The sequence below is a fragment of the Limanda limanda genome, chromosome 20 (assembly GCF_963576545.1).
Source record: "Limanda limanda chromosome 20, fLimLim1.1, whole genome shotgun sequence".
Taxonomy (NCBI): Eukaryota; Metazoa; Chordata; class Actinopteri; order Pleuronectiformes; family Pleuronectidae; genus Limanda; species Limanda limanda.
In genome coordinates, this window is record NC_083655.1 from 17,881,123 (window position 1) to 17,953,211 (window position 72,089).

Consider the following 72,089-nt stretch of genomic DNA (forward strand, 5'->3'; position numbering starts at 1 on the left):
ATTTGAAAAGGTCACAGCTCTCCATACATGATGGAAGCCTTACATCTAATAGAACAGCGCAAGTTCAACAACCCACAGCAGCTGGAGCTATAAAAGAAGGGTGTGTAAGGCCATGCAGTGGTTGTAGTTTTTTCACTTTCATCACATTTTACTATGAATAAAGTTTTGGTTAAACATACTCAAAAAGCATCAGTTTGAAAGTTAAACTCTCCTTTGTTTGTGACCCTGACCACCCCCCCCCCCCTCAGGGGCCCGCTCCCATCACCTTCTGACACCTAGAGAAAGGCCTTATTAAAGAAACTGGGAGGGCCGCGAGAGAAACAGGGGAGATCCCACATGGAAGCTGGGGAAGGCTTTTTTTCCCTTTGAGACGAGCCCAGCTGACTCCATCACTCAGGACCAGTGACTCTCAGAGGGGTTTCAGAGGTGTGTGTGTGTGTGTGTGTGTGTGTGTGTGTGTGTGTGTGTGTGTGTGTGTGTGTGTGTGTGTGTGTGTGTGTGTGTGTGTGTGTGTGTGTGTGTGTGTGTGTGTGTGTGTGTGAGATGGATAAAGAAAGACAGGGAGTGTCTCAAAGCCATATTGAAACAGAGAGCCATCTGGAGGCAGTGGACAGATCTGCTCAGCAGGACTGAGGCCCCTGAAGTCTTGCCGCACACTGGAGGTGCTGGAGGAGGGAGGAGAGGTGGAGGGAGAGGTGCATCAGGACCTCCATCTTCAAGGGAGTGCAAAAGAACATGGTAGTTCCAGTAGAGTATATTGACTTTGTACCTTAGACCATAACAAGCAAAGGTCAAGACGTCAAACATGACTCACCGATAAGATATGACAATGCAAAACAAATCCATAGCAACACCCACTGTTTTCATTTGATCTAGACCCCTTTTCTTTAAGAAATTAGCTGTGTTTCAATTCAAGGGGCTGCATCCTTCGGAGGCTACATCTGAATACCAATTACGTCATGGCAGCGCTACTAGTCCCAATTCGAAGGCTCCTCCAAATATGTACTTCCACTCCAGAGCAATGGAGGCTCCATCAGGTGGATCCTTCTCTGCTCAAACCTACCCCATGTGACAAACCATTTTTCAAAGAGGTAATGGCAGCAAGCAGCAAGGAAGGCTAAAACACTGGAAGAATACATTTTTAAACATCTTTTCAGTGTTTTCAATCAACCAAAGAACGTTATCATCTGTAGCTCTGTTGCTAGGTGACGGCAGTATGGGCAGGACAAGCTGGTGACATAATAAAAAGAACAGACCGTCTCTTTTTGGTTTGGCCGATGTGGTCTACACAGCCAATGAAGGATGCAGCCAACGCTGGCTGTGTAGCACACTGAATTAAAACTGGTAAGTTGATTTTATTCTAGTTGAATTTTATTTTACTCAGCAGTTTCCTCATTTTAGTTTCACTCCATAGAAGTATTTTGTGTCACATTAATGGTGAAAACTGCTCCGCTGGTTTTGACTTTTAGTATACCTATACAACAAGGAATTTAATATTCTGAAATTGTTTAAATAATGTTTAAATGTCATTTTTATTTTTAAAAACAGAAACCATGGTCAATATCATACAGCACAAAATGTTTCTGTAAACAGTTTTCATAATAACACATTTAGTTATAACAAGAGATGGCTTGGGGTTATTTTGTTAATATAAGTCTGTAAGTTGTTAAAACAAGAGAATGATAATAGAACAGCCTGAGCAAATGTCGTTCTGTCATCTGAGCACTGATATGCTGCACGTGTTTCCTCAGTCACACAAAACACTTTGTTAACCTAGATCCAGTTACTGTTGATTGTTTTTTTCAATATCTGATTGATTCCACAATCTTTCCAAAACCATTACCTCATAAATGATGCTTAATCTTTTGATGCACACTCATAACTATCAGTCTTCTAAACACACATGATCAAGATCCATGAAATTCTATTCGAGAAAGCAACAAATATGTTGGGAAATGCACGCAATGCTGAAGATGAAGTTTATGAAACATTCCAGGCCCCTGATCCATATCTGCACCACACTTTAATGGGTTCTTCCCTGACGCATATCACATCCTTCCTTCAAGTTTCGTGGTAATCCATCTGGCAGTTTTTGCATAATCCTGTTTACTAACAAACAGGCATGAGGAACAAACAATCAAAGACGAAACCATAACCTCATAAAATGTCTAATTGCTCTGTTTTAGTTATGTCTGCGGTTTCGTTGGATACCAGAGAGACAAACTGGAAGTTGATGTTATTTCAATATCTTGTGCCTGATTCTCGTGCTTTAAATTATTTTACAAGAAACAAACTGACATTTTTTTTGGAACAATCTCATTTGATCTCGTTCCAGCGGCTCCACCAGGCTCCTTCACAACTTCTCTCTCTTTATGACTTGTCTTTTACGTTTGTCTACTTCTCTTTGAAGCCGTGACATTCTGCATAGATCTTTCTTTCCAGTTGTCACGATGTTTGAGTTACAACCAGAAGAAACCACCCTGAAAAACATGTTTGTCAACTATTTTTATGTTATTTTCTTATGTCACACAGAAAAATGATTGCTGTCATGACAGGTTTTCGTGGTTGATTGTTTATATTTACGACCATGCCTCGCGGGCTGTGGAGTGAGCTGTCTCGTGGGCCATTCACGGCCCAGAGATGGAGACCTTCCCCACCCGTTCTCCACATACAGCATCTCCCCCTATTTCTCACTGAATCTCAGTCATGTCAAACAATCTTTGTGTGCAGTGTAACGTCAGAGTTTGAGGGTAACACAACTCAATTCTTTTGGTTTGATGTTGCCAGTACAGGTATAGAATATCTGCACACGGTGTGGCAGCTGAGAACTGAGGGTGGCCCAGCATATCATTCACACATGTGATCCTCGAGAAGCAGAAAATCAACCATGCTCCATGCATATTTGAACACACACGCACACACACAAAGGTACGCACACTGCATTTCTCACGGTAACCAAACAGGAGTCTCAGTGTTACAGCCTGCGTAAATCCTGTCTTTTCATCTTGTATTTATCAGCTGTCAGTGAGCAGCAACTGGAGGTGCCGGGTCAGGGAAGTCCCTCTGTGTTTTATCCCTTGTCACCAGGCAAATAGACCCACAGGCCTGTAAGAGCTGAGGCTCCAGGGACTGGACAGATCAAACCGACAGGTCGGTATGTTGTTGCAGCCGGTGGTGTTTACAGTGCAATCCATTACTTTCTCTATTACTACCAATAAACACAATCTTCAAGCTTTTACTGAAAACACTCAATCACTGGAATCCAGTGATAACGTGCGAAGGTGTCAAGATATAAAACAGTTGTATTGGCCACTGTTGTATTGGCCACTGTCATCCTGTGTCCAACTTTTAAGTTCTGATGTGTTTGTGCCTCCAAGAGTTTTCTTTTGAAAGCACAAGCTTCCTGCTTATCAGGAGGAAACCATCTTTACACACTGTAACAGAGATGCAATGAATTGAACAGCACTGAGGACGGCTGGATATTAAGAAAACATCTCCCCTCCTGGCCACATAAAAAGTAATGTCTTACAGAATATTCAACCCTTTGTCCTAGAAATTTAATTTACATACTACAGGCCAAACAAAGGCTGAATCATCTCCACTGAAGATTTGGATTCATCTGCATAGTTTTCTCTTTGCCTAGCTCAAAAGCCCTTTGCTTAAGGCAAAGAGAAGAATGTTGTTTTGAATCAATTTCAATAGTGTAAATATCTAATTTCTCTTGCTTTAAGTGACTTTTGACTTTTCCCACGTTTCTGACCAAGTGCTCTGAGTGCTGAAACTCAAGTTTAAAGCAGCTGTGGTGCAGGGGAAAGAGCGTTCTGGCTTCAGTTATGATGATACATCCATCTATACAGATCTGAGTAAACTGTACTTGTAGAAAAATGTGTCAAACAGGGTTTTTCTACCTCACCATTAAAAGGTAGCATATTAGCAAATTACTACTAATTTCCAGTTAGATCCTCCAGAATAACTATATTTGTGAAATCAGCTTTCTCTGTAGCAGCCACAAATCAATGGAACACCCTTCCTGATAATGTGAGGAGCTGCAGCTCTATCAGCACTTTCAAAATGTGTTTGTGGAGGGACGGTTCATGACCCACGGAGGAACCCGATACATTTCGGTTCAGATCTGGATCATGGAGTGGATCCAAGATATATTATCTCAGTTTCTCTAGCATTATGAGACAGGGTGTTTTGCATCATCTTCATTGATTTATTTTCGATAATTATTCATGGATCCTGATTCAAGTTGATCAGGCATGTTTAGGGGACTGATATTTATAAGAGAGTACAATTTGGTGCAGATCCCAATAAAAATCCGGATCTTGTGAATTTAAATGTTGTTTCACAAGGAGACCACAAGGCGGAGGCATGACAAGCATGTGTTGTGTTTCTTTTGTGTTCGTCTGTGTGTAACTTTGCATTTTACAGTTGTGCTATGTGCCATGTGTCATTGGTCTGTTCAGACCTGCCAAGGGACCACAGATGTGAAATAGCTTGAAACTATAACCTGGTAAAGTGCATCAAATGTTTGAACTGTACACTGTCTCTTTAAAAATGTATTATAATACTTTCAGGTCAATGTACTCACAACTCATCAACTGGCACAAACTCCACTTTACATATAAAAAACGTATGCTTTGTCTACATGACTGCATATATTTTTTGAAAGTATATTTTCCCCTCCAATTTACAAAATGTCAACTTCCAGACGAGAACATCCAGTCGGACCAGTAGGTGGACATAAAGTCTACATCAGTGGTTCGTCAAATACCAGAGAGGGAGGGTGCAGTCCAAGTTATACAGTCTCTGGGTCCAAGTTATATTGACCCCTGTGAATTCAAACTTGTCATAAGACCTAGCAGTGCTGACTAAATGTATAGATATCGTTAGGCCTATATAGCCACCATTGTTGTTTCTTCTCGATAAAAATATCCATAGTCTGACTGATGGAGAGTTCAACTTCCTGGTTTAACTCCTGCGCACAAAGCAAGGGACATATGAAAGGTTTGTGCAGTGTGTGCTCATGTTGCTACTCTGTCTTCTACTGTAACAGGCTTTCTTTGTCTGTTTGGAGACTGAAGGTCAAACCTGACTTGTTTATGCATGTTTTTTTAAGTAACAGGCCCACCACTATGCTAACACTATTTCGCTCCATCCTGTACTTATCCCATCCTTAACAGGGGTTGGCTCTTGTGCAACAGGGTGACCTCAACACTTTAAATACCCTGGTTTGTACCTTGCTGAATCAGCAGTGTCCATGATGTCTTACGAACAAAGAGACTTTATCTTCAAGGAACAACAAACTCTTTGGGTTTAGACATGTTTCCCGAGAGCTTTAACTAGTTTCCTCTTCAAGGTCAAAAATCCATTACTGACCCAAACATCCTCCTTATATCACACACACACACACACACACACACACACACACACACACACACACACACACACACACACACACACACACACACACACACACACACACACACACACACACACACACACACACACACACACACACACACAGAGTTAGAGCTCTGGTGCCCATTGGTTGAAAGAAAACAGGAAGCGCGGGGACTCTTGGTTGGGATGGTTCCCTTCTCTATAGCACCTGTTTTGGTTGGACTCTGTTCAGCTCTGGCTATTCTGACCTAAAATAAGTTACATTTGCTTTCCTGGACACACAAACCAAGAGGCATCCAAAAATACACACATCCTCTATTCAGAACACAATGGCCTCATGGCCTCAGGATGTGAGTGAGTCAGTTGAGATCCTGGCTGCCATGTTTTTAACACGGGGAAGCTTCACTTGTTTCTGTGTTTCCCCAAAGACCCTGCCTCCCTTTTTTCATTCCCGCCCCCTCTCTCTCTGATGCCTCTATGAAAGAAACCTCTGCTGTGTTATTGGAGTTGACAGCGGTTGAATAAAGCTATACACAAGGCGTTGGTTTACACGACATGAATTCTGTGTTTTCCCTACATCCACTCGTCTCAGCTGATTTTTATCCCAACACCTCAATGAGGCTCGGTCTCTGGCCCGACCCCTCCACACCCTGTCATGGTAGTGTATGCACAACATATACATTTTTGGCTCTGCATGCCCCAGGATGTGTTCAACAGGTATACCAACGACAAAAACAACCCCCCTGAGATGGTTTGAACCGGGCTTGGAAACACAGGGGCCGGTTGTGGTCTGACCGCCACAGGAAACACTGCCACCAATGTTCAACCAACCAATGTCACATTTGGTCCAAGGAGTCAAGTTCCTACTGGTATTTCTAAGTTTGATACAGATCTTGTTGATGCTGCCTCCGGCAAATAGCTGCATGCTGCACTCCAAAGTTCGACATGACGAATTTTCTACACACCATCTACTCAGCTTTGATATGACTAAATAACAAACAATCGGTACAATCTTTGAAAGTGTTACAAACTGCCTTGAGCAATGTGTTGCTTCTGCAGAGACATAAACTCTAAATAAAGATGGCTGACATCTCCTTACTTCAATTGTACAAAAGTGAATCACTGATATGGATGCTGCTTTTTATGGCATAATAACTAATTAAAACCAAGCTTGAAAATACTTTAATGTTTCTTTGACTTTTTTATTTGGTCCATGTCCTGTCCTCTAACATGGAGGAGGTTATAGCCCACTCTGCAGCCAGCCACCAGGGGGCAATCAAGATGTTTTGGTTACAACTTTTAAATAGAGTGCTGCAAGAATTAAGTAATAAGAAATACATTTGCATTGTTCAACTTTTATTTCTCTTGTCCTGAAGTAAATGGGTATATTGAATGGTTTCCCTAAATGACAAGCAACCGTCTGTGATGTGCTTGTCTGTGTAGACTGTGTTGTGTTTCTTTTGTGTTCGTCTGTGTGTAACTTTGCATTTTACAGTTGTGCTATGTGCCATGTGTCATTGGTCTGTTCAGACCTGCCAAGGGACCACAGATGTGAAATAGCTTGAAACTATAACCTGGTAAAGTGCATCAAATGTTTGAACTGTACACTATCTCTTTAAAAATGTATTATAATACTTTCAGGTCAATGTACTCACAACTCATCAACTGGCACAAACTCCACTTTACATATAAAAAACGTATGCTTTGTCTACATGACTGCATATATTTTTTGAAAGTATATTTTCCCCTCCAATTTACAAAATGTCAACTTCCAGACGAGAACATCCAGTCGGACCAGTAGGTGGACATAAAGTCTACATCAGCGGTTCGTCAAATACCAGAGAGGGAGGGTGCAGTCCAAGTTATAAGGTATGTGGTAGGTAACACAATGTTGTTTATTCTACTACATAGAATAAATTAGGCCTACCCCAATCTACTTTACTTAAGCTTTTACATTCAAAATTCAAAAAAAACTTTATTTGTCCCCAGAAGACAATCAAAAAATTCAACAATACACGTCTTAAAAGTGTGCATGTGAGACTTTCAGGGTTGTTGAGGGTTCATCATTGCACTGGACAATAAAACCAACTTATTCAGTAGTTATCATATAGAACCTTGTTGTAATTGTACTCATTTTGTCAAGAGTTAACTAACTTTCATCCAAACTTTCATAGCCGGGGTAAATGCAAGTTTGAATGTTGTTGGTACTGACGTTAAAGTGTGAACAGACACTTCTAGTGGTTGTATTTGGGCTTCAAAAATAAGGGAGGTGATTCATTTGCGAAAATCATCTTGCCAAACAAAGTTTATAAAAATCATAAACTTTTGTGTATAAAATGTTCTGTAGTCCTCCAAAGCCCAATGGAAATGCTTTCTTTCTATTCTCTTTTCTCATTTTAAGGATTTTAAAATCAGTTATTGATGAATTCCATGTGTTTTTTATTTTAATCATTTTTTAATTCTTTGTTCATTGGACATTGTGATGTTGTTTGATGACCCATAACTGAAACATCATATTTTGAATAGTGCTGACAAGTGTGTAAACTTATTTAAGTGCTGAACACTAATTTACCAAGCGTAATATTTCTGGATCCGGTAGTGAGACTGAATGAATGACAGGAAGAAGATCCCTCTGGTTTTTCTTTGGAAAGCACACACTATAAATCCGTCTGGATCATGCACAGCCTCACACAGACCCCAGTTGTTTGCTTTCATAAATGAGACAAACAGCTCTGTGTGTTTTCACATGTGTGCATGTGTGTGTCTCCAAACTGTGTGAATGGAAAGACAGCCTCCTCTGTTGGGGCATTATGACCCTCTTCTATCCTAAAGAAAAGGGAGAGTACACAGCACTGTCAGTGGGGGTCACAACCCCAGCACAGAGGAGACACACAGTGGTGAATGTGCCACACTGTTCGAGCGAGTAAGAGCCTGACGGAGGAGGGATACGCTTAGGAGGAAAAAGAGAAGTGGGGATGGAAGTGGCGGGGAATATCTGTGGCCTCGGTGAGCTCTATGCCAAACCTTATTCCGGATACCAACCCGCCCAGGATGCTGCGTTTCTGTGCCCTCGCTCTTTTTTTTTTCAGAACAAACAGACCAAACGGAAAAACCAAATGTATTAATTAAAACATGCAGGTGGGCGAGAGGTCGGCCAGAGTTCCTTCAAATTTCAGAAACGCGGATTAGAGGCCAGCTCACTAATGAACCATGGAGCTCATGTTGTGTGGTTAAAAGTAAAAAATATAAGTAGAGACTCTAGGAAAAGGGAGGAACTACAGAATAAACCGAGCGCCATAATGAAGTATCTCCCAACAATGTGACTGAGCTGAGCTCACAATATTTATTCCTAATGTTTGCCCGGCTCCAAATTGAAAATGACAGCGCTGATCCAGCACATTAACTTGAAAGCAGAGTGACTTTCTTATGTAATGTCTCTGCTTCACATGTTTATCATTTCCTCTTGGAAAGTTATTATTCCACAGGACCAACAAAGGCTGGAAAAATACCTTTTTTTTCTTCTCTTTTCTTGGTTATTGTCATTGCTGTAAAGGCAGAAGAGGGAGGATGATGCCATTTTCTGTTTTGATTATTTAAAAGCTTCAGTATTCTCTGTGCTGTGCAGCTTCTCTGTGACTGAGGCCCAAACATGTCATTAAAAGAGATCAGAGCAGTTGTGGTTTTGCTGGGGCAGGGCCGCTGGACACGGGTGGGACTGCATGGGATAGGCCGGAAAACAGAAACATGTTTTTGCAAAATCTTCAGTCTGGAGATTTCATTAAGTCATCTAGGATCTGTGTCTCAGAACCCTGGGTGAAAATGTCGGCTCTCCAGTTCTGCATGCTTGTATTTGGGTTGGGATGTTCTGTCTTTGATTAATACGTTATGACTCTTAACTAAAAGAAGCACTGTTGTTTGTTAAATCTGACCTTTTAAATTACATGTGCATTGTTTTTGAAGCAACACTTTAGAGTTCTCTGGTTTTAGAGTTCCTCATATGATGCAACACCTTGTTTTAAGAAAGATTTTTTTATAAGCAATATGAATCTTGTTCTTTTCATCAACTAGGAAGTGCTCTTTGGTTGTTTTGTCCTTTAACTTACATCAGAAGAGGGATTGACGTTATGTGACTAACTGCTGCTTGTTATTATCCAGCAGTTACAATATGAATTTTAATATGAATAGACTCCAGAAGACTGACGGCTGGAGGAAATTGAGAGTTACGTAGAGCACTAATGAGATCACACAGCACTGGGATCAGCTGTTCATGTTACATGAGCTTATTATTGAGTAACAAGGTACTTAATCCAAATAAACTATCAATAAATACATATAAATGCATTTTAATTATAATAATAATATTTGATAATCAGCCTCCAGACCAGAAAAGTCATCAAAACAATTTGCTTTAAATATCCTTTTTTACGAAAGGTGCCAGTCAACCTAATAACCATGGAAACAGTTGATCTAATAGTGAGCTAGTTGACTTTTATAGCCAACTTCGAGGTTTATTAGTAGCTGAGAACACAGAAAGAATGGGGCACATTTATTGGTGCCATGCTTGTTCCTTGATGTTTAAAAAAAAGATATCATCACATAGCTGTAATTATATAAATTATGTCTATATGTTTATGAATATGAGGTATTAATAAATGTGCTAATAAATATACATTGGCTTATATATTTATGGCATTATATTAGAGTATGTTGTATAATCAAAAATGTATCTGGTTACAACTAGGTTACATTGTGTTAAAAAAAATTTAAAGTTGTAATTGTAGACAAATTTATTTAATAAATAGGTGTAGGAAATGTATAGTGCATTGAGTCATTAGGAGGTGCCACATGCTGTTCAGATCTTAACTGTGGGGGTCCAGCGGTAGTATTATACACTTGGTGCGTTACGAGCATGAGGGCATTTCTCCTGCAGCTATTTTAAAGGTGCGTAGAAAACATTATAAAACAGAAAGTATCTTCCTTCTCACATTGCACCACCCGGTGGTAGCAGACGTCTACTGGCTCACGTACCACTCCTTAATACGGTGTTGATTTCTCTGAAGTGAAAGGAGAGTGCATGGTAAACCAAAGTCCAGCAGCGGTAGCATCAACTTTCACTACTGTTTGTTCTTCGCTTCAGAAAAAGAATTAACGCATATTTTTCCTGTGCTGGACTTTAGAAAAAATCACATGTTTTCTCCTTGCTTCAAAGTCGACTTGCACTTCCTGAACAGGCAGAATTAATCTACAACAGCAGGGTGGTGGAAAAGCATCAGCCGTGTTTATACGTTACAGCTACAGGAATAACATAAATCCCTGAGTAAACCTAATCTGTCGCTGATTGTAAACAGTCTGTCGCAGTAATGGCCTCTAGAACAAATGAGGACCTCATGGCGGGGGCCTCAAGTAAAAGCCCTCACACACTACCACCCCCTCCTCCCCACCGACCCATCCATCCATCCCTGTCTCCTATCTTGCCTCTTGCCTTTTAAAATCCAGTGTCTGCAGTGTCCCTAAATGGGCTAATGGGCTAAATGAGGAAGGATCTGGTAGGAACTTCCTGCCTTTGCTCTAAACTCTCGGGGAGCTGAATATGAAAAGAGACTGGCACCACACATCACCTCCCAGACTTCCAAAATCTCCCCCTCCGTGTATATCTCCACAGCTTGGGAGCAAGCAGAGGCCTGACACCGAAGCAGGCCAGGCCAGGATCTGTGCACGAGATAAGACAGGCAACAGGAAGGAGACAACCCAGGGCCCTGCTCCCTGACGTGACAGAGCCACTATTCATTTTTCAGGAAGGAGACAAAGAAAAAACAACATCAGCAATATCAGATGCAGCATTGGGAATTCAATGGGGGAATAAAAGATGAGAGTCCGCCAGTGGGCGACTTGACTTCATTAACAAACAACGCCTGTCTCTTCTCAGGAAATCGCTGGCTCGCCAAATGTTGTTTTTAAAGGAGACTAAAAACACAGAAAATAACAAATTTCCCTGTAAAATCATTGTATCCTTCGTTTTAAAACACCCACAAGTAATAAATATACCAAAACGTTTCTCTATGAGCCTTGGATCTAGCATTTAGCATTTTGTAAAACTTCCTTCAAATAAACAGAGCTGTGGAGTCGGGGCCTCTGGGCTTCAGCTGATCGCCCAGGATAAAGGAGCACATTGGCGCCACTGCAGCCAAAACACTTGTTGGTGTCACTACACACATAAATCATTCCTTTCTCTTCATCTCCGCACAGGAGCAGCGAACAATGGCAGGTAAACAGAGCAGACTGTGGAAGAAGACTCTGTTAGCTCAGCACTGTCCTCTCCCACACACATTCCTAACAGCCTGTGTGTGTAGTTAAGGTGCAGATAAACAGCCGCGGCGGCACCATATGTCAGCACAAAGCAAGCACGCCGGACAGAGACTAGAGCAATGATTAGGATCACACACATACAAACGCACACAGTGTCTACAGTCATGTGTACGGGCGCACAGACAACCGCACGGACACAAATGCGCCTTTCACCAAAGCCAGGAGGAGCACGGAGAAATTACATAAATCCACTTTTCAGCACTTGACGATGCAAATGTTAAGTTCAGCTTCAGTTGTCATTGTCTGTTTTTCATGCATGTCAGACGTGCTGTCTACGAGAGCCAAGAAAAGAGCTTCTTTACCATGCAAACAGACATGTGCGTGGGGAATGTGAGTGGCCCCGCAGGACAAACTGACGACGACGAGGAGGAGACGACATGTCCACAGCAGACGCTTCACATCTGCAGATCTGTATCAGCTCCCTGGGAGCACATCAATAAAATAGTACAATGAAAATCTGCTTTTTGAGCATCAACTATCAAGCCACTGCCTGGATGGAAATTGTTGTCGGCCTGGTTTAACAGGAGATGTGATCCAATGATAAAACCGGATTATGGGAAATGATGGGTCAAAAATGTCCATAGAAACTCCTCAAAGAAAAACTGTTGCATGTTATGCTTCTCTACTATTGATCAGTATGTTCATTACAGAAATTATAAATAATATTTGTAATAATAATATCAGCTTAAGTGCAAGAATACTTTTTTACAAGGGTTAGGGTTAGGGTTAGGGTAAGGGTTAGGGTTAGATTTACTCAGTTTACAGTTTAGAAAGTGTTACAGTATTGTTGTTTTACCTTGTGTTTAAATTAAGTGGAATATTATTGAAACTATCATTGCATAGCACAGTTTTCTTCATATAAAATTTCTCATATTATCATGACAATACATTTTTTGGTCTTCGTTTGAGTTCATTTCAGATTAAAGTTTTTTTTATTATATAACTGTCAGATAAAAAAGGTGTTTAATGACATAATAAAAAGTGGAAGAATATATTCTTGCTGTGTGTAACCTTTACTTAAAGTATTATAATCTTTTGCTTTTCGGCCATTTAAAAAAAAAAAAAAAAGATTTCAAACTTTCTCTGGCCTCCAGACAAATTTTACTCCAATATTTACTTAATTATAGCTCTGTTACCCCTGAGGGAATATCAATCTATGAGGAATATCTGAGTCTTATGTTGCGAGTACCTCATGTTCACCAGATATATCACTGGTTTGTCTAACTGCTGAGAAACCAACACAGGGACACAAACTCTCCTGGGTTGAAGAAACTGCAAAAGTTCTCTGTGAATTTGTTCCCATTCACAACAGATGCAGCTTTCAGATTCATCAAATAATTGATTCAAACAGTTTTATATATTTTAGCTACAAACCAGACGTGGGCAGTTCCTCAGCTGCTCCTCAGCCTTCCTTTGTTTTCAAGGGGGAAAATTAAATTAAAATACGAACACAAAACAGACTTTAGAACACACCCAATGAAATGCCCACAAGCTATGACCTTTGAAGTCATGCTTGGCCTGCGTGTCCTGTGAGGGTGGCGGCCTCTGGCTCAGGGAACCAGCGGTTGGTTTGGCCCTCACGCTGGGAACAGAGGACTGCAGGACTGCAGGAGGGGAGAGAGAGAGAAAGACAGATGCATGGCTGGGAGGAAGAGGAGGAGGAGGAGGAGGACTGGATTGACAGCAGCAGGTTGCCCTAAGAACAATGTGGACTCCATAAGTGTTTGGGTCCCTGGTTCATGTGTCTGAGAAGAATAAAACAGCACCACCTTGAAGTCAAGCATCAGTGTAGCTCAGACGAGGAGATTGTGAAGGTGAAGAACTCATTGTCTATGGTCAAGTAATGAGGTCAGACACCAGCTACCAGTTACATCAGCTGTTGGTTAGGTCAAACTTGAAGATATTAGGTGGAGATTTAGGCATCACTAAATGATAAGTCCAGTGTGTAGGATTTAGTGGCATCTTTAGTGGCATGTGTAGGATTAAGGGCAGCTGTGGCTGAGGGGTAGAGTGGTCGTCCTCCAACCTGAAGGTCGGCGGTTCGATCCCCAGTCTGAACCATCTGCATGCCGAAGTGTCCTTGGGCAAGATGCTGAACCCTCAATAGCCCCCCATAGAATAACAAAGTGCTGCAAGTAGATGCACTGTATAAATGTGTGTGTGAATGGGTGAATGTGAAACTGTACTGTAAAGCGCTTTGAGTGGTCTTCATCAGACTAGAAAAGCGCTATATAAATACAAATCCATTTACCATTATCTTGTGATGAGGTTGCAGATTGCAAGTTACTGAATACCCTACGCCTCACCTCTCCCTCCCAAGCATGTATCTATGGTTGCCTTCAAGTAATGTTAAAAAACATGAAAGACTTTCTGGAGTGGTTGTTTTGTCTGGGCTATAAACTTGGCACTGCAACATGATAAACTCCCCAGAAACTAGTGTATATTAGGGCTCATTCTTTGTTTCAGGTGGTTATACAGCAATGAAAACATAAATATAAACATTTTAATCCTAATTCTGCAAGTAAATCCCAAAAATCTCTCACACAAAGTAGTTCTTTATACCCAGAATAATCAGAAAAGATGACAAAAAACTTTAGCCTGCCATAAATGCTCAAAAAAAGACTGGTGAGATAGGTACTGTGCAATATGGTTCTGACATAACATTTAATACAACTCTTAATACAAACATATTTGCATATACAAAGAATTTGCAGCTACATTTTGTATCATTTGTACCTTAATTCTGACAACTGCTTTAAAGCATGGCAAACATAATGTTTCCTAATAAAGAATATATACACCATTTTTAACTACAATACTGTATATACACTGACATATTATCTTCTAAGTTGATATTTAGAAGCAAACAAAGCAAGTTTGCTTTATTCATTATGGTTGGTTAAAAAAATGAACTCTTATCAGAACAATATTTATCTTTTACTTTCTGATTTGATACACTTTAGATATAAACCCAGTGTTTTATTTTTCTTCTTTGCCATAAGAGACAGAACAAGGTTAGCACAGCTGTGTTCTTCAGGCTTGTCCGTTCCTAATTAAATGACAGGAAATATAAAATTATGGCATTATTGTAGAGGAAGTGTAACTTATGAACTAAGTTTGTATCCTTGAGAACTGTTTTGTGTTGCAGGCATTTTTTACATTACATTACTTTCAATTTCATTTAGCTGACGCCTTTATTCAAATACTTTTCATCTTGACTTGCAGCCGTACAGTCGTCTGGCAGAAACATTCCTGAAAACTGTATTAACCTGTAATGGTAAGGGAGCTGCTGAGTCCAAATCCCTGAATCTATTGAGGTTCAACGTTCGCCATTGGTTCTACTTAACAAAATCTCAGTTGAAATTTCATGGCTTTTAGCCATGCAAGGCTAAAAGCTTGTTCCAGCTGACCACGGTTACACTTCCCTTTCAGTCAGCAGTTTTCAGTGTGTTCACTGGTGCAGCTTTCCACATTATCATAGTCTTCACCTGAACGAGCGACAGCAGCCACGCATGGTCCAAACCCAAACTACAAATTTGAAATCCGTGAGTCCTGATTTCATTTTCTAATTGTATTTATTTTCTTAAAATTGTGCTTATTCTTATTCAACAACTGCTCCGATTCATGTTTCCTGTTCATCTGGACGATGACTGATAATATCTAAAAGATTTAGATACTCAATCATAAAATCATTTAAAATGAGACATAAAGAATAAAGAGTGAATGATTATAATTGGGATTATTACTAAAAAGGTTTATTATTATGTTCTCCACCTGTCAGGAGACGATATCCACCTGTGTTCAACAGGCAGAAGTAGAGCAAGGGATGATGATGCATTTGAGGAACCGTGTTAGTTCAGGTGTGCCCCCCCTCACGTGAATGATAATAGAACCTGTGGAACCATCAGTACCTGTGTTTGTTTTATAGTTAAGAACATAAACTGCTTATCTTCCTTTGAATGCAAACACAGGTTTTGCTTGAGGTTCTTCAAGTTAAAGAGTTTTTTCTCTCTCAGTCGTCATAGCTGCTCACCTTCTATGTAAAGAGCCTTGAGATAATGAATATTATGATTTGGCGCTATACAAATAAAACTGACACGTCTGTTCAACCACAACTGGAACATGTTTACCAGAAGTACACGCTCAGAACCCACAATTTGACACTTGTTCCACTTTCACCACATATACAATTTCAGATTTTTACATCTGACTTGAAAAGGTACGAATTTTATTGATGATTGTGGAAAAAAATTAAGCTGAGACGCAAACAAGCTCAGGCCTAGTGTTCCTGCCCCAGGACATCATGGGTAGATCAGAGTAAGGAGGACAACAACAGATTTGTGTCATCGCAGCAGTGAACATTTCACATTTTTCCAGATGTTGGATCTGACATTTGTCAGATTTTCTGCCTCTGAAATTTTCGTATTCTCCTAAAGAACAAACTTAAACGTGTTGTCACTGAATTAAAATGTTTAAATCTTGTCTGAACTGATTTGATGTCTTCTATTTTCTTTCGGGTGGTTAGGGTGAGTAACGTAACAAAGCTCATCAGTTTAGCAAGTGTGCGAAATACCCAGTAACAGTCGGAGCGTCCCTCTGATCCTAGTGCTCCAGTGTTATGCTTATGTTAAGTCCCCCTGCAGGTCATAATCTGACCCCCAAAAAAGATTTGATGAAAAAATGATTTAATAAGATGTAAAGATAGATAAATAAATAGATTGATAAATTAATTAATTAAAAGTGATTATTTTATTGGGATTATTCGGGTTTGTATGGTGAAAAACTCGGATTATAGATTTAACAATATCCAGGCGGCTCTTCTGATGTTTTCTAATCAATCACACGTAGAACGCATCTTTATAAAAACCTGTTGAATTCATTTTTATGTGTTGACGGATTAATAGGACGTCTCTGCCTCTCAAACAATAAAGGTAGAAGATATCAGGGGGTCTCAAGTTACAATCAAGGGGTCTCTGGGGTATTTCGCACCCAGAGTTTGACGTTCTCTATTCTCTTTGTTCACAGCCGGAGAACAACAACATGGCGATCTCTTTGTTCAACCAATCAGATTACGATTACTATTACAATTACTCAGATGTCGACTACGATGTGGTAGAACCTTGTACTTACAACCACAGTTTGCAGCTGATGGTGGGTCGGTACGTTTACTCCATCATCTGCATCCTGGGCTTCGTGGGAAACAGTGTGGTGATCGTTAACTACGCCTTCTACAAGAGGACTAAGTCCATGACGGACGTCTATCTGCTCAATGTCGCCATCGCTGACCTGCTGTTTGTGGTGTCGCTGCCTCTCATCATCTACAACGAGATGTGGTCATGGTCAATGGGGCCGGGGGCCTGCAAGCTGCTGCACGGCTCTTACAGTGTGAGCCTTTACAGCGGCATGTTGCTGCTCGCCTGCATCATCACCGACCGCTACATCGCCATCGTCCAGGCCCACCGCAGCATCAGACTGCGCACGCTGCCCCACAGCCGCCTCATCTGCGCCTTCGTCTGGACCTTTGCTTTTCTTCTGTCCGTCCCAACATTCTACTTTTACAACTGGTACGACCCGATGCAAACCCGAGAGTCCTTCATGTTTGAGGAACACGAGAGGGATCTGACCAACAGATCTTCGCAGTTTGTCTGTGAGTTCGGGTTCATGAATGAAAGCACGGCCTGGATGACCACGGTAGCCGTTGTCACCACCCAGCTGGCTGTGGGCTTCTTCCTGCCAATGCTTATCATGACAATCTGCTACACTGCCATTATCGTCAAGCTGCTGAGTGTCAGAAATTACCAGCGGCACAAGGCAGTCTGGGTGTTACTGGCCGTGGTGGTGGTGATCGTCGCCTGTCAACTACCCTACAATATTGTATTGATTTACGACACCACCTTCTGGTTCCAGCAGCAGACTTGTGAAGCGTCCCAAGCCCTGATGGTTGCCAAGATAGTAACGCAGACCATCGCCTACCTGCACTGCTGCCTGAACCCGGTGCTGTACGCCTTCGGTCGGAGTGAAGTTCAGGAACCACTTCAGAACGATCATCCAGGACCTGGGCTTCTTCTCCAGAGTCACGTCTGAGGTCTACGTGTCCACTTGCGGCTCGGTGGACGGAGCCAGCGACAATGGTTCGTCTCTCACAATGTGATGACAATTGTTGTGGACCTGACATTACCGGTGGTTTCAGTCCAAGGCAGCAGGTCCAAATTCAAATCCCAATCTTAATTTTAATGAACAAAATGAAAGTGGTTAAAGGAGTTTTATTTTATTTACTTTCACATTTCATATGATCCCAAGGTTTGAATTCAAATGAAATTAAATCATCATGTTTTAAAATAAAGTTGTCAAAATGAAAATAATCGTGGCGACTATGACATTTTTTAATACTTTTTATTTTTACATGTAACAAAAGTGAAGGTGTCAGTTGGCCAGGCTGATTTCATGCAGTCGGCAATCAAACCAGCAACCGTTCACTTCGTCAGATGTTCTGCGGCAGGAAGTCACTCCTGTCAGATGGTTTGTCCCTGGTCGGAGGGTTTGTCCCGGCTCAGATGGTTTGTCCGTGGTCAGATGGTTTGTCCCGGGTCAGTGAGGTACTGAAACAGTTTAGAGACAGCGACAGTGAGACTGTTCAGGTCTAGAATTTTGCGCCTTGTAACTGCCTCGCTATTCTTTGTGAGGGAACTAAACTAACACAAAAGAGGGGGAAATGTCATTGTTGATCCGCCTTTAAGTTAGAAGCCAAGGCAGTTACTAAGCTGGATCGACAACTGTTTAAAAGCAAAAAACGGCATTGGGCAATGCCGGTTGAATTTCTTAGTAATGTATTATGGGAAAATACCAGACAGGGTAAACAGGATACGGTTTAAGCTGAAGACCAGAGATTCTGCTGGAAAAGCAGAACAGAGTAAAAACTGTGAATAAAGAGAAAGAAAAACAATCACGCCGCCTGGGATATATCTACTGTCCCTTTCGAGAGCTACTGTTTGCTACTACTGCTTCTTGTCAGGTGTTCCCGTTCATAACACAGTTACATCAGACTGTGTAAACATTTAGTAACTTACCGCTACATGAGAACTGGTTTGTGTTGCAGGCATTTTTTACATTTCATTTTGCTGACGCTTTTATCCAAATTGACTTTGCATTCAACCATGAGGGTACAAACCCAGAACAACAGAAATCAAGAAAGTACAATTTCTTCAGAACAGTTCCAGAAAAACTACAAAGTGCTATAAGTAAGTGTCATTTAAGTTCTACTAAATTGTTAGTTTCAAAATGTTATTCCAGGTATAGTCGGAAGAGGTGTGTTTTTAGTTTGAGGCGGCAGATGTGTAAGCTTTCTGCTGTCCGGATGTCCATGGGGAGCTCGTTCCACCAGTTAGGGGCAAGGACAGTAAACAGTGGTGATTTTGATGAGTGGTTAGCTCGCAGTGAGGGAGCAGCCAGCCGATCTGCAGATGCAGAGCGGAGTGAACGGGCTGTGGTGTAACGTTTGACCATGTCCTAGTTGTAGACTGGACCAGATCCGTTCACAGCCCGGTACGCAAGTACTAATGTTTTGAAACGTATACGGGCAGCCACTGGTAACCAGTGAAGAGCCGAGAAGTATGAGTGAACAGGGCAAACGTAAACAGCCAATTAACCTAATCCCAATCTGCATGTCTCTGGATTTAAAGACGTTATAGCTTTATATTTTTGACCTGCACACTGTATACTCCATAGATTGAAGAAATCCGTTTTAGAGGGTTGCTGCTCACAATTTCTTTTCCGCCTCTTTCTTTAACATTGCAAAATGGACCATTTGGCATTTTTACCAATTTAAAAAGGATTAATTCATGGACCCTCACATGTAAAAAACTGAACTTATTTAGGGAACTGATACCTATGAGTGTGTATAATTTGGAAGAAGAAGTAATTGTTGACTATGAGGTGTTGCTCATTACCACAGTGTTCATTTGGCAGGTACACAATAATGCTTGCATGTAATTAGTACCTCAGCCAAGGACGTTATGTTTTCATTGTCTCTCAATAATATCAATAATAATTTTGCGGAAGAGTGGAGAATGATCCAAGGACAAAGCCGTTTAATTTTGGAGCAAAAAAAAAACAAATGTCGCCTCATCACTTATCAGTACCGGTACATTGCGAGTGTAACCTCCCTGCCGGATTAATCAAAAGCATCCATGATATTCAAGCGTCACATTAGCTGTCCCATTTGATTATATGCTAATGAGTCCCAGTTTGGATGTGATTAATTGGTGGTTGGTGAAATGAGCTCTGAACAGACATCTGGGATAAACAGACATGTATGTCTGAGAAATGCAAAGAGCTAATGCTTCATATAAACAAACAAAACATTAAAAAATCTCTGGGATTTTGTCAACTTTAACACAAAAATGTCCATAATTGTTACAACTTTTGCACTTTTAACGAGGCGAGAATAGACCAGAGCTAAAAGAGACTGAATAAGACAGATGCTAACACCCAAATCAAAACAATATGAAACTTCCTCTCCAGTTAATCTCACAAGATTAAAACAAATGAAGAAGGATCTGTTCATTTACAGTAAATGTCTCATTTTCTGTAGGGCCAGAAGAATAGTTTCTGCCCTGTCGGTAAGAGAAAGATGGAGAAAACAGACGGTGGATAAAATGCTAATTTTGCTGGAGGAGCAGAATTATATTCAGTATCTGGAGAACAGGAGCAGGGAGAAAAGTGCAAACACATCAAAACCTCAGAATGTGGGAATATGAAGTGAAATTGTTATACAGGGCAGTAATTTACAACGTTGAGACACTTCACAAAATACCCCCCAACACACACACACACACACTGACTGTGCAGCTTTTTTGGAATCTCTCTGCTACAGTATATACCGTGAGAGGGTAAAGTAAAACACAGAATAGAGGAACTCAAAGCCTTTATATTTTGTATGTATGCAGACGAAGAAAGCCTAGTTTTTAAAGAGTTCTCTGACATGCACACAACCAAATCCTAGATATTCTTTATCTTAAGATAAAGCAAACACATTTACAGTCTGAGTCTTGACAGTGAGCCGTAGCAGCCGAAGGAGAAACACCAGTATCAAGGTTGTTAAAAAGTGGGGAAAAATATACGCAGATACAGCTACAAACTTGGTAGCTGTATAAGTACAGATGCACATTTATTTTAAATTTTAGTATATCGACAATAACCGTCTGGCCAATAATATTGACCGATATGTTCACATTTTATTGTTCCTACACATATATAGGATCATGTTTTAAAGAATTCCCTCACTTCATTCCTGTAATCAAAACAGTAAACGCAAAGTTTCACCAGAAATTACACAGCACTAACGGCTCAAAACAGGAGGCAGCGTCTCCACCCCTCCAGACAGTGAAGCTGGTTAATGTTGTCAAGGTTGACAAACATGCAATTCACAGGAATGAGGAAATGAAAACTGTACACAGCAGCAGAACAGAAACCGACAGTGTTTTCATTACATCTGTTCTCATAGAACCCCGATAACAATCCTGTTACTGGTAAGTGTGCGTTTCCTCAACACAATGACCACACCGCCCCTCAGGGAAGTGTTCATGTTCCCAACACCTCAGAGAATAACCCAAGCCTGCAGCAGACGTTATGTGGTTGTGTGTGCATGCTCAGTGTGTGGACACTGCAGCGAGCCCCCCACTGAGAGGCAGCGTGAGCAGCTGCTGGTCTGGCCGGTGGTTGGCTCAGCAGCAGCAGCAGCAGAAAGCAGCTAAATGAGTGTGTGACAGGGTGGCGGACAGTAGGAGAAGTGGCCTCCAGCAATCAATCACACAGCAGTTAACCAGCTAATACACTCGGCCAACAATACAAACAACTGCCGAGACTAAATCTGAGTCAGGGAAAGTTAACAAGGCAACTGGTGGAAAGAGAATCAATCCTAATCTTGAAAGGTCTCTTCGCCCGTGTTACATTAAAATCAAAGCACTTGAGACGTATTTTCCCATTGACGTCTGATGTTAATGTGTGTAGGGATAATGTGTTAGAAATACATTTCAATGCATCCTCATGGCCCAGGGGTTTAAAGGCAGATCGTGTAATAGCAATGTTCGAGCTTCGAGTGCAGCCGGAGACCTGTGTTCCATGATATCCACCCCCCCTTCCCCTCCCCATTTCCTGTCAACTCTTGATTCTTCTCAATTTAATAAAATGAAAATATGTTCTGGTGGTAGTTTTCAATGCTTTGAGAACAACATCACACTGAAAAAGAGCATTTATTTGAATCAACGATTAAATCTACTAATTATTTTCTTGAATAACTGAGCTATTTTCTGTATCAGCGATAAAAAAAATATTTAATCATTTCTCATTTCTAAATGTGTATGTCTGCTGTTTGGTGCGTCTGAGGTTGGGTTTATATTGGTTTTCAGTGCTTCCTCACTGAAAACACGGCTACAGGCAAAACTAATGCAATGAGAACGGTGAGAGTGAAGCAAAAAACGTGAGTTTACGGACTGGACAGATAAACAGTGAGCTGATATTCACTCTAAAGCTCTTTAGCTTTAAAAAGAAATCCAACTCACACCCTCTGCTAAAGTCAAATAAGCACACAAAGTAAGCCAGAAGGACTATTGTTTGTAACAGAGATGTTTTTCCTCTTTTTTTCGCTGATATTAAATGATGTTATCACCACCAGTACATACTGATAAATCAGTGAGAAAACATTAGAGGTGCTATGTGTTGGCCTGTGGCTGTTTAATGAGCTGTAATGTGCACAGTGTGTTTAGACTCCATATTCAATCCTCCCTAATACTCCTTCTCCATTCGGACCCAGCCGCAGCAGAAGATAAATCTCCACGGGAGCCACAGAATATGCTTCCTTGTTGTTAATTGAGATTTAGTGCTTACATTAACATTCTCGGGGCAGTGTTTGAAAGCTTAGGTGCGTGCCAAGTCCTGTGGAATAAGGATTAAAGTTACAGAGACAGTAAAGTAACTATGGCATGTCCTGTTGAATCCAGCCTGCACACCCTCCACCTCCCCTTCAGACAGATCTCTCATTTCACCTGTATTTACACAGACAACACTTGCACTTGGGTTCATATGGTGGAGAATAAATAGTGAGTCGGATTATTGGCTCTGTGGAGTTTCATGGGAAACGATGGGGGGACGGACTGGTTTGAGTTTCAGAGAGGGAACTCAAAGGAAGTCATAAAGCTAACTATCTTTAATGTGAGACAGTGGATGATTAGAGCTAAATAAACAATGTTTGCCAGCTGAGGGAAGTTAGAGTTTGACTTTTACGGGTTGTGTGGCCAAGTAGGGGCCCTGAATCAAATTTATTGATTTTTCAGAATATAATAAGGTATAGTACATTTTCTGTTCTCATAAGTGCAGTTTGGATTTGAAATTAATTTTAGTTCTACTTACAACAGTCTAGTTAAACAAAGAGTAATCTAGCTGAATGGATTAATAGATTGCATTAAAAGATTTTCTAGCTAGGTTATGCAAAAATATGATTCCAAATGTAATAGATAATCTAAGTTTCATAATAATATTGCCATTCCCATTATACTGTAAGTAACACTACAGAGCGCCTGCATGTCTTAAACAATGAATGTAAATAAAGTCTAAACTGCACATGTTTAAATTCAATCAAGATGCATCAATTTGCACGCACTCATAAATATCAGTCCCATAAATATGCTGTTGCTTTGATGAAGATCCATCAATTATTCCCTGGGAAACCAGTGAAAATGGGTAAAGACCTAAAAAACAGGATGGCGAATACAAATTGCCGAAATGAGTTTCCTCTGTCTGGTTACTGTGCTCAGCCTTAGACATAGGGTGAGGAGTTCGGACATCAAGAAGGATGCCCAAAGTCACGTAGACCCACTGCCCCTTTACGTCGAAAGAGAACAGTTGAGGTGATTCTGGCATTTGATCAGGAAGCCTCCCTGTGTGCCTTCCATTGGAGGTCTACTGGGTGAGCCCAACTAGCAGGACACCCAGGAGTAGACCCAGAACCTGCTAGAGGGACAACATATCTCATCTGGCCTGGGAACGCCTCAGGATCCCCCAGGAGGAGCAGGAAAGCATGGCTGATGTCTGGAGAACCCTACCAAATAGTGGCTCTATAATGGTGCTGTCAATATGATATTTGTATGATCACAGCCTCTTTCAAATAGATTTAATGGATTTTCTTTTGCAGGTTAGTAGAGCAAATTACCCATTAGTCCATTATCTATACAGCTTATCCTTTGAGGGTTTTGGGGGGAGCTGGAGCCAATCCCAGCTGGCATTGGGAGAGAGACAGGTAGAGGTGTATCCCAGGAAAATGAAAATGTACATCCTTTACATTTAGCTCATTCATGTCAATTTCCCCAGTTCAGATAATGGGGAAGCTGTGTTCGCTAATCGCTTAGACCTCAGGAGAGTTTGCCGGAGCTCTGTGATGAAACATACACGGAGCAGGAACACCTTCATCACACAGCAGCAAGGGGTTGCCGTTGGTAATGTGATACAGATGGAATCCATACTGGTGGCTTGATGAGAGGTGGCCTGTGATCCGAAGAACCAATTCACTGGTAGTCTGGACCACAATTAAATAGCTTCATCCTCTGTAACTGTAAGTACAGATGGGATGTTTGGGGTGATTGGGAAAAGGTACTTGGCAGACATACGTGAACTCTACTCTATACTAAATATACCTGTAGGGTTTATGAAAGATTTCTCAGTAGTCCTGAAGAAGTTTCACAAGCGTTTGAATGTGAAATCTTTAAAAAAATGTATTATAAAGAAGGGAAAGTGAAAAAAGCCATGTTGCAAGGACCACCCATGGTCAGCGTGATGCATTCTTTGAGGAATTGTATGTAATTTGGGCAAGCTGAAACTCCTCCCCGTCCAACAAAGGATTCATTTTCTGATGTTTGTTGACTTAAAAAAGTTCCAGATTAGTGGCTTGCCAACATGACAGTCACCCTGTGTCACTGGATAGGCCCTGTGTTAAGTTTGTGTTGCCGATATTGCCAGGGACAACATACAATCTTCTACATGGTGGCACGCAGAGTGGAAAAATCAGTTGAAACCACAAACGGAGCCGTTAAAAGAGGTTGTGTGTCAGCGCAGCTCATGTGTCTTTGTATGTGACACAGAAAAATCCTCTGGTGACCAGAGTTTGTTGTCTTTTTATTTGACTGTTTGTATGCTGTTTTATTGTGTTGCAAGAAGTTTTAAGGCCATTGAAACTCTGTTTGAAGGCGCTGCCTCCCCCCAACACACACGGGTGTAAAGTCAAATTTTGAACACAAAGGCCATGTCAGGGCAACACCAACGTTGTTTCATTTAAATACAAGCAGCATTTCTGTGGTAAGGCTTCGACATTTTAGGCTGTTCCCTTCCCCTACTATTCCTATTCATCAATCAGTGCGAGCTTGGCAAGACTACCAGCGTATTCTCCTTGGCTGTGATCTTGAATTTGATTTCATTTTCATACATTGCAGATGTTTAACTCACATTTCTTTTCGTGCGCCATGGAGGTAGGAACACACGCGGTTTATTAGGAACAACTTGAGTTCTGCTTCGTTGAAAATTACCAGTCCGCCAACCTGTCCTCCAGGGATGTAGCCGCGCAACGCCCCTTGACTTCCCCACCGGGCATCCATCCATGCCCAGAGGCCCCAAGCCAGGAGAGCTAGGCAGAGCCAAGGAGTGTGGGGAAAGTCACCTCATAGAATATGTGTCATGTCCTTCTCCCTTATTCATGCGAGTCCCAGCCTGTCGGAGGGTAACACAAACAGGCGAACAGCAGGGGGCCACTGGCGCGAAGACAAACAAAAGGGGTTGTGTATTCGCTACAAAGCTGCACAGGCACAAAAATGCACAAAAATATACCATAATTCCAAGGCATGCATATGATTTTATAACCAAGGTTGTCTCTGAAAAACTCTCTGCGCAAAATGCACACAAGAGAAAATCATCCTCCAAACAAACGTAATTGTCACAGTCAACATTGCAAACCAATTTGGTGAGAGGAAATAAACATTGTGAGTGAGGTAAGCACATAACCACTGACAATGTACACATGAAGGTTGGTTTTTTGAGAGAAGCCATGAGCAGGAAAATTAGCCAAATAAATTCACTCATACTCACAAACACACCCACACAAGCCAAGTCATCTACTTCATCCCAAGGTGCAGCTTCGGGTTTCGTGGAAGGAAAAGTGTCTTCATGGTTGAGCGTCACGTAAACGGCTGTTGAAATGTCAGTGGCTGAATGTGGTGCTGTCATGACGCAGCAGTGCCCCACTGGCCTCCTTCAGGACGGCACAGATACAGCTTTGTCGTCCTGGCAGAGGAGACCTGCAGGGAATCCATATTTGTATGTGATGATGGAGCAACTCAGGCTCAGTTAGAAACTGCGACCAGATCTGCTTCACATGGCTTCTTCAGTTGTTTAATTTTTGTCAGAATTTATTGGTTTAGTTACCGTTGAAATCTTTCACTTAAATAGTAAAAAGTAGAGCCATTATAGCGAATAACACCCATTAATGATTTTGCTTGGTTACAAAGAATCCATGGTTCGTTTAAGGTGAACTGATCAAAGAACAGTATAAAAATCTGTTAATCCTCAAAAGGTTTAAACATGGTTAATCGTGGTTGGCATGCATACAAACAAGCTTATGGTCAAACATGCCGCCACTTAAGCATGTGCTGATCCACACACACACACACACACACACACACACACACACACACACACACACACACACACACACATGCAGACAGGTCCGAGTTAGCACACTGTACTGACTCTGGTCAGTCTGAGGTCTGGAGCTGAGTTTTCACCTGCTGCCTCTGAACTCAGCACAAAGACCTTATTGTGACCAGTTAGACTCCACTGTTAATCATGGCTGAGATTATAAGACTTTGATACACACACACACACTCACACTTATACTCATGAGTGGGTTTCTTCCCCCCCTCTAACACGCTTTCACACCAGCATGAGCATATACAGTAGACACTTGCATGCTAGAAGTCATGTGGAGGCACTCACACACACACATATACTGTACAACACTGCCTCGGGACAATTCTCTCAATATGAGCAATATGAGCAGCTTGTACCAACCTCATTCAAAGTGTGACGGCTGCTCACTTGTCAAAATACACACACACACACTCACATACACAGACACACACTAAAAGCAAATCTTAGTGTTTTGAAAGAGGGTCAGAAAGTGAGCACCGGACAAATATCCTCACTCAGAGTGTTCTAGGTACAAACTTCCACTCATTGTGGACAGTCTAACCAAAACCTTAAACATGACCTTAACCGTGTCCAATTCATGCCTAATCCTAAATTTAACCTAACCACAATTAACGTCTTAAGTCTGACCTTAACCAGGAGCTCAGAAACAACATTTTGCCTCATGGGGAGCGGGCTACTGGTTTTGAAAATGTCAGTGTTGATGCTGGAAAAGGTGCAAAAACAAGTTCAAGCACACACACACACACACACACACACACACACACACACACACACACACACACACACACAAACAGCAGTGAAGGTTTAAAAAAAATCATAGTTAAAGCACTCTGTATAATGTATGCCAATATTTTAGTCATAGTTGCCTTAAAGACGTAATTGTGATTTTTTTCTGAATAACTTCAGAAATGTGTCATGAAGCTTTTTTCAAGAAAGGCCATAGATTGAGATGACCAGTAGGCTTATAGCACCACCTGCTGGAGAAAGCATGAGAGGCACTGGCCCCCATCACTGTGCTGTCACATCATCACATTACTGTAAAATACAAATGCTATAAAAAATACTTTGAAAATGTAATGTGACAAAAAAATAAAAAGATGGTGTGCTCAATCAATCAATCAATCAAGTTTATTTGTATAGCCCACATTCACAAATAACAATTCGTCTCATAGGGCTTTAACATTGTGTGACATCCTCTGTCCTTAACCCTCAGCAAGAGTAAGGAAAAACTACTAAAAACCCTTTTCACAGGTAAAAATATGTAGAAACCTCAGAGAGAGCCACATGTGAGGGATCCCTCTCTCAGGACGGACAGAAGTGCAATAAATGTCAGGTGTAAGAAAACATCATCAGGATTTTTAGCAGCATCGATGAGGGTGCTGAATAAGTTATATATCCAAAATGCCGGTATTATGTTAATTTCCTTTGTGAAACAGATTTACTGACTACACGACTCATACATTATTCTCTTGTAGGATTTATCCTTGCATGGAAGGATCATGTAACTTCATTACTCATGTTATTAAATACACAGTCATAGAAGTAAGGAAGCAGCAGTCAGCCCCCAGCAGTGTCCCTCAGTCCTCTCTCAGTATCATGTAGTGCAGTGTATTTGTAATAATGTAAGTATGTAAGTTATGAACTTTAAGAACTGAATCAGGAACAGTTACAAAATATTTCCTCTTGTTTGCACCTGGCAGTGAAACATTCAGTTTTTTTCTGATGGTATGATGGCATCCCTGTGATTCAAGGGATGTGTTACAGTCAGCAGTTTGTATCGTCATCTAATTCCATGCACAGTCTGTGTTGTGCACTTTGTGTACATGATGCAGTGAGGAAACTCTCCATGTCTGTCCACTCCTTATATAAAAGACTAATAGACAGAAGCCTAAGGAACTCTGTGAAGCTTGTATTAATATTACGTGATCATTTGTTAGAACTATCCATTGATACAGAATGTTTACAAAGTTTTCATTAGACTTGTAAATAAATTTACACTTTAAATCCGGTTGTTGTGGCCAAGTGGTTAAGGCGATGGACTCGAAATCCATTGGGGTCACCCCCGCACAGGTTCAAATCCTGTCAACAACGATACATTGAAGCCTAAAGTAGATAGTCATATGGTTTCTACACAATAATACTTTCACAATAGCCACAAACTTGACAGTTCCATTTCAGGCTTTCCTCTTCCTTGACACAACAGCAACACTGTGTTGGAATGTCTCCCAGAAGACTCTATACAGCGTCTACTTCATTGCTCAGAAGCCCCAGTTCCAAAGTCGCCTGTTGTTTTAAAAGACCTACGAGCCAGATAACACGTAGCCATTTTAGTGTGTTGGTCTCCAAGTTCCAAAAATAAATTTAATGAAATTTAAAAAATTCATAAAAACAGAAAAGTTTTCATTCTTCCGGACTGTAACTAGTCTTAATAATAATAATAAACTTTATTTACCTACATGCAAGAAATGCAGCTCTAAGTGCTTTACATACAATATAGAAATTTGTTTAAACATGCGACAAAGTCATTCAAAATAAGTAGAAGACACATTTTAAGAAGACATAAGAACATGTTCAAAATACATTTAAAAGAAAAGAACAGAAAAATAAATTTAATGAAATTTTAAAAATGCATAAAAACAGAAAAGTTTTATGTAGGAGAGGAGGACTCTCTGAGTTTCTTCCGGATGATGTTGCAGCTCTGATTGACTTCCTGCAGATAATCTCAGTGTTCCGGACAGGACATTGTTAACTGGAGAGCCAGCTAAATCCGTCTCAACCCATTCAGAGCCTTGTGAATTTATGTGACTGGACGTTTTGGGGGTTTATGAGAGACCCACTGAACAGAATTGGGATTGAATAATGGAAGTCAAGTGTTTGGGCAAATTTATAAATATAATTCTGCGATGGCTGGGAATCGAACCCAGGTCAACTGCTTGGAAGGCAGCTATGCTCACCACTATACCACAATCGCCACATCTGCATAGAAAAATGCCTCACAATTAAAAACAGGAGATAGGAAGAGACCCAGGCACAGCTCACTGGGCCTTGTTTATGTAAAACACCCATTGTCTCTACAAGTTCATGTTTTATTTTTAGAGCTAGCTCACTGTATTACATTTAAAATGCCCTTTTTTCTGCAGCAGATGCTGCTCTTACTGTTACATCACATTACCAGAGGCTGAATATGAATGGTGGGGAATGACATACTTGTGAGAGGTTTTCCTGTGTGACTGTACTGGGATGGTGGAATGATCGCATTGCTTGGTGATCAGCCTCCCTCACTGGACAAAATAAACATCAGTTCATATTATATTTGGATTTGAGGAGTGTATTGTTAGTTTATTTTTGAGGGCGAACCAAATAAAAACATGAAATCGTTTTTTAAAGATGCGCTGAGGTGTAATAACCTGAGCTCATCTGATAAGAATAATCTCCACCAACATGTATCTTCTTTGAAATGTGCTTTTTGATGCATCTCCTGCATTGGTCATTAAGACATGAGCGTTTTCACTAAGTAAATAAGTCACAGGTTGTCAGACTGATTGGTTTGTCAGGCATCATTTTATTCTGAAAATCCAGTATCTGTTGGACCAACAACAGGGTCATGTCTGATGAAGTCTCAGTTCTGTGCTTGGGACGGCTGACCTCAGGGGTGGACTGGCCATCTGGCATACCGGGCATAATCCCGGTGGGCCGTTGACCCAATGTGGGCCGGTCTGGTCCGCTATGTTGTTGTTTTGTTTTTTTTCTCTTCTTCCTCTCTAAATTCCCTCCAATTGGGCCGGCCAATTGGCTACAGAGGGCTAGCAGTGTGTTGCCAGCATCGACACATATTATTGGTCTATTGTTTGTCATTGTCAATCAATCATGGGCTGACAGGCTCAGAGAGCCCTGACAGTGCTGTCAATCACAACACAAACCAGGGTGGGGCGGGACCTCATTGCATTGGCGGTGGGAGTCGCGGGACGGTCTGCTGCTGAAACAGAAACTTAAAATGGATAATAAGAGTAAAAAACGCATCGGGGAAAAAAAGCAGAAGTCTCTGGAGGTGGAGGCTGCTAAATGTGCCAAACTGACGGACCTATGTGGTGCCGGGTTCACCAGCCCAGCAGCAGCAGGTGCGCCGGGAGACGAGCGAGGAGGACTCGACAATGATGAGCGAGTGGAGGCAGACATGTGAGCGCGCATTTTCAATTTTCAATACATTCTCCAAACTGGCTCGTTACTTGAGCAGCGGAGGTTGGCGTCGCACGCCTCTACCGACGGCGCACCTCTCTCTCTCTCTCTCTCTCTCACTCGCTGCCCCCTCCCTCCTGAGATGTGCAGGTCCCGGTGGCGTGTTTGCCGTCGGGGGGGGGGGCAGCGCGAGAGGTTGGTCTATCCCTCCGCAGGTTCACCTTCAGAAATCTTGTTACGACTTTTACTTCCTCTAGAATAGGATAAGAGATAGTGTCTTATTTTGTGTGCCTATAGTATAGTGGTTATACTGTGGTTTATTAATGTTCTTGGGCAGACACAAGAGGCACTTGTTTATAGTTAAATAGAAGTTCAGATGCACTGGTCCATTACTATTTGAACCTCAGCATCTAGGGTTCAAAATTGGTAAAATTATACATTATATGCATATTGTTGTTGTAATTTTTCAGTCAGTTGAGATAAATCTTGAGGAGAAACATTTTGGGTTGTTTTGTGTCTGTATAGACCTACTATAAAAATCAATTTGCATTTTTAATTTTAGTTCTTGTGCTTTTGATACTTAAGTACATTTCAACACCAGATACTTTTGATACTTAAGTACTTTTAATATGAGCTACTTTAAATTGACGTAACTTATGTCTTCTAAATGTCTTAATGGCAGATGTGCTCGGCTAATTATGTGGGCCGGTCTGAGCCAAAAAATGCCCGGGCCGTTTTGTTCTCCCAGTCCAGCCCTGGCTGACCTGATGTGTTCACTGCTACTTCAGTGGACACTCATGAGGATGTTTGACTCCCTGATGTCAGTGGCCTCTTCCTGCAGAATTACATACCGTTTAATAATCCACACTGTAAAAAATTAAGGTGTTGACTTGGTCTCCAAATTCCACGGATCCCATGTTGGTCAATGTTAAAAAGGCCTGGCAATTTACAGTACTTAAAGGACCTGAAGCAAAAAATGTTGTGGTTACTGTGACTAGACAACCCTCTGTGAGAGGTTTTTATAGTAATAATAGTCTTTATTTACATGCATAGAGGAAATGTCGCTCAAAGAGCTTTACATACAATATAGACAATTTTTAAACATGCTAAAATGACATTGAAAATAAGAAGAGGACAGATTTTAAGGAGAAAATGAAATCAGATTCGAAAGAAAAGAAAAAGACATTAAATGAAATTTAAAAAATACATAAAAACCGAAAGATAGAAAATGATTTAAAAATATATATATGTATATAAATAAGTGCACCGGAATTGCAGAGGTTCTTCCGGATGATGTTACAGCTCTGATAGACTTTCTGCAGATGATCTCAGTGTTCCAGAGGGGAAGTGGTTAACTGCAGAGTCAGTGATGTAAGTCAGTTCTAACCCAAACAGAGCCTTGTGAATTTATGTGATAGAATGTTTTGGGGGTTTAATAGGGACCGACTGAACAGAAGTATGTGTTTTGGCATATCTATAAATATAAATCTGCGATGGCTGGGAATCGAACCCAGGTCAACTGCTTGGAAGGCAGCTATGCTCACCACTATACCACCATCGCCACATTTGTAAGAAAAATGCCTCACAATAAAAAACAGGAGAAGAGCAGCAAGCATAGAACACTGGGCCTTGTTTATGTAAAACATCCATTGTCTCTACAAGTTCATATTTTATTTTTAGAGCTAGATCACTGTAATACATTTAAAATGTCTTTTTTTTCTGCAGCAGATGTGGCTCTTAATATTACATCACATTACCAGAGGCTGAATATGAATGGTGAGATGACATACTTGTTAGAGGTTTTCCTGTGTGACTGTACTGGGGTGGTGGAATGATCACGGCCGAACCAGTCTCTCCACACCTGAGACAGCAGACATTGGTAGCATCAAGTTCTCTGTCTTGTTTCCACAAAGCGCTCTGATCCAATACTCTGAGTGTGAGGATGTGTGTGAAAACGATCTTACCATTTTAACAAGAACCATTGATCATCTGCAGTAGCAGGAGTGGAGTTGGTGATCTCACTGGACAAAATTTACATCAATTCATATTATATTTGGATTTGAGTAGTGTAGTGTTAGTTTATTTTTTAGGCAAACTAAATAAAAACATGAGGTCTTTTTTTAAAGATGCGCTGAGGTGTAACAACCTGAGCTCATCTGATAAGAATAATCTACACAAACATGTATCTTCTTTGAAATGTGCTTTTTGATGCCTCTTCTGCATTGGTCATTAAGACATGAGCGTTTTCACTGAGTAAATAAGTCACAGGTTGTCAGACCGACTGGTATGTTGCTGTCAGCATAATTTTATTCTGAAAATCCAGTATCTATTGGACCAACAACAGGGTCATGTCTGATGAAGTCTCAGTTCTGTGCTTAGGACGGCTGACCTGATTCACTGCTACTTCAGTGGACACTCATGAGGATGTCTGACTCCCTGATGGCAGTGGCCTCTTCCTGCAAAAGTATATACCTTGTAATAATCCACAAAAATGAACATGTCAATCAGTTCAAGGTGTTGACTTGGTCTCCAAGTTCCTCAGATCCCAAGTTGGTCAATGTTGAAAAGGCCTCACAATTTACAGAACTTAGAGGACCTGAAGTAAAAATGTTGGCGTTACTGTAACTAGACAACACTCTGTGAGAGGTCTTTATAATAATAATAAACTTTATTTACATAAATACAAGAAATGGTGCTCAAAGTGCTTTACATACAATAAAGATTTTGTAATAAAATGCTAAAATGTAGCTCACAATGAGAAGAGGACATTTGAACATTTGAACATGTTAAAATTACATATAAAATATAAAAAGAAAAATAAATTAAATCATATTAAAAAAATGCATAAAAACAGAAAAGAAAGATAATGATTAAAAATATATGTATATAGCGCAGGAGTGTCTGATAGACTTTCTACAGATTAACTAGTGTTCCAGAGGGGAAGTAGTTAACTGCAGAATCAGCGATGTAAGTCAGTTCAAACCCATTCATAACCATGTGGATTTATATGACAGGACGATTTGGGGGTTTATGAGCAGCAATGAACAGAAGGAGGTGTTTTGGCATATCTATAAACATAAATCTGCGATGGCTGGGAATCGAACCCAGGTCAACTGCTTGGAAGACAGCTATGCTCACCACTATACCACCATCGCCACATCTTTGTGCAAAATCGCTCAAAATGAAAACAGCAGAAGAGAAGAAAACAAGAAAAGAGAAGCGAAGAGAAGAGAAGAGAAGAGAAGAGAAGAGAAGAGAAGAGAAGAGAAGAAAGCATGTAACACTTAGCCCTGTTTTTTCTAAAACACCCATTGTCTCTACAAGTTCGTTTTTAATTTTTAGATCTAGCTCACTGTATTTAATTTAAAATTCCTTTTTTCTCCAGCAGATGAGGCTCTTACTGTTACATCACATTCCCAGAGGCTGAATATGCATGGTGAGGAATGACATACTGTACTGGGATGGTGGAATGATTATTCTACTTGTGAACCCACATGTGTAAAGAAAATTCCATGTTAAAGAGGAAAACCAGCATGATGACCATAACACTATACTATCTCTGTGTTCACTTTTCAACAATTCACATCCTGCAGAGCAAAACTGTTTCCTACCACGTGGAAGTGCATTAAGGAAACACATGAAACGAACAATCTGCCTGCTGCAACAATCATTTAAAAAACAAATTGTACAGTGTGAGATTATGTGCAGTGAAACAGATTGCACATTTGCCATGAATTGCACAGGCAGAAATTATTATTGCAGTTAAAAAGGGAAAATTTAGTAAATTTTAACAATACGTGTGTGTGTGTGTGTGTGTGTGTGTGTGTGTGTGTGTGTGTGTGTGTGTGTGTGTGTGTGTGTGTGTGCATGCAGTCTTTGGAAACATTGGATTGGTGTTCATGTTCAGTTGTCCTCTGTGACAATATTTGAATTAGCCAAAAGGTGGCTCCTTGTCTATCTATGGCCATTTAAGCTGATTAATATTACCACTATTACAACTTTTAACAAATTTTGCATGCATACATTATATATTTGATTTCATATAAAATACCTAACCTACTGCTTGATATGTGAAACACTGGGTTAATCTGCAGAAGATGACTTTGTGCTCTTCTGTTCAGGTACTGTATCAATACATTGCAAAACGTACTGCAACCATTGTTCAGTACTAATACAGCATTTTTTTGTTGATAACCAGCTGTCAGATAGAGGATTTATTGCAGTGTACATTTGTACTGACCAGAGTGAAAAAGACAGCTTAAGTAAAGTCATTAATCAAAGATACAAGGACTAGATTGGAATAAAATATAGAGGTAATGTACTTTAATGTAAATGAAAAGTTAAATTACAGCTCCAGTGAGCGTCAGGTCCTGTGATTTGAATTATAATTGAATTCATAAAATCGATTATGTATACATATTCATTTATCCTACTAAAGAATTTGATGTAAACCACAATAAATTCCAGCTCTTTTCTTGGACGTCACACTGAGCTTGTTTCTTTCCATGGGAATGTTTTACTCATCGATTTAAACTGGGATTTAATGCTCGCTCGCTCACTCAGTTGAATGATCTTCTTTAATCAAACGCCTTCTTCGGGTGTATTATTAGCATTGTAGGTTATACATTGTTATATTTCTCAGACTCTGGGCTTCATATTGAGACTAGTACAGTTGCAGCAGGGCAACATGGGCCAGTTACAGAGGTCCCAGAGATTCCAGGTTCACTACAGGTCGAAGGGTTTGATGAATTTGATCAAGTAAAAAAGTTTTTGGGAAAAATTGAGGTTTCCCCCCTAAGTGACGTCTTGCAGGGTCTAAAATTAAATGTCAAGCTCAAATTGATTGTTTGAGTTTATAGTCTACTCACATGGGACACGTTCTACAGAGTTTTACACACAGCTTTGTGTGCTGTACTTGGTGGCAGTAGGGATGTAACAAAGTACATGTACATGTACTTTGTTACAGTACTTTAGTAAACTTGTACTTGTACCATTTGTACTCTAATTAAGTAGATTTATTTTGGGGTTGTTTTCAGTGTTTACTCCACTGCTGCTATTAGAAAATATCTGTACTTTCTACTCCACTACATTTTTACAATGCATTATATTAGATGTTCCTGTTTTAAAACTAAATTAAACCATGCAAAGCGCCCTGGCAGCAGCAGCAATCACCTAAAATACACCACCGACACTCATAATGAAGTAGTAGACCGTTGCATTAGGGATAGAGTACACTCAGCAAGTACTTTTACATTAAATTATTCAAGTATATTTTAAATTAAGTACTTACTTCTACTCAAATGGAGAAGTTGAATACTGTACTTTTACTCAAGTATGTTTTTGTCAAATTATTTGTCTATTTTGAACATTTGTTGGTACAAGTGTTTTCTTACCTGCATATATTGATATTTTTATTTAAAACATGTTCAAATTAAAAACCTACCCTTTCAATTTATGTATCTGTATTTTCACTTCAGTAAATGTGAACTCGAAGGTAACAGGACACATCACCCGTACATGTTAACACAACCATGGTTACAAGAAGATTTCCCGACAAAAACTGAAAATGGTTGGCCTTTATTTTTTCTTCTTGCATAACAGTCCTTTGTCATTGCATAAAATAACAAATCATAATAATGAGTGGAAGAAAATCAGAGACAACATGTTTCATGCAAAGACTTTTATTTATGAATAGTCTGCAGTACTGTACAACAGCACAAACTTGTCTCTATTTACGACCATTTTAATGATCATAGCAAATATAGACAAATGTTGTGCCTTCAAAAACAGTTCCCTTTTCACAATAAATCTAAAAATACCTTGTTCTGTTTAAATATGTAGCTTAACCTTTGAAAATAAAATATACATTATATGAAATATAACACTCGTTTATTGGATAGACTATAGTACCAAATGCAATTATATGCAAATACACCCTCTCTCTCTGTGACGTCTTACGCACTTCATGCACGAAAAAGGAAAATGAAAGATGCTGCGCATACAAAAGAAGCTGTACATACCTCTGTATGAAAATAGAAAATATCAAAGCAAGATGTGCACCAATCGTCTATATTATGTTACAAAGAATTGCAGTACAAAAAAGACCTACGAGCCAGATAACACGCGACCTGGAACACAGAGGTACGGGTACTGGGTGGGTAACAGGACAAAAGACGAAACCTCGGACCGAGCTTCCACTGGTGAAGCCGAGATCGAGCCACTTCCATGCACGTGTCTACAGCCACATCCGACAGGTTCAACATCATATACAGCTGGATCAGAGAGTGACAGGGTCAAATGAGCAAAACCACTTCCAGTTTACGCTTTGAATGTTGGTCTTAAACCCAGTGAATGGTGATGTCCAATGCATAGCACAAAGTTCTGTTTGGTATATATTTTTTTTATTTACTTGTATTGCTACCCCATAAGTGACGTGAGTGTAAACCAATTGCCATTTATGCCCACAACTTATAAAGCACTGATATGTCAACATTAAATCATTTATCATGTTCAGATACTGTAATATTCCAACAGCTATGTTCTACACAGCATCAATACTAAGCACCTTCAGCTTAATATTTATTATTATTGCCAAAACAACTCCAAATATCTCTTTAGTTGGTGAAAGTTAAATGAATCATTGATGTCCAGTTTAAATTAGGATTTGTAAACGGACAACACATGACGAGTGACACACAGATGAAGTTCTCCACAGAAACAGTGTGTACAAGGCACACTGCGATCAATATAGCTACATCTATCGTTTCCTGCAAGAAAAGCACTTCTGAAACTAATATATGAACAAAGGAATCCCCACAGTTAAATATAGACTTCTGTAAATGCCACAAAATATAGATTTTTCTCTTTGAACAGTATGAGGATTAACAAAAATAACACTTAAATCAGACGTTTCTGATACATGTCGAGATCGCTGATGGCACCGCTGAGCGTGCGAGCGCGAATCCCTGCGAGTGTAATCTCCGAGTATTTGAGGAGATTATCAGGTGCTCGCTGGTGACATAAAGCCAATAATCTCAGCAGTGCGAATCTAACACTTGTACCAAAAGGTAGGGCTTCAAAGCAAACCTTTAAATAAGATCAGCTCCTTCAAATGGAGATTTACCTCTCAAATCATGTCACAGACGCCCTAACACAACATCTATATTGCTCTTGAGTGAATCTATTCAACGACCACAGTGTTTCTCATTGCAATCCCGGCTCTCTGAGTACATTCTCTATCACACAAGTATAAGAATAAAGAGCAGGGGGTTTCATTTCTAGTAACACACCCAAAGACAACACTTCCAAAAATCGAGTCTTTTCTTAACATAGATAAGAAAATATACATTTATTCTGCAATTAAATGTCTTAAACTGATTTTTTTATATTCTTAATAAAATCTAATAACTCTTTCTTATTTACATTTGGTGTAGGTTAATACTGATTGTAATGCAATACTCTTGCCTTCTTGTTTATTTTCACTGTTACATTACCTTTGTTTGCAGAGCAGAAGCACTTTTACATTCATATTTCAACACCCGAGCAATCGAAGGAGCCAAAGCGCAGAATGGGAATAATGACACGCATTTTTCCAAAAGCAAATAAAGACAATTTCAAAAGGAGGACGTCCGCCTGCTTGAGCAAATAAACCTTTTCGGGAGGTGGAGTGAATGGAAGGACGAGTATGACATGGTTGAAAAGGCCTGGAGAATGGGCACCAGTGGTGCCTTTATTTGGCTGTTGCAAAAAATGCTCTCGCAGCACCAGGACAGTCAGTTCCGTGAGAAGTAATGCGTAACAGTATTGGAGGGGTCATGGCAGACAAAGCCATGAGGTGAGATGAAAGCCTTTGTTGTTGGAAAAAGCTGTTAACTTGAGAAAGACAGGTTTCCCCAGTGGTGAAGGGAAGTGTCAGAGGTTACACTCTCTCCACCCGACTGGGGTCGTAGGCGTCTGATGAGAAAATAGAGAAAAGAAAAAATTAGACAACACCATTGAAAATAAGTCGTAGAGTCAGAGTGTCAGAGCCAAGTTATCTCTCTCTCTCAGTGAAGTGGACCTTGAAGGAAAAGTCCAACATTTACACTGAATGCACTTATTTGCTTGATATGAAAAAAGGTATGTCAACATGTCTGTGATTTAAGTAAGGAGCAGAATACAGTTAATGCAGCTCAGCACAAAGACTGGAAGAGGGAGGGAAACAGTTACCCAGGCCCCTCACTGTTCTGAAACACGTCTAAAAACACTCCCTAAAGCTCATTTTGGCTGTGAATTGCTTTACAATAAGATATTTACAATACAATATAAGATTTACTCATATGAAAAAAGAAAAGTCGGCTCATTATGAAACTGGAGCAGGTCAGCGGATGTAAGCTGAGTAGGTTGTCCTCCATATGTGGCAAAAAACAGCTGAAATAATTTGGTCACACAACCACCTCCCTATCTGGCCTCTGATTGGATCTCAAATGCCTCCTCAATGTGTTCACACCTTTACTTAACACCACTTGTGATGGATCACTCAGAACAGCTGTTAACACCAGATGTGAGAAGGATTTCTGGGATTAACATCTGTCCTGAGGGATCCAATCGCAACATTTCACAAATGTATTGGAACTCTTCTCAGTGTCCATATGTTTAACTGTTTGTTGCCATCGCCACATTATCAACAATGATCACCACATGACTGATACTTTTCTTTCATTGGTCAGATCTATCTTAACAGCACATGCAGCTAAACAAGATTCATTCAGCCCCTATGACTCTCTCTCTCTCTCTACCCCTTTTTCTCGCTTGCTCGCTCAATCCAACGCACAGAGACATCGGATCCCTTGGGATGGATGTCAATGCGAAACCTTGGATGAAAGGTTAGTGCACCCATGTGTGCATGCAAAGTAAAGTAAGCTAAGCAGCTAGCCTAGCTACGAAAAAATTGCTGAAAAAAAGTTAAAGCAAATAGTTCATATCCATTATCATTCATCTCCTAATTCTTTGGTACCCACCTGAGACAGGATGCGTTTCCTCATCCTCAATATTCGAGGGGCCACAGATCCCAGAACTGAAGCTGAGTGGCAGCGTTATCTCTCTCTTGGGAACGCTCCGTGGTTTAGGAAGCAGAGGAGGCTTCTGCAGCCGGGTGCGCTGCTTTGGTTTAGGCAACTTTTGCTTCTCTGCGTCTTGTGTCGATTCAGCTATCCTGACTTGCTCTGCATTCTGTCTGTCTCTCACTTTCTCCAAAGGCTTCTCTATATCATCCTCCACAATATTCAGCTCCACCTCTCCTTCAGTCTGTTCTGTTTTTAATTCAACATCGACTTCGCTACTCCCTCTATTGTCTACTTTCATTGCAATCTCCTCATTGATTTCTCCTCCCTCCTCTTCTTGTCTTTGCTCTTCATTACATATCCCTTCTTTCATTTCCCCATTAGGCTCACCGACGTCTTCAGGGTCTCCTGACTTGTCACGTGTTTCATGTGCATTTTCATGTTTATCTGAGTTTTCCACCTCCTCCCTTCCTGCTTCCTCTGGTTTTGTTTCCTCCTCTTCTTCTTGCTTCTCCTCAACTTCCTCCTTTGCCTCTTCTTGGACCTCGCTCTCCTCACTGTCTACCCTTTTCTCCTCCGAAACAGCATCTCCTTCAGACTCAGAACCTTTGAGACTGAGGCGTCTTATTCGGGACACTGAGTCCAGCTCTTTCAGGCGTGTCATTCTGTCTGTGGTCGATCTGCTCAGAGATGTAGACGATGAAGAAGCGGATGTGTTGAGCTTATCTTGCAGGGATTCGATTAGTTTGCATGCCCCACCTCTCCCCTTCTTCTCCACATTACACATGCTCCGTGCTAGCTTCTCGTCTGGTGTGACAGGCAGGGATAGGGTAAGCTTACTGGGTGGAAACTCAGGCAGGCCCAGAGCTGCGGTTGACTGAGTCTCAGGATCCTGGTTGTGTTCCCCATCACTGTGGTCGTTGCTGTGCTTGTGTTCGTTCTCTTCCTCTTGGTCTAACCCTAATCCTGGCTCCTTCACCTCCTCTGTATCTGCCCCATGAACAATCAGGGACTCCTCTTTGACTTGCTCACACTCTTCTATCACCTGCTTTGCCTCTTCACTTGGACTTAGTGGTTCCTCGGCCACCGTGGCGTCAGTGTCATCCTGGTTGTCCTCAGACTGTTTGTCAGCCACTCCCAAGGCCTCCACTGGAACAGCTATACCCAGGATCCGTGCTGCCCTCTGCTCAATGGACTCATTCTCGGGAATACCTTTTGCACATTTGACCTCATACAAGTTGCTGAGGTCCTCTACAGGCAACGAATTGGCCTTCTCCTGAATCAGTAAGTTCTCCAGATGCTTATCTGCTATTGTTGACTCATTCTTATAGGAGATAGGCTCAGAGATGGCGTATCTCTCTGTATCATCATTGAACACAAAAGAAACCTCCCTGCTCAGCCTTGTGATATGTGGTGAGCCTTGTTTCTTGGGTGATCTGCTGCTTTCGCTCCTGCTTCTACAGATGCTTAAATTCACATCACCCCTGCATAGTGGAACACTGTCTGATTTAGCTTTTCTCTGTGCATCCACTTCAGCTTGATGCTCTTTATTTGAATTGTGCTTGGGGCAATCACCATTTTTAACAATTGCCCTACTGTCCCACAAGAGCTGCACTGTCTGACTTAGCTCCTTGTGATTGAGTGGAGACGGAACTGAGAGTGATCGCTGCATTGGCTCCCCAGGGCCACCAGGGGTCTCTGTGTATACAGTAAGCCCCACGTCCCTCAGCAATGACTCTTCAGGGACTGGGATGTCCTGTCTATAGAACGGAATTGAGTCGTTGTGTAGGGATAATGAGGACAGGAGGCAGTTGTCTTCTAGGCCTGGGTTGGGGAGAACAGAGAGCTCATTTGTTGGTGGCATGTTGTTGGCCTGTGGCCTGGAGAATGCACTCCTTATGTCTATGCAGTCTAGATCAGCCGTAGAAGCCAAGGACTTTGATCTGACTTTTAAATTTGTGTGTTTTTCCATGTGCAGTGGTGGAAGACTGATTGCTTCCCTGCCTGGTTCTGGACCAGCAGTGAAATGTGCTCCTGTTTTATGGTGGGCTAGTCTGTTATTCCCCCCATCCGGATAATCAGCGCTCTGACCTACATGGGGTCTCCTGCTGATTGTGTCGTCCATCTCCTTATTAATGCACTCCAGTTCACCAATTGCATCAAACGGTCTTCGGTTCACTGGCTTTAAGAGAAACTGTCCAAAGGCCATTTGCTCTTCACTCTCCGGGGGACAGGAGTTGCTTTTCCTTGGAGAGGATGGCTGCTGGTCTCCCTGATCACGGGCCATGGAAGGGGAGGACGGCTCCTGCTGTAAAGGTTGCTGGGAGGGTTGTATTACTGGTGCTTGTGTTGGGCTGAGACTGGGACGGGAGAAGGCGCTGTTACTGGAGGGATGAAGGTTTTTCTGGCCCGCCATAGGGTAACCATAAGGGGAACCACCGTCTGTCCCCACACCACTGTCTGTGGTTGTGTCTGAGGCAGACTGAACAGGCTTTTGTCCCCCAGGCGGACTCTGGGGTTCTGGACTTTTTACCACCGTCAATGGTGAACCAGTCTGTGTTTCCTGATTGCGGTACTGATTTCCAGGCCAGGACCCGGCATAGCACAACTCTTTGTCTTCCCTTGCTTGGAGTGCCCAGGCATCTATTATCTCCTTCCTTAAAGGAGCCCTCTTATAGTTCCTCATTGAGGATGTGCTGCTGGTGTGATAGTGAGAGTAGTGGGATTTGATGGGCATCTCGTTCACAGACTTGCTCCGAACGCTTTGGCTCTCTCTGAGGCCTACAGCAAAAGTTTCTGTTTTAGTGACAGTCAGGCTTGGCATTGTCTCATTGTTGTTCTGATCTGCTGCCAAGTCTTTATTAATGTTTGTTGGTGTGTGAACAGGGACAGACACAAGACAGAAGATTGTCTCACTCACTCTTCTCTTTGTGTTCCTGTTGTTCTCTGGGCCTGAATCTGGGGCTATTTTCTTCACCTGTGTGATGGTTTCTGAAAACACTTGGTCTGAGTTGGACCCCTGGCGGGAAGAAGTTCTTGATAATGGGGCCTGGAAGGTTGCAGAGGGAGATAGAGGAGGACGTTGGTTTTTGGGATATCTGTTGTTGCAGTTTTGGTCAGTTGCTGGGAAGTTATCGACAGTATCTTTGTGCAAATCACTGTGCCACCTGGTATTGTCATTGTCAAACCCTCTAGAAGACGTCTGGTTGGCATCATCGACCAGTTTAGCGGCGATGAAAGGCCCCAGCGGTGGGGGCAAAAAGGCACTGTCGTCGGACACCGGCTCCGACACGGTGACGCTGGGAAGCTCATTGCGAATGTGGCGGATCTTGTCGGCGTCCGTCAAGGAGTTGCCGCCCAGGGCTGAGGAAAAATGGCGGATGCGCGGGTCATCAAAGGGGATATACTGGACCCCTCCACCAGGGTGCTCCTGGGCCGCATACACTGGATAAAGCTGCTTCTGGCAGGACAAGCTCCTCTCTCGCTGGGGATCAGGCCAGGAACCTACTGGATGTCTGGTGAGCCAGTGAGATCCATCTGGAGCCACATGTATCTGCTGGTACACATCCCCTCTGTACCTGGAATTAAAAACAACACAGATCCACTTTTATTTCAGAAACACTGACTTCAACTAGACAAAAATGAATAAAACAATAGGAAACTATAAAAAACGGTTGTGAAAAGTAATGTTAGCCAACCTAACATGGCTGTATGCTTGGTTGGTAAGTGAGAATAAAGCTTTATTGCACTGGACAGATACAGTGATAGCCATCCACAAATATTGTTACAGAACAGACAGGAATTTGAGAAGACTGAAGCCTCTCCAATGTTAATGCAGATCCTAAAACCCATTCAGAAAGATAAATCACAGGGCCGAAAATCTAAATAGGTAGTCTTAATAATGCTTTTTCACACTTTTTTACGCTTTTTACTCGATTAATACAACCAAGATCTCTTGCCATCTCTGATCATGAATACTGAGAGATGTTTTTTAGTAAAGTGCCTATGAGCATTGTTCAAAGCACTATACAAATAAAATGCATTATTATTGTTCATTTTACAACAAACTATCATTGTAATGCTCATATTCCTTTCACATGCAAATGTCTAACAAATAATTTCAAACAAATTTCTTTGGTTGAAATGGTAAAAGTAAATTCCTTCATGTATTGCAACTCTCTCCACTATTATTATTACTACTATTTCCAGCATTACACCAATTGTTTGTGTTAGTCTATTCATTCAAAAGATATGAATGTAATGTAAAGTGAAAAGATTTCTTGAATATATAGTTAAAGATAAATCAAAAAAAGATAATTTACCTGTAGTCTACAGCAATTTCACCATACCCCCTGTGTCCTCCTGCCATTAAAGGGGCTCTTTTATAGGATGGGGGAGGGTTGTATCCTGGAGGTCCAGAGTCCGGTGCATAATAGTCCAACTGGGGGTCACCTGGCCTTGATATTGGAAGCGGTGTTCTGTCCCTGGACTGGGGAATGACAGAGTCTCTCCCAGACAACAACTCACAGCTTCCCCTGATCTGCTGGTGCATCTCATAGGAGGGTGGTCTGGGGGGTCGGTTGAAGCGGGGCTTTGGTGTCATTGAGAGTTGGTTAGCACTAGCCGGCCTGCCGTTCTCCTGCCAACGGGGGGTCCTATAAAGGTCATGGTGTGACATCGGGTGGCCATTGACCCGCCTATACAGTTCCTGGCCAGATGAGGCTATTTCAACATATTGCAGGCTCTCAGGCTGCAGCATCCTCGGCAGGGACTGGGATTTGGCTTTGGTCCTGGGGTGGACTACCATGCCTTCAGGAGTCCTGGCATGGAGACGCTGCTGCTCCTGTGCCCAACGCTCACCCTCACTCTGTGACAGCTGGCGGCCAAAGTTCACGGCTGGACGCCACTCATCTGTCCCCAAGCTCTGGCATTTCCTCTCACTCGCTATCTTCCACTGATGGAGAGCTGCATCCCTCTCTCGATAGCGGGCCTGAGCTTGGACCTGTGCCTGAACCTGAGCCTGGGCTGCCCAGTGCTGCCTCTCCTGAGCCGCCCTCTGACGCTCCTCTGCAGACATCTCTTGGCCCCTAGCCTGCTGTGGCCCCTCTGGCCTGCTGTAACCCCCCTGTCCTCCGCCGTGGGGATCTCTGAAGTTAGCGTAATCCAACAGCACAGCGAAGTCCTGGCCTCTTCTCCTCCAGTAGGCCACGTCCTTTGCCTGTGGCTGTGGACCTCTGGTGCCATCACAGAACCTGAGAGGAAGCATAAAGTAGATGTCAAGCACTGGTGTGTTTCAGTGAATTGTTTGTCAGAGGTTAAACAGCCTTCATAATTGAAATAGAGGAGCTGCGTCAAACTATTTCTGTTTCCAAAACCCTCATTCTGAAAAACATGCTGACACTCGACTGGGCTACACACACTCACAATCATTCAAGTGAGGCAATGAGCATTTCTAATTATCCAAACAATAAAATAATTAAAAATATTGACAAACAGCTGTTCAGGGTCATTAAAATACCATCAGGTCATGATAAAGGATAAATAAAAAATTGGTTTTGCGCTGTCATTAGGACAGATTAAAACACTGAGTTCATATCCCACTAGATGGCGACAGATGACCACGAGTAGCAGGGCAGTGCCTGGTAATTGTGATATTCTATGGAGCATAATGAACAGATTACACAATGACACACAGTGGCTGCTAGTCCCAGATGTCCTCCAAGACAGATCAACAATTTAGAGGGCGTTTCATTGACAGTCCCTCTATTGCTCTGTTCTTTAGCTTAAGCTCTGAGAAACTAAGTAGCGTCTCACCAAACCAGAGAAAGGAAAGCTCCCGCGACACTGTGTGTGGATGGCAGATGATGTTTGACGGCAGAACTGATGGGCTACAACAAGATGCAATGGTTGGTCGTTTCGGTCTATTTGTGGAGTGACTGACTGACTGACAACGGAAACAAGACGCAAGCACATGTGTACACACCCGCGAGGCCGAGGCCACTGAACGTCCTTGACATTTCCGTCCATAGTCATCACTGGCCAGAGATGCTTGCTGGGGGAGAGGGGGGGGTAGCCATGCCAATTTACTAAAAATGAGGGCATCTCATGTAAGATGAGTTACCTTCATTAGTCTAATTGGGTCTAAGTTGCACTTCTCAATCCAAGCTCTACATTAGGAATGTTTCTTATCTACACTACAGCTGCCGAGCAAACCGGGTTTGGATAAGAGGAGAAAGAAAGAAGGATGAACTAACAACAGACTGAAATTGCAGAACATATGTCTTAGCAATTCCGACATTCCCAACAGAAAGATCTAACGGCACTGGTGGAGCAGCGACATGAAAAATGAGGATTACTCATCTCAAAGAATAAAACCAAAAAGTGACAAAATAAAACACTAACACGCTATTCAAGGTCATTGGACTATTTTCAGACGCTCTGTCACTGGCTGGTGGCGAAAAGGGATTAGGGGGAAAAAAGAAAGTCGGCCAAACAAAATATAAGGAAAACAGGATAACAGGGGGAAAAAAATATCTGACAAGGCTGCCTAATTGTGTGGACATTGGAACAGCTGTATTGACTTTGTCTCAGTTACAGCACACTAACCCCCAGAATTGGTGCAAATAGGCAAACTAAACAATCCTGGTTATAGGAAAAAAACAGATTGGCTGCAGACAGGCGACATCTCTGGAAATATCATGCGGTCCTTATCCGAGAGGGTTTCAATTACATAACTCCAGACGAAGCTAAATATAGCCTATTCTCCATATTCATATTTAAATAAACCCTACACGGATCTTGTTTTATTGATGGTCAATGCATTATATAAGTAGGTGTAAAGCCTTTGAAACAGTGGAAGCCGGCTAGGAATGTGGGTCATGTATGGGGGTAGAATCTGAAAGGGGTTATGCCAACAAACCTGGCAACCTGCATGTGAAAGACTGGGCATTCTCAAATGGGTCACATAGGTTTTGCCTAAAAGCTATTTTAAATACAACTCCAAGGTCCCATGTGGCAGATTAAGACTCCAGCACACATTATCCCCTCTCACTCTTCCCCTCCTCAAGACCTGACTGGGAAAAGGAAGACACACAAGGGGAAAGATAAAAGTGAGGACGAGATGGCGGAAGGGACTGAGCGGCGGTGTTAAGCACTTCAATTAATGTTATGGTGTGAAATCCTCATGGAAAACTCCTTGACAAGCTTCATTTTTAATCACGTGCTCCGATTAGGCGCCGTAACAATTACAAACTCTACCGATCAATCAATAAAGTGTGAGGGCAAGCCGTAATCAGGACAGGGCATGCAGACAGGAGTGCTTTACTGATCTCAAGGTACTGTGTCTTACCCACTGTCCGAGGTCAGCGATTCTCCCAAAGAGTAGGTGTCGATGTGGCTCCGGCTCTCAGCCTCCCGCCTGGGCTGGCTCCGGTCCCTGGGTTCGTTGTTGTTGTTGGTGCAGCCGCTGCTGTACGGCTGGGGCTGCCTGGTCCCACCACTGTTCCCGTAGGGTGCCCCGGGCCCCCTTTCATAGCCGTTCACTGTCCTGGGGCCGGGCCTGTTCTCCAGGATTTCGTGGTGTTTGCTGTAGGCTGGCGGTGAGGATGAAGACGCCTGGCGGGACGCGGGGGCTGGGGTAGGGGTGGAGGAGGGGGTGGTGGTATGCTTGGGCAGCTTGTATCCATGAGAGATGAGGAGGTCCTCCACGCTGTACATGGTCGCATTTGTTTATGCTGGTGTGGTAATATTTTTTCCCCTCTCTCTCCCTCTTTTTTTTTTTTTTTTTTGAGGAGAGGAAGGTAGGTCGGTTGTCAAGGCGTCTCTGCTTCTTCCCAACGTGCAGCGGCAGGATCACCGGCACAGCTGCGCAGCTGAGGCCATTGCTGGGGAAAAAAGAAAAGGGGGGAATGACATGAAGAGACAAGAAGAGAGACTGAAAATAGGAGGTGACGGTAAAACCATTATCCCTTCTACCCGTGTCCAGTTTTTGTCAAGGGTCCCAACCCGTGTGGACAGATGAGAGGACGAAAACAAAAAGAGATCCCCGGATTCAAATTCTGAGCTGCCATGCACGACACAAAACCAAGATCACCCGCCTTCACCAGCCGCCTTTGCCTGCCTCCTCTTCTTCTCCAGTCCTCCTAGCAACAACCTTCTTCCGAACTCACTCGGAGATCACCAGCACCTAAACCCGTCCAGAACTAAGTCGGACTGGGAGGTAAAACATGCACTCTTAAATAACAAACCAAGATAACATGATTGTTGGCGGCAGCAAGACTTTCAGAAGGCTGCTGGTGCTGCAGTGAAAGCACAAAATGCCACTGTTTACAGTGGGCTCCCTGGAGACCTCCATACAGTGGCTGTTAGCAGCCAACCGCTACTCATATTTTACATCAGTGAGCCAACTAGGGGATTGTATTCGTCTCTGCTCACCTCTGCATTATCTCGTTTTACATCTCTTCTCCTTCAAAAGGGATGTTACGGTTAAAGTCTAAAAGGATGAAGATATTTTTTTTCAGCCGTCCTCTAAATATATCTCTGGGTTGGATTAAGGTTAGGTGTATTCACACAGCCCTTTGAAAGTAATAGAACTTAAAATGCATCTACAAAGTATGGAATTGTTAAAAGATGCCTTCCTATATGGTGTGTTTCCATAAACAATTAGCAAAGCATTCGACTGACAGAAAAACATTCTGACATATTACTCTATTATTGCATTTTTACTTAAGTTGTCGAGTGATCTTTTTATCAAAATTTCAATTGCTCCTCCTTTTCAAATATGAATATTGCTGATTTTCAAAATGTTTATGACGAGTGCAGTGCCTGTTCTAAGCCTGCCCGTGGGGAATTGGCTGTTAGCTTGGCCTGAGGTAACTCTGGTAGCAGCTTTCTTTCTGAAAGTGTTAAAGTGACCTGCAGTAATTGAACCGGAGCAGGTACAGACTGGCTGCTGGATTCAGTCAGTGGCTGCTCCACTGATGCTGCACAAAGAGCTGTTCACCTGTTTATTCAAAGTTCAGAGAAACTCACTGATGCCGATATTGTGAATGTGCTGTTGTCATGAATCAACGTTGTAAATATTGTATGTTTGTTGATGTGTTCTGCTACAAGTGGCATCTGCTGCACTTGTGTCGGTCCTGGGAGTGGGATCCATCACATGTGGCTCTGTCTGAGGTTCCTATGGTTGTTTCTCTGGTAGTTTTTCCTTACTCTTGTTGAGGGTTAAGGACGGAGGATAACGTACATTGTTAACCCCATGAGACAAATTGTAATTTGTGAATATGGGCTATACAGATAAAATTTGATTGATTGATTGATGATTGACAAAATCACTTAGGCTTTTGAATCCCAGCCATTGCTGCTACAGAATGCGAGTCAACTGTTTATTCCGATTTTATTGTTAAATGCGTCATGTTTCCAAATTGCACCACATTTGACTGCACTTCCTTAGGCCCTTAACTAAACAAATGCCAAATGTCAAGGCGTTAAGATGAGCATTCCATTCTTGAGCATTCCACAGACAGACAGGAAAACAGACAGTAAATTGAATATCTTAGTGTTTTCGACTCTTGTTCCGACATGACAAGTGATGTGAAGAGGTTATTTTGGGCACTGGGTAAATGTGAGAGGCTATTTTCCGACACTGTGTAGACTTCACCGTCTGCACACTAATCGATAACAGATAGCTGTAGCCCTGTCTGTTACATCCCATTATCTTTAAGTGTTTAAACCAAGCTTGAAAATAGAACAGCTGGAGAGGGACACCACAAACACAAAGCGGGTAATCTGCAAAGACTGCAAAGGTTAAAAAGTATTATGACATTTGCCTCCTGCCCCCAAAAAAGACTACAAGTAGCGTCACGAACCGATGAGGAAGTGGATGATGACACCCAGGGTGCATCTGCTCATGATGCCCTTGATGAAGTCACGCTTGCTGCCTTGTCAACAGGACAGATGCTGCTGCAGCCCACTCATTCAATACTCTCCCGCGAAACAGACTGCCAACAAACCTGGCTGTCCTTAATAAGAAATGGCATTCAGGAGCAGCAGTGTGGGACTTGTTGCCAGAATCAAACGCTGTTCAGACAGTTTAAAAGCCAATCACACTATGATTGTTTAATGGCACGAGTCAAATTGCTTTTGTTTTTTTTTTCGGCTCTGGAAAACAGACGGCCGAGACAGAGGGAAATGTATTCAGCTGCAAACAGATAGCATTTGTTTAGCTTCTTGGCATTTGTTTAGCCATGATAGCGCCATAGAGATGGGGAAAAAATGCATCTATAAATGGAGCCCTGACTCAGAGGGCAGCATCACTACCCGTGTCTCCTTCCTCCCTGCTCCCTCCCTTTGCTATAGTCCTCCTTGTACCTGAACCGGAGGATAGCCTACTAGGTGATTAACAGGATCCAAGACCGTGAAATGCCGCTCCCTTTGTATGTCTGGCTCTCTAATACGATTATCTTTTTTAATTTAAAACCTTAAACCTGTTAGTTTTGGAGGATTGGCTCTTGGCGCTTGCCCAGTTCATATTTTTGTTGAGTTTAACTCTTTCCATTTGTGTTTTTGAATAATCTCCTCAAGGATAGGCTTCAGTCCTGAGTCTGGATGGGACGTTCTTGTCAACAATGTCAATGCGATCCAGAAAAGGGGTTTTTCTCTGCTTCATTTTCTTCACGATGAGCATTGGAACACAATTCTTCATGAACTTCAGTTGAACTTGTGCTGGGAAACAGGCCAGTGAATATGGTCAATAACTCACACTGTGATTCTGACAGACTGTAAATGGCAGCAAAATGCAATCCAATATGGTCGTTTTGTAGCCATTTGACACTTCCGATTATTCACTTAAACTCACATGACCAACATGAACATTTCTCTGAAGTGTAAACAGTTTTGTCTGTACTTTAAATTAAGAAGCACCAGCAGGTATCCCATTGCAGGAACTCATTTCAAGCTTTGAGATCAGACACTGGTATCATTCCCTTTCCTTCCTGTGGATGAGGCTTATCCCTCCAACCAGGCAAAGGCTTAATTAAGTGAGGCTTAGGTAAAGGGTTATTATTTATTAATATGATAATTCCCTTTTGTTATGATATTAGCAGATAACCTGTCTTATCTGAACATCCATATGCTGTCTAATCGAGTTAAATCCTTAATCTCAGTCAGTTGCTCTTGGTGTCATCACGAAATGAGGATTATCTCCATCACCAGTAAAAGTAAGGAGTTACATCCCATAAAAGTGACCTACCCTCACCCGGCAACCCCCCAACCCTCCCCCAACATAACCCCACTCCCTCCTTCTCATGACAAGCTCCGTTTAAATACTGCTAATGCTGTTACGCAATGGAATTACCCATTTTATTTCAAATAAAACCTCGGATTCAAGCAGTGGTATCAAACAATGGTCGGCTTTCATTCCCTGCAAACACAACAACATTGTGTTTCGCTACAATGCCTTCTTGTGAGAAAAAGACTGGCATTAAAGGCGCTCAAATTTGGCAACCGGGGGGGAAGAAGAAATAAAAAAGTGCAGATCTGCTCTATTTTTAATGACACTCCGGTTCGCTCAAAGAGAGAAATTAATGATATAGTTTATGGATAACATATGCTGCAAAGTAAGCTAAAAATAAACAGAACCACATGGGGGCTGGCATTTCCCTACAGACGACCCTCACACCAGCCCGCACGTTTTCTCTAATAAGTCACTGTACACTGCTACTGTAACATCATCGTTTTTACATTTAATATGCACTGAAATATGTAAGACCTCAGAGACCACCACTTTCCAGGTCAAGTGAAGTCATGTCAAGGCCTCGGCTTGTTTATTAAAACGGATACAAGCATTTTTTTTTAGCTGTGTGAGAGTTTGGGGGGGCGTGCCCTTACACTGGTGGCTACACCAGCGGCCGGCTGCAGGGGCATGACGGCTTGCAGGTTGACAGTTTGGTGTCAGCTCCTTATTCATGACCCAACAGAGATGAGGGCATGGTGGAGAGGTGGGGAGGCGGGAAGGGAAGCAGAGGGACAGCATGGGTGGCAATGCAGGACAGAGACCTTCATCAGGCCTCAGGGAGGACAGAACTGCAGTGTTAGAAAATGGTCCAAACTATATGGGTTACAGGCAGCAGAATAAATCCCACTGCATATGTAAATAAACTTTTTAAACAGTGAAACGTCACTGTTGTCCATGAAAGTATGACCAGAAGTGACGAGTTTCTGCACTGTGGTCAAAACAAATTGAGCAACAGTAAATGTTTCTTCCTGAGGAGGACACAGAGATGTGTTAAAATAGCACATCCCTGTTACAAGTGGAGAACTACAGACAAAAACAATCTGGATTTAACAGGCTCCAGAATAAAGGCACCACTACAAAAGAAATCTCCAACGCCAGCGCCTGGAACCAAAAAGACGATAAGTCTGCTTCCTAAAATATTCCACAAGAGCCGCACCTCCCCACCACATTGTTCCTTGGATCTATAACAACTGACCCGAGTGGGTGTGTACTTGGCTCGTCTGTGGCCTGCATCTGTTAGGCCTGTGCACGCACATGGGTTTCTCAGGGATGACAGCCCATCACATTCAGCAAACAGCAACGGGCCGCAGATTGTTTATCTATGTGACATCACTGTGTCCAGCAGAGGGGCCGCCTCTCTTCCTGAGGAAGTGCGTAGCTGTGAGGACGGAGGAGAGCCGATGGTGTCGCAAATGTTTCCAATCAGGCTCTCTGCAAGCTCCTGTTTGTCCTGGGGAAAAGAAGCTGCACGCCTGCTTCTGGCTGAGGCCGGAGGAATAAAGAGCCAGGCAACCTCGAGCCATATTTTACCCATACTGACCTCTAGGAAGCACAATGTTCTGCACATCAGGTGGACTGTAACTCAGCAACATAAAGTGTGGGCATGTTATCAGGGGAGCTTTCTGCCCTCTGGACACTGGCAATCCATCAGAAAAATCCCTACTGGACTCAGCAGCCATGCAATTAATATAGGCCGATTATATCCTGCTGCAACAACCAGACACAAAGGTTGTAATTGAATTCGAACAGGTGGGCATGTATTTAAATGCAAAGATTTCCCTGTCTAGTACATGACAAGCCCATCACCACGTTGCAACCCATGTGCTTTCTCCAGCATCCACACCCTCCTGCTGGAGAGAGTACACCAACAGGCAAGGCTCATGCATTGTGAGTCAATTAGCTCATGTGGAAAGGTTTAGCCAAAAAAAACACCCACTCGCATTATTTTGTTGAGCATATCCCATGGCAACAGTTGTTTTTGCTTTTGTCAATGGCAGCTTGCAGACAATAGCATGTGGGCCGCTCAGATATTCCCGCTGCATTGCCACAGTCCAAAACTTATTGCAGTCAGTCTCCACTGGCAGCGAAATCAAAGGCGGGATGGGGGTGGGAGTGTGGGAGTGTGGGAGGGGGGCCAGAGGGGCGGGGGTGCTGGTGTTGTTTTTTATCCCATCTTATTCGAACACATCGCAGTCTGCAGCACTGTGGCGTGGTTTCAGACTCATTTTCAGACTGTCGAAAAAAGCTGGAGCAGCCCAACATTCGTCATCAGAGTTTCGTGCAAACATTTCCATCACAAGTGAGTCGCGCGTAGGAGCAGCGTAGCTAATGGCTCATTAACGCATGTGGCAAAGCTGCACAGCAAACATGAGACACTGCCGATGTGAAGGTAATTACATCAATGGACTCATTTTCTATTGTAAGGAATGCTGAGCTCAGTGCAGCTCAAATGCAGGAATTTGGCGTCATGAGATTTTCTTCTACCGAACGCATCCAACATTCATGCATTATGTGCAGAGGAGATTCGGGGCTGAGCATTTGCTCCACAGATCGTGCCAGCGTTTCGGAATCATCATTTCATGTGAGAGGAAAATAAAACATAAAGGAGGGGGCATATTAAGCGCACTAATCCAACAAGGCACAGTGCAGCTACACAGTAGGCTTCACCTGCACTGAACTATTCCCAAGCCATGCTGCTGCTGAGCCTGCCAAACCTGCTTCATGGTAATTAGTGTCTGTCAAGGTCCGAGCATTGCTTGAGATGACAGTGGCATGGTTTATTAGCCAGGAACACAGTGATCAAAGGGTTAGCAATACTCTGGCTTCCTGCTAATCAGATGTGTACTCAGCATGCCTCTTGCTCCTTATTATAGAAGGAGAGGTAATAAACAACCTTACATAGACAAGAGAATATGCCGCCACGAGTAGGCTTAAACACATTTGGCGCATGATATTTACGGACAGCTGAAGGGAGGCGGCAACAGCGGTCTGTGATGCAGATTACAGGTGGGGTGAACGGGCTCTTACACGATGCAACTGAAGTGTTGTCGTGATGGATGGCCTGACGGATGTGGAAACAAGGGCTATGTAAACACATGAAAATGAATGGCCAGGGTTATCTCAAGGGCTTCATCACTGCATGGGCATAAAATTGAGGAACATAAAATCACAAAGCAGGCAGCTCAACCATCTGCCAAACATATGGACGTCCACCAGGCTAGCACTCAGGCAGGACATAACAATATATGCACGGAGCGTGCTTTCCACGTCGTTTCATGCCTCCGATTCACCGCTCTGTATTCACGCTCTGAGAGCCGCACTGGCAGATGTCAATAGATTTCACACGTTTCTGGCTGGCTTCACCCACCAGACTCCTTCTTCCCGCCTGCGTCACCTCTGCTCTGACATCACATGTGACATCAGGCAGCACCTCCGAGGGGATCCCTGTAGCCGGGCAAACATCAGAGGACTTTCAGAGGCTTCAGCTGCTGCTACCCAATGGCAGAAAAACTCATTTTCTTGATGTGACTGGCCTAGAAATACAGCTCAAGACTGACAGACAGGGAGAGAGAGAGAGATGGAGAGGGAGAGAGAGACAAAGAGAGAGAGAGAGATGGAGAGGGAGAGAGAGAGAGAGAGAGAGAGAGAGAGAGAGAGAGAGAGGAAGAGAGAGGAAAGAGCTGTCTACCATGAAAGATGTTAAAACAGCTAGTGCACACCCGCACACACACACACACCAACCCACACACGCAATAGTGGAAAGGGTAAAACTAGCCCTAGGATAACCAGACTGGCTGCAGCACCAGGAAGTAATCCCAGCCCTCACTTATCGCTCTCTCCGTTCGGACCACTCCTGAAAGTTAAACTGGTGTGACTCATTTCATAGCTGTGGAGGGCCCCTCCAGTTTCGCTGACCAACCCTTTTCCTCGGCTGCTGGAAGGAATTAATGAGCTGCTTCCCTTCCTAATACGCTCCCCGTCCCACCGCACTTCGCCCCCCCCCCCCCTCGGGGCATCTAGCAGGGGCCTTGCGTTCGCACATCATCTCAATCTCGAGGATATGTGACAGACCCACCACATAACGCACATGCGCCCACACACACTTAAGATTTCTCTCACTCTTTTTCGGCCTCAAATTGCATTTTAGCTGCTGCTGATCTGGACTCTTTTTTTTGCGGTATGTTTTTTTTATTTATCCGTCAGCTTCTGCTATCCACAAATCCGGCACACTCTGTCTAGCAAACGTCCATATGCTGACATTTACTGACAGTATCTGATGTAAGCTCACTGAGCTATGAAAGGTCCTGGCGAGAGGGAACGGCTCACTCCCTGGGCAGCGTTAACAGTCCTTCCATAAATACAATAAACATCTCTACCTAGAATAATCATACCTGAGGGCATGAGAGAACAGTGCTAATAACAGTGAGTCGGATTACTCCATAGGTGGAGGCTGTTCACTGCAACAACATTGTGATAACTCAGTAATAACATTATCTTGAAGGGATCAGATCTTTGACAGTCTCTCCCCTGGAGGTCCCTAACCCACAGGCGGCAGTGTACGTGCAAGATCTAAAATTAAAGTCATTAAGCGACGGAAATCACTCTGACCAAAATGTGAGGTACGAAGAGCAGTGGCAAGTGTTTCATCCATTGAGGGCTGTATGGGCTATAAAAATGTAACTACACCATAAAAACCTCTTTAAGGTCAGCATCCAATAGTCCCGACGTAAATCTGGGCCCATAACATTTACCCATTTCAGCCGAGTGACAGCAGGAGGATGGCTGCTGTGACAGTGGATCCATGCAAGGTTATAAAACACAAGGCGGTGCGTGCAGGAGGCAGGAGGCAGCGTTTGTGGGGAGGAGGGGGGTGAGGGGGGGGGGGAGAAGAGAGGTCAAGCAGCAGCAGCCATCATCGTGCAAACACGCTGCAGGTGTGACAAAGTGACAGCATGCAAACATCCCAGCGACCTGAACTTGGCAGACCATTTGCCACAGGCGGCTCGCAGCTCGTTTGCATTGCCATTTGGTGTTCCCGAGCATCCGTGCACACGTTTCTGGACCCGATTCTCTTCATCACCACCATCATCATCATCATCATCATCATGTCGGGATGAAATGACTGACAGACTGTGCATCATGCTCGCCCCGCTGTGGTAGCATTCCTAGCCCGTAGCCCCCGATGCGCGCAGCTCCCAGATGCGGGAGGGGGGGGGGGGGAGCAAACAGGAATTCCTTTAAACATCTGCCTGTTTAAAGTCTCGCAACAATGCGATCCAGGTGCGGGGCTGTTTTCACAAGACCTCACACCTTCTATTGATCAACAGGGGTGCTCGGGTAAATTCGGCGTATAAATGATCCACTACAGAGACTGCATTTCAATGACAACACTGTTTTATAACTCAAATGTCTAAACGTCTCCCACCGCAGCTCGCCGTGGATGGAACAGCACTCAGGAAAACAATATTCTACAAGTTGAAATTCTATCAGAGTGATTCATAGATGTTTGGAGTCACCCAGAAAGCAAACCGACAACAAGCTGCGACCACAGTATTTCCTTCGAGTGCTTCATTCGTGTTCTTCTCCATCCAGATCCCCTCTCGTCAGCTAGGACGCGTAAAACTGCGTAATTTGGACGGACTTTGGCCTCTCTCTCCCCCGCAGCTCACACAGCGGCACCGCGGCGCTACCGCTAGCCCGGCTAGCTCCATCAGATCAATCTGTAACCTTCAGCTGACAGGAGGAGAACACTGTGGCAGCCGCACACGCTGCAACTTAGAGAGGGGAGGAAAGGTAAATAACAGATCCGCCATCCTCCCGCGGCTTCACCTTCTTGCACGTCGCGTCCGGTCGGTGCCACGGTGCCTCGGTCCTCTGGTCCTCTGGTCCCGGGCGGAGGAGGCGGCAGGGACGAGCCGGACACGGGAGAGGAGAGCTCGGCTGGGAGTTGAGTGAGGAGCCGCTGTCTGCCCCGCACGCACACACACACACGCACGCACGCACGCTCGCACACACAGCAGCTCGTCTCCTCAGCGTGTGTCGTCAATTTAAAAACACTGAAACAACGAGCTGTGTAGGGGCTCGAGCCGAAGCCACTTTTTGTCTGTACCTGTGAAACGCGGGGTCGCGGGGCCGCCTGGTCTCCGGTGGTCCTCCCTCCCTCCCGGCCGCTGCTGCTGTGCGCGGACTGAGCTGAGATCTGCGGAGGGAACAGCCCCTGTGCTCACTCGGCAGTGAGGAGGCTGCCCTCCTCTCCAGCGGGGAGGCAGCTGGATGCTGCTCACACAGAAGGTCACTTCACACTCAGCGTTTCAACACACTCTCCCCGCACACACACGCCGGAGAAACGTGGAAACATTTGCCATCTGTGATTTGTACTTAATCCTAAAATAAGAGTTCGAATCGAACTACTGTCAAAAATAGATATCCTCTCTGTCGTTCTCAAGGATTCCTTATAAATACTGTTAACCCCATGTCTCTTGTCCTGTCTGTCTGTCTGTCTGTCTGTCTGTCTGTCTGTCTGTCTGTCTGTCTGTCTGTCTATCTGTCTATCTATCTATCTATCTATCTATCTATCTATCTATCTATCTATCTATCTATCTATCTATCTATCTATCTATCTATCTATCTATCTATCTATCTATCTATCTATCTATCAATCAACATAGTCTACCCACCTTTGAACCATTTGGTTTCTCCTTAAAGTTTATAGATCTGGCTCTTAAATTGGACTGATCAGAATATCTTCTATTACAATCGATTCTTCATTTTGCCATGGACTTTTGTGTGAAACACTTTATATCTTTGTTTTACCCATTCTAGTTAAATACCTATATCGACATAGTCTACCTATCTTTGCTCACTACCTACCTACCTACCTGCCGACCTACCTACCTGTTTACATAGTCTACCTGCCTACGTGAAAAGCACTAACTAATAACTGAAGGTTGACAACTTGCAAATAAGAATGCATGTCACCTTCACAGATCCATGTCTACAGGCTATTTATGTTAATATATACTGTATATCGAGTATTATAGGCTTTGTATGTAGGCTTTGAAAAGTGATTATAATTCAATCTCCTTCAACATTGGCACACATGACAATTTGCTTCTTTGCTCATTTCCTTTCTTTCCTGTCTTTCCTCATAAAAACTAGATAGATGATGTCACCTTGGGCTTGATAGAACAATAATGGACTTGTTTGCCTCTTTCTTTCTGATGTTTTATTGTTTCATTGACAATGAAAATAACTTGGAGCTAAAAATGCATCTGGGGGTCTACATGGGAATTGGAGTAATTTAATTTCTGTAAATATTAACCTATGTAGATCTTTGTTATTTAGAGCAGTTGGTTCAAACTTCAAGTCCACTGGTTTTTGAATGTTTTCTCTCCTGTGAGCTTTGCCAAATCCTATACTTTACGTCTGTCTGGCTCCGAGCCTTCACAGCTGAAAGTTGTACTCCGTTTCCAACTCTTAAAAAGAACAGAGGAGCCTAAAATCTCCATAATATTGACACAGATGTTGCATAAAACTGAGTTCCCCTGAAAATAAGGGAGGCTGGTAGGCTTCTGTCCGCCCTGGCTTATGTATTCCCACAGTGGAAATAATTTCAGTGGACTGCCTAGTGTCTGACCATTGACATATACATCCTTTAATTTATTTGAAATGTCTGCTTTGGCTGTCCACTTTGCGTAATCACAGCTGTTAATGTTTTCTCTGGTTAATAGCCTCCAAGCAGTGGTGGATGAAGTATTCAGATATGTTACTAACATGAAAGTACAAACACAGCAATGTAAAAATAATACATATAAGTCCAGCATAAGCATATTCCATCTCCTATTTAGGGAAAAGCAGAGAAGTGTCATGATTAAAATGCAGCTAAAATAATGGTTTGGTCCCTGTGACTGATTTATTATAATATATGACATAATTACAGTATTAATAGTCAAGCATCAATCACCATGTGCACGCAGCACGTTACTGCTGCCAGAGGTGGAGCTAGTTAAAACTACAGTTTAACACACAGTTTTATTCACCAGATAAATCTGATGAGCAATGAGATGATTAATGGGAAAAGAAAGAAGAAAAAATAATGTTCCGTTTCACAAATCTGTTTTCAGTTTCTCCAATCTTTGATATTTTGTGAGATATGTGATCATTGGAACATTTATTGAAATGAAACCATGTGAGTGGAATAGAAAGAAAAATCACTCTTTGATGAATTTGTTAACTCATAAACTGAAATGTGACCCTGATCACGCAGGGTTGGATATCACTGGTTTCATCTTTAGAAAGGTGTTATTATTTAAAAGTGTGTTATATTATCCATGGTGTAAAACCTTCCCCTTAAAGGTAACTGGTAACTAAAGCAGTCGAATAAATAAAGTTGAGTAGAAAGTGTATTTTCTCTGATATGTAGTGTGGAAGTATAAAGTTGCACAACATGATAGTCAAGTAGCCCCAAGTACAAGTTATATAGTACTTGAGTAAATATACTTAGTTACTTTCCACCATTGTCTCCAAGCTTTCATGGTCATGTTTACATAAAGCCAGCTTAACTCTGAATTACCCAATCCATGACTATCTCTTTTCCCGTAAAGTCAGCCATTGTTCCAGTTGTTGACTTGGCGAGTCCCGTGGACTTAATGAAGTCAGACAGACGGCGATGTTTGAGCTCCCGGTGGCAGCTGAAAACAGTTTGTCTAACATTTCGATGGCAGAGGACGGGACTCGTGACACACTAAGACGAGAGGAGTAACTGAGAGGAACCTGATAAGAACCACGGGAGTGATATGAGATGCTGGAGCTGCTGTGTTACAGTAGGTTGGAAACAGCATATCATTTCATTTGGCCTGTGACTCACTGGCATCTGCTCAGTATCACCGACGGTCACCACTTCCATTGCTCCCTGCGTTAACCCAGCAATCCGTCCGTGTCTGTTTTCCATTGTGCCGTACATATGCAGCTCGTATGCACTGCACTGAAATGTGGTGCAGAGTCGCTGATGTCACCACTCCGGTTGCCAGTTGCGGTTTTGAGGTTGAGTGTTTCTGAGCTTGGTGAGCAGCGCTGCCCGCTGTGGGCTGCCTGCTGTGGGCTGCCTGCTGCCTGCTGCAGATGCCTCTCCCCAATTTCCCCATAAGTCTGGTCTAACATCTTGACTCTGTAGGTGGTGGGGGGGTTTATGTTGATAGCTCCCTGCTTCTCTAGTCAGTGAGCAATACCAACTACCCGGAAAACTCTGTCTTGAATTTCATGAACTCACAGAGCTGAAGTCGGAAAAGCAGAGTTTGAGCAATGTTGTTATCTGTAGCTTAAACATTTTGTATGCATGGGAACTATACTGAATGTCTGCTCAGCAAAATCTGTATCAGAATGGCTTTGAAATGCTTCTCTGTCTCCTGAGAGTGTGTTTGCATGTCCTCCCATGTGATTGGTTCAGATTTAATACATATATGCCATAACATTTAGGAAACTCATCAATTTCCTCACTCTCTATTGCTACAGCTTCTTTTTTCAGCCTCTGTCTGAAACAATTGGTTTTAGCTCTTGTCTCTGATAGAGCCTGCTGTCCCACTTTGTTGTGATTGGTCAACAAAGCTGTTGTGCTTTACCTGGCTTTGTTAGAGGGCGTGTCAGAATACTTACTGGGCGTTGATTATGCAAATATAGTATATACAAATATGAAACACTCAGACTTTCTGCTTATTTGTCAAAAAAGTCAAAGTTTGGTTTAATTCTATTTATATTCACTCATTTGGCAATGAGTGAACTGAAGGACAGCATTGAAGCTACAAGTACAGTACAGCAGGTGAGCTTGAAGTAAGTACTGAGTGCTAAATCCGATCAATAAGTCAAAGTGCAGGAGATCAGGTGAAGAAGCACAACCAAACGGTGGCACAATAAGTGCTAGTTAGGCATGTTAGGGAGTGAGAGGTGTTAGTGCTCTTGGAAGAGATGAGTCATCAAGAAGTAAAGAGGGACGCCCCTGCTTTGATAGCGTTGGGGAGCTTGTTGCACCATCTGGGAACCACAAACCAGAACAATCTGGACTCTGCTTTATGTGCAGGGGTGTGCAGAGATGCCTCGGAGGAAAACAGTTGCAGAGAAGGAGCATAAACCAGCAGGGCTTTCAAAGTTAAAGTAGATGGGTGCAGACCCAGATGTCGCTCTGTAGAATTTGTTTAACCAGTGGAGGTCGATGAACAGTAGACACATGGAAGACCAGATGCAGTGCCACATTGTGGACCATCTGATTTTTCTATTTGATCACATTCAAATATTTTTACAGTAGCCTTTATTGGAATAGCTCCTCTATTATATTTCCAACGTATCATGTGTCCCTATTTCATGGTCTCAGCTGTTTTCGTGGCCTTTTTCCATATTGTAAGGAATAAAATGAAAATACCGGGTTTATGTTATTATTTAGACCTATTTATATATTTAGACCTATTACCTTTTTCACATTTTAGAATATAAGTTCCAAATCACTGAAATTCCTTGAAAGAAAAAGATCACATTGACGCAACATCCCGAACGGTAGCTACAGAGGATGCCATATAATTATGTCCAATCACTGTAAATATGCTGCATTGTATGAGTTACCTCTGCTGTGAATTTCACATCAAAGGCTGCTGTGGAGAGAGGTTGCTACAGTAGCTTTAAATAGATCAGCAGGTAATGGGCTTTGGAAGGCTGTAATTGTAGCGAGTGAGGCCTCCTTTTAAAGCTTGGCATGGGCCAGACAGATTACCATCAGGGGTCTACGGTGCCACCTGGCAAAAACCACCCTCCCTTTGATTGGTCTAATTTACGGCCACAGGAGCTGGCTCACAGGCTTTTGTCTCAACAATCGTTTTTGGTTGCGCTCTAACAAATAACGGGTGATGATTTAACTTTCTTCTGAACAACAAAGAAAGAAAGAAACCTTGCCAAGCCTTTTGAAAGCAGCCGAGGTTGTGAAACCACTTTCAGATGTATTCTTTTTAACGTCACCTTCATGGCTTGCTTTCCAAGACAATGCCAAAGAATGGTTTTATGCAGCTTCTCGCCTGTCTGGCTGGTTTCAAAGGTTACTTTTTCTTACAGAAAGAATGTGCTAAACTTGGCTCAACTATAATAACTGCGCATTTGTGGGCCTTGTGGACCAAAATTGTCCATTTCCCATCAGAATCCCTCTGCAGACCCATAATTAGGATTATTTTAGGAACACCGAGAGTATCCAGTGGTCACTGCATCTTCAGCATCTATCTGGCAGAACCACAGGAGCTGTCCTGAACCCAAACAATTGCACCACAGTGTAACGTAAACACAAAACTGATTCTCTGTTACATTCCTCTATTCCTCAAATTAAATTGTGACTCAACAGCAGGAAACCATTGTCAACATTTGGGGCATTGTTGGGCAGTAATTGTGAACATGTGCTCCTTGTTTACTGCTCGGTAACACTGTTGTCTTTTGTCTGTAACAAAACGTCTGAAAATATAATTGAGCTGAACCTACCACAAGCTCAGAGAATAGACAGAGAAGGAGTGAGCTCACTACATTTTATCCCAACATTGGTTATCTAATCAACTCAGTGTCTTCCTCTGGAGAGTTTGTATTTGTCTAGGCTGTGGTCCCACAGCAACTGGTCAGCCACTAGCTGAAAGCAGAGTTTGGGAAAAAGCTGTAATATTCTTGGCAATTACAAACACTAAGGTACAGAATCTTCTCAAATGTGTTTTTTAAGCATTTTCCCACGTAACACAGCCGTGATCAAACCGATTCCAACGAAGCAAATCCCTAAACAGCTGGGTTTTGACAGGGTAAAGTGCCTACCGTAACACAGGACAGATGTGGACGGGGCCTGACTCTATGAGGTCTGAGCCTCCCCAGCAGTATCACACCACCCAGAGGCATCTGCTCAGGAGATCTGAGGGGCCGACTGTGGCTTTTTTTTTGTGTTCTGGTCCGGCTGTGGATTGTGGTTATTGTTATAAGGTAAGAGATCTGTGGGGAAGAGGGCACGCAGGCCACTCTCAACACATGGGGATCATGTAAAGCCCCCTCACCTCTGAACCGATGGTGTGAACAGCTGCCTAGTATTGATATAGAGATTCACTTTGATCCACCTTGATCCGCATTCAAGCAGACAACTGTGTTCATATCATGTCGGGGAGTTACTTTTGGAAATTGCATGCTGTGCGTTTACCTGTTTTTGTTATCTACCTGAATAAATGAAATATTCTCCCAGCAGGGCCGGATTAAGCCCCTAGTGGGCCATGGGGCAAAAAGTGACCTGTGGGCTGCTACTGAACCCCCACATGTTCTCTGACTAAAATAAAAACAGAAGAAATGTGAGTCAGATCTTTAGTAAATAGGGATGTCATACAGTTGTAAAAATACACATTCTGATTCTATTTTAAATAACATGGATAGAATCAGTTGTATGTCATGATAACGTATGAACTTATAAAGGTTGTAACAGCTTAAAGTGGCTATAATCAGTATATTTAAATCAATTAATCAAAGGACAAAAAAAAAAAAATTTGATAATGACAACGAGATCTTTTGTAGCGATGAACCTACTGAGAATTTTTGGTTTCTTCCATTGGTTTTATGGAGCTTTATTGTGACTTTCAGCTCTTTCCCTATGTCCGGACCACAAGTTTCCTGTTGTTGTTCACTCTCACCAATCACTTAAGCTGCTTTCAGACATGAATTCCTCCGTATTTTCTCTGGAGGAGGTGCATGTGTGAACACAAAGGTCTGCGGACTTTCCTCGCCTGGCCTCCTGCTATAATGTCCGTAGAAATCCAGGAGGTGTCCCCACAGCAGGGGAACCCCGCTGGATCGAGTGGGGGGGTTGATGACGCTTCTAACATGCGACAGACGCAAAAATATAAAAGAACCTCCTGCTGTTTTGTGTATGTGTGAAAGGCAAACAGCAAGAAAAGTCCTGAGCCAATTTTCAGGATTTTACCCGCAGGTCATGTCTGAAAACAGCTGCAGTGTTGTACCTGGCCTCAGTGGCACTGGCAGCTGATTCCTCTAATCGCATGTGTGAGACCCTGTGCTGCAAACGATTGTGAGGAATTACTAGTAAGCAAGTTAGCAGCAAAGTTAAACCCCTGTTTAAAGTAATCGATAAACCCATGGAGAAAAAATGCAGAACCTGAATCATGTCTTGTATTAATAAAACTGTATCTATTTACTCTATTATATCAATATTTGTGTTAAAAAACACCCTGTTAAAGATGAATTTAAAAGAGCACACCTAGAACATGAAAGCTGTTGTAAGTGGGGGGGCGCTTTATTGTTCTTAACAATGATCTTTATATCTACAGTGAGAAAGTGTAAAACATAGTTAAGAGAAAGCAGATTAAATGTTGTGACTGCATGTTACTCTGCAGGTGGAGAGAAAGTGTGATCTCATGAATTCAAGGTACTGTACCTCCAGGTTTTCTTTTATTTTCTCAAGAAATCCTACCAACAGAAATCCTGTCAGAGAGCGGCTGTCCTCACACGGTTTTGGGGGAAAAAGAGACTGCGTTGCACTGAGGAAGCAGTTTGCATCAATACAGTCCTTGCAGTTAATTGATTGTTTCAGTGGTACTCAGATATTTAGCCCAAGACTGCAAAAAACCCTGAGCCATCTGGCTGCAGACCTCATCAGCTTCTCCTCATTGCTTTGCTAAGATTTCACTTAATCTGGTTTAAGCTTCTTGTTTAAAAGCAGGGAAATAATTGGTGGGAGTGAAACCATTGAAGTAATGATACAGCCATTCTCTCCTCAGGCTAATTGGTAAATTAAATTAATCCGCTTTCCATTCGGCTGTAGCAAGTCTGACATTTTCTAAAGGAGCCTTCAAGGTCACTGGACCTATTTTTGAGACGACTTCTCAATTTCACTTCACGACCAAGCCTTTTGCTGACGGAATCGGAATGGGAATCAGAATCAGAATCAGAATCAGAATCTGAATCAGAATCAGAATCAGAATGTATTTATTGCCATGTAGGTTTACACCTACCTGGAATTTTCTATGGTATATAGGTGCATACAATGAACGTAAACCATAAAAACACAATGAGTACTACACATAAGAAAAAACAAAACAATATATAAAATTAAAAGATATAAAAGATATAAAAAATAAAGTAAAATGCAAAGATGCAAGTTGATCAACAATTTTGAGTTTTTGCTTATAGGCGAAACAGGATGGACGCATCAGATCAAACCTGTGACATCCAGAGGTCTGATGAAGCGCAGGGTACTTGCGTGCTGCTCCGTCTGTGACACGTCACATTGTTTGAATGCTTAAGTCTGTCCTCCATTATCGGAATTAGATAAGATATAGATGCTTGGTGCAGGCCAGGCATGAGGTGCCCGCCGGCAGGATATTTGACCTCTGTTTGGTATATGAGTCATGCAGATAAATGCTGTCATGCAGACATTGTGGCTAATTTGATATGTCCACATTGGGCCTGCTCATGCCAGAGATGACATCAGGACACACTGCGGAGGGGACGATACACGGGGGAAAGTCTGTGTGAGTGATGGCTGTCATCTTCTGTGCTGTCACCGACGAAATATCAGGGGTTTGCTGATCCAGTCCACATTAACCATCTGCAGCCATGGATCCCGAGTCCCACAGCAGAACCCGGCCCTTCTTCAATCATTATGTTTGATTAATTTCACCACACGCATCATCCTGATGACAGATCTGCTCGGAGCATGTGCACTGAGATGCATCATTCTGGAAAAAGCGCTTGCCAGACTTTGTGGACTACCCAGTGAATCACACTCTGTGTGTGTGTGTGTGTCCATTTTGTCATCCCTGTGTCTTGTTTGTACTTCTCCTTACTCTTCTAAGTGTCACTAGGTTGTTATACGGCAAAATGCACAATCCCAGTAACACACACACACACACTCACACACACACGGCCAGAGTAATACAGGCTGTCCGTAGTTTCTCATGGGGCCGGAGTGGAGTGCAGCAGACATGCAGCAGACAGCCCCTGTGAGCCAGACTTGGAAAAGAGAGGGAAGGAGGATGGAAGAGCGCCAGGGGAGAAAGTACAGGCTTATAGTGTAGACAGTGCAATGTTTCTAATCTGCAAAAAAGTTCACAGTATTGTGTAATTACCACACACGTCTATTATTTCAGGGTAAGTGGTGGATGCTATGAAGGGGGGACTGAAAACTGTCTCACATTATGACAAACACATTTTCTTGCGCAACTGTTCTGGTGTCTATCCGAGCAGAAAACAGATCTTTTTATTTTTTTTCAATGTAAGATTAAATTGGAATTCATTTTAAATGATAAAATGTGTTTTTGAGACTGTGTCTACATCCACACCACTACGTTTGAAAACAAGTCAACTTAGCTTTAGAGCCCCTAACCCTAAGTCCGAGGCAGAACGGAGATGTTTGGAAACAATCACGTACACACTCACCACCATTTGCAGATTTGCTATTTTCAGGTCAACAAAGCCTTCGCTGATTTGTCAGGCTCCTAATCACATGACCCCCCTTCCGGAAGTAAACAACCAGCATTAGCTTCGGCTACCGATGTAGAGTTGACATGTTGTGGATAATCAATTTCAAGCGTTGTTGACCCTTCTGTCTTTGCTAACAGCTGTTGTGCAGTTAAATTCTGCATCTCACGATACATCTGCTTACATGCGTAGGAGACGAGCTGTACACCATCACACACATGCCCAGTATACCATGCATGTTAATATGGACATGGATTAAAACTGACAAGGAGCCAAAATGCTTTTGCGGACAGATTGTTGTGGTGCCATGCACGTTTCAAATAAAAACATAGTTGTATGGATGTAGCCTGAGTCACATCATATAATCAGCAGAAAAAGCTGAACAGCTCATTATGAACCATTATCTTCCAAAGAAGTTGTTTATATTAGATAGTTTGTGTTCTCCCCTACTGCACAGCTAATTGGGCGAGTAGGAGTAGAGAGGCCTTCAGACATGGGAATGGTTACAATTAAATGCTGTAAATTTAGCCTTTTTACAAAGATATTTTAAGAGATTTATTTATTTATTTTGCATTAAGTACATCATTTAATTTCATCTCTGTTTCGGGGAGGATGCAGAAATCCAAGAGACAAATGGAAACATGGACAAACAATTTAAATGGAGCAGGCCCATGAGAGGTGAGGGAAAAACATGATCCACTGTTAGTGCTGGGTGGATGACGCAACTCCTACACTGACCAGTACCAGGCACCCATCTCTTCCCATCAACCCCCAGTTCTCCCTCTTCCTCCCCCTTCTTAGCCCATACACCCCAGCAGGGGGGTGATGAGATAACTCACATCTGGAGACACAAACAGGGGTCTCTCCGCTCAGCTTTTCAAAGCCCTGATAGGTAAGTGTGGCCATTCGGCAGCCATCTTCTCAACGGCCCCCTGGGGGAGGTTGTCTAGGGCTGAGGAGACCAGGACTCCTATGTAAACGAGTGAGGAGATAGCTGGGAACCAGGATATAAAATTGTTGAAAACTGCTGAAGGGAGAAAAATGATGCATTTTCAGTTTTTCTTTCCTCGAGTGTCCTTTATAGGTTTTTTGTACATGAAAAAGTTCTGCAAACATAAAAGTCCAAATTCCGCAGTGACGTAAGCTCCTCCTCCTCACGGTGAACAACTCCTCAGTATTCCAGCCCACACTTCTTCACCATTATGATGTTATATTATATTAAGATGACCTACACATCTAGCAGGTAGTCTGGCACGCCCCCTAACAAAGCCAGGAAAAGTGAGAGCAGAGATTCAGTTAATTTATTTGTGTGCGTGTTAAAATGCATAGTTTTCCCCGAAAGGTTATACTTAAAATCGTACGTTGCAAAAACGCAAATTGCTTGTTTTCATGTTTTTTTTAATTGCTAAATATCACATCCACAAATGCAAATTTCGGTTCCAAACCGTTCTTTTTCTGTTTTGAGAAAGAACTAACTGAACGCGGGGATGCCATAATGCTCTGCAGCTACGAGGCCGGCGCTTGTTGTGTTGTTGTCTTTGGTTTTCCTTTTTTGTCCCTCTCTCACTGTACCTCTGGGGATAATGTTGTTGTGGTTGACTGTTTCTACGTCTTTCTGTGTCCTACTTCTCCTGCACTGTACTGTGTTCAATTATGTAAAGAAAAATGTTTTCCATTGGGCTGTTTTAAAGCGGACGACTTGCTTATTAGGGGGAGGGTCGGGATACGTGTCGCACAACCGCCGTCCTTGGCCTTACTGACTTTTCCAATCGGGATTCTTTAAGTGGTTTTTCACTCTCTCATAACGTCTCTGAGTGGATTCAATAAGACGCTGGTGAGAGGACAAAAAGCCGTAACTTGAGTCAGCTGTAAATGTTACATTCTCCTTTTAAACTCTCATACGCTCAACATAAGTCTACTACACTCGGCCGCCGCTTATTCATTGTTCAGTGAGTGAGCAGAGGAGTAGACAAGAGGCAGAGAGGGAACATTGAAACTGACCACAACCACAGGATTGCAGAATGTCTGTAAAGTCTTTCCTACCAAAACTAAAGCGGAATTCCAAAATAGCCAAAGGTGATGTTTATCCAGCTAAAACCTGCAAACTTTTCACGCCGGTTGCCTTTTTACAAGCTCATGCAAAAGTTATGATTTTCTCTCATGTGCATGCCACGGAGTCTCCGTTATCACTCACTCTCACACTTCAGCGTGCAAACCAACGCAAGCAATGACATCCGCCCTTCCCTGAAGACATTAGCAGAGTGATTCGCTCTGTGGGGGCCAACAGGCGTGTGAGATGGATGAGCGACAAAGGTTGATAGGGACGCACACACACACATACACACACACACACACATAACCACACACACACAAGGAATACACGTGGTTGGGATTCCTCAGCATGTTCCCTTCCTCTTTTGACATGTTGGTCAGGGATAAGGAACTCTCTTCCTCCACCCTGAGGACTCACAGCGGCCACTGTTAGCTTTTCAACCAAACCCTTCCAGTGACTAATTACAGTGTCAGTCTATCTGCACTGGTTCCTACACCCAGCTGTTCCACAAACTCCCTGGCCGAAGATCCAAAGAAAACTTTAAGGCTCTTATATACTTCTACGTATCCGTTTCTCGGAGAGGTCTCAGCGGGGGACAAAGAGTCTTTTTGATTTTTACTTCTCCGACGACTATCCGTCTAAAAACAATTCCCCGCCAAACCCATAGGTGGCGCAACGGAAGACAAGCTCAGAGAAGCCTACCCCATTTGGGAAGAAGAAGTCCACGTGTCTCTGTTTACATGTTAGCCTGCGTCCCACACACTGAACCATGGCAACTAACAGAACTAAATAAAGTGACACCCAGCGTGTCAAGATGCTGATGTAATCGTTTCTTAGCGCAGCGGTTCCCCGGTCTTGTTTCCGAACTGTGTTGCTGATTCCACAGCTTGAATCTACTTGAGGCTACATGTAGCTAGAAGCTACACGGAGCTAGCTCCCCCCCCAGCTTCCACACACAGTCAGCAGGGACTCCCGGCACTAACAACTACTATCCAGTGTTTGCTTCTAACCTGACGGTATTATAGAAACAGTGTCATGATAGAAGTGGAATTAAAGTCGTGACGGCGGGGTTATGCACTGTTACCACCGCAGTTAGCATGGTGGCTAGCCCGCTAGCCTAGCCTGCTAGCGCCGTTTTGAAAGCTCGTTATAACCGTATGTGACCGTGCACACATGCCCTCAGTGCTCTAACGAGCCACCGTCAGCCAGACAACTCCGCTGGCTTAACACACACGTCACATTAATCGTAGAATCATAGTTGTGTTCGTGTTTGTTGCAGGAAGTAAACAGGAAGTTTGAGGTCCGGAAATACGGAAATGACGTCATACGGAAATTATGTCTTTCGCGGACCAATCACAGCCAAGAGCGGTCCGTCGGGTCTCCAACATGAAGACGGATAGTTAGAAAAATCAGACGTGTACGAAAAGCTGTCGGAGGCGCTCGGAGAGGGCGTTTCACGACGGATAGGGCGGTCTTATCTGTCCGTAATAGAAAAAACGGAGAGGCATAAATTGGCCTTTACTCTTCCTGGATCAGGAGCTAAGAAACTCACTTCTTGCTTTATTTTAATGGATGTGTGCTGTAGAAGTGCAGTCGGACCCGACGGCATGAAAAGCGCTTTTGATAATGTTACATAAGTCCCACTGCACTTTGAAAAAATGCTTACCTGTGTGTCCTGCTGCAACTGATACCACTTGGACGGCATCCTTGGCAAGTGTTGCCTGATCTGAAATCTGAGGGAAGCTGAGCCAAAGAGAGAAAACTCGAGTTAAGGACAGAGACATAGGCAGAAACACGAGGAGTTGCAGAGGGGCAAGAGAGAGAGAGGTGTGTCGTGAGTGTGTCAAAATAAATCCCTGAACATTAAATCACTTTGGGGCGAAGGAAATATGACACAGTGTTGTTTCTGCTGAGCTCCGGTGCAAGTGCTCCAGAGAGGTAAGAGACTGAGCGTCGGAGTTGAGCCAAAGGACTGAAAGTGTTTGTTGTTTTTCAGCGTGCTGCTCCAGAGTGGAATCTAACCTCTCTGTGCTGTTTTCTTCTGCGCGATGGTGGAGGTCTGCGGCAAGGAGTCGGGCACGGATTGAGCTGGAGAGGCTCCATCCACAACTCTCAAGGGCCCGTCCCAGCCTCATTATTTTCTGCCGCGGCGCTGCATGTTGTGGGACGGAGGTGGGGACGGTATCATCTGTGTCAGATTTATAATTCATGCGTTTTGGCTGACTGCTAGTCTCCAGCAGTTTGAGTGCATGTAAACAATGTGACGGGGGACAGGAGGAAAAACCAGGGGGGAATAAATCTGGATGAGCAGCGAGCCCCGCCCCGATTGGGCCTGCTTCCAATCAGCAACATGTAGCTACCGACGTTGCTCCACAAGTTCCGCCGACTTCCAGCAACTCATTTATTAGCATTATCAGCGACTGCCCAGTTCACTGCGAGTCCATTGACGCAGAGTGAAGGCAGCGAGCAGGGTCAATCACAGTGCATCACACTGGATCATTCTCCCAGAGTTCACTCGGAGCCAGAAGACCGAGGCTCATGCATACAGATGGAGCTGTGTGGTGAACCGCTGCCCAAACTTCTCTCGCCTCAAGGTGAACTCACTCACTTTTTTTAAGCTACATGCGGTATAATCTATGCACACACTAACTGAGCAACATGAGATCTGTATTAAAATATGCCTTGTCAGCTCTACAGTAAAATGCAGAGGCACTTCAGCCACCGCCCCCCCCCCACCCCACGCTCACTTTGATAAACATGATATATTAAACAGAACCTGCAGTGCCACAGGTCATTAATTGAACAAATTAACAATTAGCACGTGGGGCCAAGTCAACATACTTGACACAGCCAGTTTAATATAAATGACTCTTTACGCATTAAGGGGATGCGGTGCTCTCATTAGTATGCAAATGCATGCATCTAGGTGCTTCAGTAGCTAATCAGTTCATCCGCTCTATAGGGGGAACATGCACTGTCTGTATGAAGCTGTTTCTAATGTAATGTTCTGCAGCTGTACAGAGGGGGATAGCACCGTCATTACATAATGCACCCCGCGGAGGGGAATAATAGAAATGGAGGCTTTGATGACTGACGCAGGGAAAGTGCACAAATTTACTGACATCCATTAAATGAGCACGGTGTATGTTTATCAGCTGTGAATGTATGTCCAATGTTTATTTAAGTATTCACTATTAAAGGAACAGCTACTTACTTGATGTCTATACTATTGTTATTTTTCATGTTTCTTTATAAATCCCTTTTATGATTTCCCCATGTAAAACAGTTTGAGTCGTCTGTATGGATTACTGCACCGAATTTACCCATAAGAAATGTTGTGTTCTCTTGCCTGTTATTTTCATATTGTGTACCAGTTTAAGTCTTAACCCTATAGTCTAAGTTTAAGATTCCTCTGTAAATATGTCACTGCCTTACTCTGTGAAAACTCTCCAATCATTTGAATGTGAAACAGGGTGAGACGCATTCATATAAAGATGGGTTTCTGGTCACAAATTAAAATAGT

General features: G+C 42.7%; 1 protein-coding gene, 4 non-coding genes and 1 pseudogene across 6 annotated transcripts; 2 read left to right on the top strand and 4 right to left on the bottom strand.

Moving 5' to 3' along the window:
* Positions 1 to 15,265: 15,265 nt before the first annotated feature.
* Positions 15,266 to 18,094, top strand: LOC133027037 (C-C chemokine receptor type 6-like; annotated as a pseudogene).
* Positions 18,095 to 28,528: 10,434 nt separating this feature from the next.
* trnas-cga (transfer RNA serine (anticodon CGA)) lies at positions 28,529 to 28,611 on the top strand. The gene has a single exon. It is a non-coding gene; the product is annotated as a tRNA-Ser (tRNA).
* Positions 28,612 to 29,419: 808 nt separating this feature from the next.
* Positions 29,420 to 29,491, bottom strand: trnag-ucc (transfer RNA glycine (anticodon UCC)). The gene has a single exon. It is a non-coding gene; the product is annotated as a tRNA-Gly (tRNA).
* Positions 29,492 to 32,185: 2,694 nt separating this feature from the next.
* On the bottom strand, positions 32,186 to 32,257 carry trnag-ucc (transfer RNA glycine (anticodon UCC)). Its single transcript has one exon. It is a non-coding gene; the product is annotated as a tRNA-Gly (tRNA).
* Positions 32,258 to 33,779: 1,522 nt separating this feature from the next.
* Positions 33,780 to 33,851, bottom strand: trnag-ucc (transfer RNA glycine (anticodon UCC)). The gene has a single exon. It is a non-coding gene; the product is annotated as a tRNA-Gly (tRNA).
* A 2,510-nt stretch (positions 33,852 to 36,361) lies between these two features.
* On the bottom strand, positions 36,362 to 57,203 carry jcada (junctional cadherin 5 associated a). Of its 2 annotated transcripts, none has more exons than XM_061094037.1 (5): positions 57,140 to 57,203; positions 47,086 to 47,620; positions 44,060 to 44,989; positions 39,696 to 43,315; positions 36,362 to 38,649 (listed from the first exon to the last, which is right to left on the bottom strand). In XM_061094037.1, exons 2-5 carry the CDS (start codon positions 47,451 to 47,453, stop codon positions 38,615 to 38,617), a joined length of 4,953 nt encoding a protein of 1,650 aa, XP_060950020.1. In that variant the 5' UTR covers positions 47,454 to 47,620; positions 57,140 to 57,203; the 3' UTR covers positions 36,362 to 38,614. The 2 variants fall into 2 exon arrangements, with proteins under 2 accessions (XP_060950020.1, XP_060950021.1); XM_061094038.1 differs by lacking the exon at positions 57,140 to 57,203 and adding an exon at positions 56,860 to 56,913.
* Positions 57,204 to 72,089: the final 14,886 nt, after the last annotated feature.

Excerpts from the sequence above, each read along its gene's own strand:
- jcada (XM_061094037.1), bottom strand. The coding sequence starts at position 47,453 with ATGTACAGCGTGGAGGACCTCCTCATCTCTCATGGATACAAGCTGCCC. Across the intron at positions 44,990-47,085 it reads TCGCTGACCTCGGACAGTGG|GTTCTGTGATGGCACCAGAG; the intron begins GTAAGACACAGT and ends GCTTCCTCTCAG. Across the intron at positions 43,316-44,059 it reads GAAATTGCTGTAGACTACAG|GTACAGAGGGGATGTGTACC; the intron begins GTAAATTATCTT and ends TTTTAATTCCAG.